This window comes from Elaeis guineensis, chromosome 4, assembly GCF_000442705.2.
Source record: "Elaeis guineensis isolate ETL-2024a chromosome 4, EG11, whole genome shotgun sequence".
Taxonomy (NCBI): domain Eukaryota; kingdom Viridiplantae; phylum Streptophyta; class Magnoliopsida; order Arecales; family Arecaceae; genus Elaeis; species Elaeis guineensis.
In genome coordinates this window covers 140,628,922-140,697,490 of record NC_025996.2, presented here as the reverse complement: position 1 = coordinate 140,697,490, position 68,569 = coordinate 140,628,922, and the positions used below count along the sequence as shown (strand labels likewise).

Below are 68,569 nucleotides of genomic sequence, written 5' to 3'. Positions count from 1 at the left end.
ATTTTTTCTTGCTAGTGTTGGGCTCCCCCTTAGAGACTGAAGATTTTTGACAAAGATTTTCTTCCTCGTTGAGACGAGGTCCCTTGAGTCTTGGATGTAGTTTATTTTTTTCTTATCTCTGATGTAGCTCGTCGCTTTTTCTTTTTCTCTCTCCCTTTCTTTATGTTTGGGCGAGGATTTTTTCTCTGCTCCTAATGGGATTGTAGGGGTGTAGAAAAGCTACTGAGGGGCTTTTCCCTCATTCGGCCTCAAATGATCAGATCTTCGTTTGTGTCAGGATGAGGTTCTTCTCCTGTTCCTGACACAATCAATTTTAGCTCACGTTAGGATGAGGTCTCCCTCCTGTTCCTAACGAGGCTACGGGGGCATATAAAAACCGTTGCAAGGGCCTCTCCCCTCATTCGGTCTCTAAATAACCATATCTTCGACCTTGCTCATGTTAGAATGAGGTTCTCCTCTTGTTCCTAACATGACTGTGGGAGCGCATAAGGGCCATTGCAAGGGCCTCTCCCTCCATCCGATCTTTAAATAATCAGGCCTTCGATCTTGCTCATGTTAGGACAAGGTTCTCCTCCTGTTCCTAACATGGCTGTGGGGGCACATAAAGGCCGTTGCAAGGGTCTCTCCCCCCATCCGATCTCTAAATAACCGGGCATTCGACCTTGCTCATGTTAGGATGAGGTTCCCCTCTTGTTCCTAACATGACTGTGGAGGCGCATAGGGGCCGTTGCAAGGGTCACTCCTCCTATCCGATCTCTAAATAATCGGACCTTCGACCTTGCTTATGTTAGGACGAGGTTCCCCTCTTATTCCTAACATGGCTGTGGGGGCACATAGGGGCCGTTGCAAGGGCCTCTCCCCCCATCCTGTCTCTAAATAATCGAGCCTTCATTTGTGTCAGGATGAGATTCTCTTCTTGTTCCTGACACGCTTAATTTCGATTGTCTGAAGGAGCTACTCTCTATCATTATAAGCTCATACCAAAAGAAAAGATATGCGAATATGAAACTTTTATTTAAGATAAAGTTATCGGTAATATATTCGTAGATTTTTCGAATTCCATGGTCGCGGAAGGTCTGCTCCTCCGAGCTCTTTTAGATAGTATGTTTCGGGCCGGACTACCTTCTTGACTTCATACGGGCCTTCCCAATTTGGAGCAAGTTTTTCTTGGTTCTGAGGTTGTGAAACAGCGGCTCGCCGAAGTACTAAGTCCCCCACTCTGAAGGCTTTGCTCTTGATCCGGGAGTTGTAGTAACGGACTGCTTTCTGCTTGTAGGCTGCCATCTGAACTTGAGCTGTCTCTCGCTTTTCTTCTAACAAGTCAAGATTGGCCTTGAGATCCTGTGAGTTGCGCTGCTCGTCGAATGCCACGACTCGCACCGACAGAAGTTTGAGTTTGATAGGGATTATGACTTCTGTGCCGAAGGATAAGGCAAAGGGAGTCTCTCCTATGGGCAGTTTTTGGGTAGTTTGATATGCCCATAACACATGATAAAGCTCATCTGTCCAAATTTTCTTTGTCTTTTCAAGTCTCGTCTTGATTCCTTGCAACAGAGTCCTGTTAGTAACCTCGACTTCATCATTTGCCTGCGGATGGGCTACTGACGTGAAGTTATGGGAGATGTTTAAGTCCTCACAAAATTCAGCAAATTTTACTCCAGCAAATTATCATCCATTATTAGTAATGAGAGTTCTGGGTAAGCCAAACCTACAGACAATTGACTTCCAAACGAAGTCCTGCACTTTAGCTTCTGTGATTTTCATCAAAGGTTCAGCTTCGACCCACTTGGTGAAGTAGTCAATTGCCACCAGGAGGAACTTCAGCTGCTTGGATGCCATGGGAAAAGGTCCGAGGATATCCATCCCCCATTGTGCAAACGGCCATGGGGCACTCAAGGGTGTAAGTTCGGAGATGGGTTGCCTTTAGATATTCGCATATCTCTGACACCGATCACACCTTCTGACATATTCGATGGAGTCGTGGTACATTGTAGGCTAGTAATAACCTTGTCGGAGCAGTTTGTGGGATAAAGATCTGGCCCCCAGGTGACTTCTGCAGACTCCATCATGTACCTCCCACAAGGCAAAGTCGGCTTCAGAAGGTCGGAGATATTTCAAGAGGGGCAAAGAGTACGATCTCTTATACAGCTTGCCTTCATAAAGGATGTATCGGGAGGCCTAGTTCCTAAGCTTCCGAGCATCTTTTGCATCATGAGGAAGAACCCTGTCCTTGAGGTATGCAACCAATGGGTCAATCCAGCTGGGTTCATGGCTGATCTCCATCATAAGTTGTGGTTCTTCTGTACTTGGACACTTCAGAACTTCGAAAAAGACTTCCTTGGGTAGTTCAGCCGGAGCCAGTGTAGCCAACTTGGAGAGAAAATCGGCCCTGGTATTTTTTGCTCTTAGAATCTACCTAATGTCAAAGTTGCCAAAGACGAGGATGATCTCTTTTACCTTTTCAAGATACTTGGCCATACTGTCCTCCCAAGCTTCATAGTTTTCGCTGACTTATCCTACTACCAATTGGGAGTCGCTGTAGACTTGGAGCCGATCTACTTTTAACTCTATGGCGATCCTCAGTCCTGCAATCAGAGCTTCATATTCTGTCCCATTATTTATCACAGAAAATTTGAAGTGCAGCACGTACTTCGCGATAATTTCTTCTGGATTTACCAAGATCAGGCCTGCACCTGCGCCTGACATGTTGGAGGAACCGTCCACATAGAGGGCCCAAAAACCATCAAAGAGATCTGTTCTTCCTTCAGGGGAGTTCGACTGGAGCCCTGGGTTGTCAGCTTCACCTCGTTCAAGTTCGGCCTCTTCCGAAATAGTGCATTTCACTATGAAGTCTGCTAATATCTGAGCTTTTATCGTCGGTCGAGGTCGATAGTTGATGTCGAATTTCATGAGCTCGACTGCCCATTTCGCTATCCTTTCGGAAGCATCCACTCGATGTAGAACTGCCTTAACCGGCTGGTCGGTGAGCAATGTTATAGTGTGCCCTTGAAAGTAAGGTCGGAGCCTTCGAACTGCAATCAATAAGGTGTAAGTTAGTTTTTCTAACTTAGTATACCTGATTTCGACGTCTCTCAATACTTAACTTATGTAGTAGATCGGCCATTGAATTTTTGTTTCTTCCTTGACCAGAATTGCGGCAAGAGCCACATGGGAGACCGCCAGGTACAGAAATAACTCCTCTCCGGGTTCGGACTTTACCAATAGCGGAGGTGAGCCGAGGTAGCTCTTTAATTTTTCGAATGCTTGCTGACATTCAGTGGTCCAACATAAGTTCTTTGACTGCTTGAGAGTCTGAAAGAAAGGTAGGCACCGTTCGGCCGACCTTGAGATGAAGCGATTCAGAGCTGCTACTCTCCCAGTAAGGCGCTGAACTTCTTTTATTGACTTCGGGGCAGTCCTTTTCTGGATGGCATGAATCTTTTTCGAATTTGCTTCGATCCCGCGCCCTGATATCATAAAGTCCAAGAATTTTTCTGAGGTTACTCCAAAAACGCACTTGGCTGAGTTTAGCTTCATCTTATATTTTCGAAGGGCGCTGAAGGTCTCCTCAAGGTCGGCGATGTGGTTCATTGTGGATTTGCTTTTTACAAGCATGTCGTCCACGTAGACCTCCATGTTGCGACCGATCTATTCTTTGAAGATCTTGTTCACCAGCCGTTGATAGATCGCCCCTGCATTTTTGAGGCCAAAAGGCATGACCCTGTAACAATAAAGACCACGGTTAGTAATAAAAATAGTTTTTTCTTCATCCTCTGATGCCATCCTGATTTGATTGTAGCCGAAAAATGCATCCATTAAAGTGAGAAGCTCGTGGCCCGAGGTTGCATCCACTAATTGGTCAATTCTGGGCAGAGGATAACTGTCCTTCAAGTAGGCTTTGTTCAGCTTTTTGAAGTCTATACACATCCTCCACTTGCCGTTCGCCTTCTTGACGAGAACCACATTGGAGACCCAGTTGGGGTAGTTGACTTCTCTGATGAATCCGACTTTCAAGAGTTTATCAACTTCCTCAGCTATTGCTTTCTGTCTTTTCGGTGTATGACCTCGAATTTTTTCCTTCATCGACCGATGTTTGGGATCAACAGCTAGACAGTGTTCCATGACTTCCGCATCAATCTCCGACATGTCCATCGGAACCCAAGCGAAAACATCCGCATTCTTTTATAGAAAATTGATGAGCTGTGTCCGTACCTCGTCTCCCAGGTTGGAGCCGATCTTCACCACATGCTCCTCATTCCCATTGTTCAAAGGAATTGAGACAAGATCTTCGATTAGCTCACCCCGTTCTTCAGCAAGATCGTCACGGGTGTCTAATCCATCAATCGGACAGGGGTCAGACTAACCATTTCTTTATAGGGCTATGTTATAGCAGTGTCTCGCCAGGACTTGATCTCCTCTGACCTCTCCGACCCCTTGGCTAGTAGAAAATTTTAATTTCAAATAGTAGGTCGATATCATAGCTTGGAGGGCGTTGAGGCCAGATCGGCTGAGTATTGCATTGTAGGCAGACGGCGCCGTTACTACCAGAAAATCCACTTGCGCTCTAGATTATTTTAGGTACCAACCTACAACTATGGTTATAGTTATTACTCCTTCCACTGGCATAGCATCGCCAGTGAACCCTACCAACAGAGAGCTTATCGGCCCTAATCGACCATCTGAAATAGATATTTTTGAGAATGCATCGTAAAATAAAATATCGACAGAGCTTCCACTATCAACAAGAATGCGGCGTACATCATAGTCAGTAATATTCAAAGAAACTACAACCGCACCATTATGGGGGAATTGAATTTCTTTGGCATCTTCTTCAGTAAAGGTTATAGATTCTTCAGTCCTCTGCCGCTTGGGCGGTCCGACCGATCCACTAGCTGCTCCCCGCCAGATCTTCCAGAGATGATGTTGATGATCCTGATTGGAGGCTGATCTTCAGGCTGTTCTTCCCTCCTTGGTGGCTCTAGATGTGGTAGGACCCTCGACCGATCCTCCCTACCTTCAGATCGACGTCGGATGAATCTGTCGAGCCGATCTCATCTGATGAGCTCCTCGATCTCATCTCGAAGTTGAATACACTCCTCCGTGTCGTGGCCGTGGTCACGATGATAGAGGCAGAACTTGTTAGGGTTGCACTTCCCGGGGTGTGTGTGCATCCTTTCCGACCTTGACAGCTGCTCCCTGACCTCCATCAGCACTTGAGCTTTTGGAGCATTGAGAGGGGCATAGCTGTGGAATCTTTCTGGGAGAGAGCTCCGTCGAACTCTGCGGTCCGGACTCCTCTACCTACGAGCTCGGGAAGGAGTTCAGACACGCTTGTGTCCGAAGAAAGTTCGAGAACGTGGTCGAGCTTCACTCGGCCCTTTTTCAACTGTGGACTTGCTGGAGTCACCTGCCTGTCGCTCCTTCACGGCCTTCTTGTCCTTCATCTTGAAGGCTTCCTCTGCTCGGGCATACCCTTCGGCCCGAGCCAGTAAATCAGCAAAGTCCCTAGGATACTTCTTTTTCAAGAAAAATAGAAGATCATTCTTTTGAAGACCGCTCTTCAGGGTGGCCATTGCAACTGATTGGTCCAAGTTTCGGACCTCCAATGCGGTGGTATTAAAACGGTTGATGTAAGTTCAGTGGATTCTCCCTCCTTTTGCTTGATGTTGATGAGGGACTCCAAACCTCTCCAGGGATGTCGGCTGCTGACGAAATGAGCAGCGAACTGGTGGCTCATCTGATCAAAAGAAAAGATAGTACCCGACTTCAGTGCTGAGTATCAGTTTCTTGCCATTCCCTTCAAGGTAGATGGAAAGGCTCGACACAGGATGACGTTTGATGCACCATGGAGCAGCATCATTATCCGAAAGGCCTCCAGGTAGTCAACCGGATTCGAGGTTCTGTCGTAGCTCTCAAATTGGGAGAGCTTGAAGTTCGACAGAATCGATTTCTGCATAATCATTTGAGAGAAAGGAGGGTCAGTACAGATATCCTTATCGTAAGCAGGGGGAGCATGGCAGAGCTCTTCGATCTGCCGGTTCATCTCCTGGAACCTTTGATCCAGGAGATCCTCTCGACTGTGAGTTTCGAGGGTTTTCTGACAGAATGGTGGTAGGGACCCTCCGGGGGTGGAATCGTGATCAGACAGAAGGCTCTCCGCCCCCTGCTTCTCCTTTTCGGGGAAGATAGGGCGACTGGCCCAAGTGGGTCGCCCGATCACCGGATTCTGGAACTCCGATGATGTTCTTTCCAGCCACACAGATGCCTGCGGCTGCTACTACTGCATGGCCTGCACTGCTTCGGTGAGGCCCCTGACCTGCTGAACCAGCAGGTCGAACTGCTCCATGCCAACTGCCGTTGTCGGAGGAGGAGGAGCCTGGAAAACTGGAAACGAGGTCGGAGTTTGCAGATCTCGTTGAGATCTGGCCACGGAGGCCGTAGATCGCCTGGTGAATGCCTTTGGGAGAGGCATTAGGTGGGGATCTAGTAGGAGAAGAGGAAGAAAATGTCGAAAAAGATGACCGAAGATAGTCCCATTGAGTACTCCTTTAAGAATAAGGATCCTGCGAAGGCACAGGAACCCTCCCTCTAGCGTCAATTCTGTTGGTGCAGAATTTCACCGACGTCGGAGAAGCTAGAGTCGAGGGGATCGCGGCCACCACCGGGACCTGCAAGGGAAGTCTAAACCGGAGTTGGGGGTGCTCCGATAAGACCCTCCGACGCTCAAGTCAGTACTCTACTTCAACAGAAATGGTACACTCGAATGAGATTTTAGTAGAGTTTCGAGATAGAGTTTAGAGCTTACAGAAGAACGTATCTAGGGGATCTCTTTTATAGACGGGAGAGCGTAACTAATTGACAGCAACGTCCGTAACTGCCTGGTAGTGGGCTGTTCGGGGCCGCACAGAGTTTGTTACAGAGAGTAGTGGTGTCAGTGGACCGTTCGAGGCCACGTGGAGTTTGTTACGGAGAGTGGAGTGGTGTTCGTTGTTGCGACTTGCCAGAGAGTGGTGGGACCACGTGGAATTTGTTACAGAGAGTGGAGTGATGTCCATTATCGCGACTTGTCAGAGAATTCGAGCCGAACGGCTGAAACTCGGTTGAGATGTCTGGTGGAGTGGAATAGCTCTCTATCTCAGTAATCTGAGAGAAGCTCGGATGTTTCTGAGGTTGCTGACGGACTGCTGTTGGGTGCCTTAGGCATTGATGCTGTAGACCGAAATCATCTGCTGTAGAAGTTCGGACAGAAATTTTCTATTGGAGAAGTCCGACAGGAGTTCGATTGCTAGAGAAGTCCGTCTGAAATTTATCTGATGTAGAAGCTCGTCTGAAGACTGTCCGCTAGAGAGATCCGGTTTCATGAGGAATCCAACAGAAGGTCGATTGATAGTGGAGTTCGAAAGGCGTTGTGGAAGTTCGTCCGCTGGAGGAGTTTTGAGGACACTGTGGAAGGTTGACCACTGGAGGAGTCTGGAATTCAATTCTATTGTAGAAGTTCGGACGGAGTCTAATTCTTGTAGGAGTCTGAAAGGAAGCCGCTTACTGTAGAAGCAGTTCGGAAGGAGGTCGCTTACTGTAGAAGCTCGGACGAAGATCGATTGCCGTGGAAGCTCGGATGGAGACTTCTTATTGTAGAAGCTCGGATGAAGTCCGCTTGCAATAGAAGTTTGAAGTAGAGATCCGGCTGGTGGAGCCCGTCCGTTATAAAAGTTCGTCTGGGATCCATCCGCTGTAGAAATTCGGATGGAGTCCGGCTCTTATAGGAGCTCGGATGAAATTCGGAAGGCAGTCGACCACCGTAGAAACTTGGATGGAGTCTGATTACTGTAGAAGTCCTATCGCTGGAGAAGCTCGATCATTGACGAAGTCCGGAAGAAGTTCGGAGTAAAGTCGATCGTGGCTGGAAGAAGTCTGGAAGAGATTCAGAGAATAGTCGATCACTGTAGAAAATTGACTGATAGTGAAGCCTAGAGAGCATTTGGGGCAATCCGGTAGATAAATGGAGGAGCTCATTATTGGAGAAGTCCGGATGGCACGATAGGAGTTCGTCCGTTGGAGGAATCTGGAGGACACTGTGGAAGATCGACAGCTGGAAGAGTTCGGATGGTATTATGGAAGCTTGAACAGTCGGAGGAGTTCAGAAAGACGCCGCACAAGGTCGGAAGCCGGAAGAGCCCTGGGAGGGTCGGCCTCTTACGAACTTCGGCTAGGATTATTTTATACCCAACAGAACTAATAATTATTATTAATATTTCATTATTTATATGTATTAGAGAATATCAGAAAGGATTTTCAGTCGGTATCAATATTAGAGAATATTTTAAACTATCCGAGAATACCAGAGAGATTATCATATTAAAAAATATTAGAAAAAATATTAGAGAGATTTCTATCCAATATACTATATTAGAGAATAACGGAGAGGTTTTTATAATATGTATATCTATATAATATATATCACTTATTGTTCATTTCTTGTATTAAAATTATGAAAATCTAATTTCTTGAATCTTTATCTAATTCCATAAATGTTTATATATATATATATATATATATATATATATATATATATATATATACACTATCTTGGTGAATGCAAAAATATACTATATATTTTTATTAAACATGCTATATATTTTTAGTCAACTCCAATTACATGAATAAAATAAAATTATAAATTCAAATCTCCATATTATTTAAAAAAATGATAATTCAATAATTTATTATTTTTGAATATTCACTAATTTCTTTGATAATAGTTTTATTATTACTATTATTATTCAATAATTCTAGTTAAAAGTTCGGTTTTTAATGAGATAAATAATCATTGCTATATCAATTGCAACATAAAATAATGAAAATAATATTTCAAAAGAATGTTACATGGGGCATTAACATTATCTCATTATTTGAATGTTTTGCATTTAGGGTAATTGAAGATTTGGCAATCAACCCCAAGAGAAGCCATTTAGGAGATGCTTAGTTAGAGGAGTGGATATCTAGAATCGGAATAGGAATGGATCATTCGAATCATTTGGTTGAAGAGAGACTCATTCCAATTTCAATTTCAGGGGGAAATGGAAATAGTCCAATCCCTCCCCAATCCAATCCAGACTCTCCTCATTGGATTGAGATCTCATTCTACTGAAATGGTAATTAAAAAAAAATATTGAAGGAGATCTCTTCCCATCTTTCCACATCCTCTTCCCAGACCCCCATCACTGCTAACTCCATCGTGTCGTCAACCTCGAGGGATGCATGCTCGTGGGTGCCGATAAAGGAGCAAGACTGGCAACAATTAACTTGACGACGGATTGATAAGAGGGGAAGGAGGAGGCTGGCTTGCGAAGGTAGCTTTGCAGCAGTGGAAGAGGGTGCGGGGGGTGGTCGCGTGGGATGAGGGAGGCACGGAAGGCGTCCGCGGCTGAAGAGGGGAGGAGAGGGGGGTTGGTAGTGTCGGAGTCAGGAGAGGGGAGGGAGTTTGATGGCGCCAGAGCCGGGAGAGAAGAAGAGAGAGGGTTTGGTGGTCGCGCGGAGCCGGGTGCAGTGCCGACAGAGGGTGGGGCACGGACGGCGGTGGGGTGGGGTCACGGTAGGGGCGGCATGGTCGTGGGAGGAGGGGGGTCTGCAGTGGAGAAGAAGAAGCACTGGGGGCATGCCTTCCTTCACCTCTCTTCTTTTTTCTTTCATTTTCTTTTCTATTTTTTTCTTTTATTTTTTTATTTTTCATAAAATTATTTATATTTTGTATTTTATTTCATAAAATATTTCATCTCTTATTTAAAAAAATTTAATTTTATATAAAAATTTATTTTGATTTATATTTTTAAAAAATTTTGAGACTAGATTTATTATTTTTTTGACTTAAAGAGGGAGGTTGTGGGCCACCCTTATTTTATTTATAAGGGGGAACTAGATTTTTTTCTTTTTCTAGTAAACAAGGGGACTGAATTTATTAGTTTTATAAATTTGGATTACTACTCTAGTTAATTAGAAATTTGAGTCAATTTTTTGGCCCAAAATAAGAGATGTGTCCAATATAATATTTCATTCTGATTTCTAGCTTTAAATGAACCAAACAATGATAATAAAAACCATCCATTCCGATTTCGATCATGAATCAAATACTTTAGGAGATTCTGATTACTTTCGATTCTCATTCCAATTATTTTCGATTTCAATTTCGATTCCAATTCCAATCGCAAACCACGCCTCCTTAGCTCTTGGTAGTTGATTTCTTTTTTTTTAGAAAAAGGGTCAAATTCTATCAAGAACTAACTAATGGTTTATCTTCTTCGCAAAGAGAGGTAAAAGAAGTGTTAAGGTTTAGAATGGCGTCAATGTAGTGTAAGGAGGTAAAGGTCGTGGATTCATTTGGACCTCTGAATGTTGGGAAAAGGAAGGACAGAGAATGGAATTGGAAAGCAGAGGTTGATTATATTGAGATTGTTTTGAGAAAAGTTGATGATGCAATGTTGAGATTGAGAGAGGAAGAGAGAGAAGATATTGGAGGAGCTAGTGGTCGACTCTGGTGGAGTGGAGGTGGTGAAGCCCAGAGGACCGTTGCAGCAGCTAGCCAGATTCTAGGTGAGTATAGGGAAGAAGATGAATAAGGAGAGACCAAGTGGTGCAGTACAATACTAGTCTATTGAACTTACTTTTTCGACAAGGGTTTTGTTCATTCTCATACACCTTATTTTTCAACAAGAATCTTGTTCAATCTCTCTACAACTCTATTCTATTGTGGCTTACCTCCTATAGTAAAATACCTAATAATCCATTCATCCTTGCAAACCTTGAGAAAAGCATCATCTCTATATTTTGCCTTGTTATTTGTCCATAGATATTTGATTTAATTTCCAGCCTGTCTCAACTTGTGCTTTCCACTCCTTGAATGTTCTAAACACCACACTCTTGTGCTTCATAAAATAGGCCCAAATTTTTTTGGAGAAATCATGAATGAAAGGCACAAAATACTCAAAACCACTTTTAGATGAAGTTGTAATGAGTCCCCACACATCATAGTGTATATATTCCAATTTATCCTTTGTTGTATGCTAGTCTGTTTTGACTTTGCTTTATTTTCCATACAAACAATATTTGCAAAATTAAGCTTAGAAGATTTTATCCTATCGAGCAAATTCCTTTTACGGAGTTCCTACAAATCTTTTTCACTAATTTGGTAAAGGCACAAATGCTATAGAGTAATATTTTCAATATCTAAAAACATAGGATTAGTAACAGCTGCTCCACCTCTAATAGTATTCTCTAATAAAATATATAAATTATTTTTTTTTTCCCTTTATGACAACCATAACCCCTTTAGCGACTTTTAGGGCCTATGCCCTCGAAGGAAAAATCATTGATTCTAATGTGCCTTAGCAAAAAAAAAAAAAACAAAATTGGACTCAAAAATATGCCGCACATCACAGAGTATTCCAACCACACCATCTAACACTTTAATTTTAATAGTCCCAATTCTAACAATTTTGCAACTAGCAACATTACTGAAAAAAACTGCACCTCCATTATAGAGTTTATAAGCGTCCAACCATTTCCTATAAAGATGTATGAGATAGGATAATGCAGAATCTAAAGATCATGTCTTGACAAGATAATTAGTACTTATAGTAACTGCTAGCAAATCACCATCAATATCAGAACTATCCTCTGCAATATTGGCCTAATCGAAATTAGATTTTTCTTTCTTTTTCTTTCTTCATAATCTCGATTCCTCTAATGACAATTCCTCTTCGGATGCCCTTTCTTGCAGCGATAATAACATCCAAATCTTCCACCACAACTTTCCTTTGTTACCGGAATCTTGGTCTCTGCCTCTTCCACATTGTCTTGAATCACTTATAGCCACCAATCCTTTACCTTGGGAATTAAGAACAGGCATTCTCATACTATCAGTTTCCTTGAGAGCTGCAATCACCTCATTAATAGTAAGGGTTTCCTTCTGAACTAATAGAGTAGTCACAAGTGCGTCATATTAGAGTGGAAGAGAGGACAAAAGAATGAGAGACTTATCTTCCTCGTCTATCTTAACCTCAACATTTTGCAACTAAATAATGATTTTATTAACGATGTTAACATGATCTCCAACATCTGTACTTTCTTTCATCTACAAGTTTCATTCATCATACTAAATTTTATATGAGGTGCGAGGCCCAAGCAGATGGTGCTTACTGCCTTCGTCTCCTGATCTTTCTAATCTTCATTAGACTCTTTTTTTCCAGCTTTTTTTGTTTGTTTTGCAATGCTTTTACCCTTGCTGCACCAAAATATCCTTAAACATTATGCCATAGGCTAAAATTATTTTTTTCATCGAAGGGCCCCACCTCAAACTTTACAATTAAGACTCCTATCATCATGCTGAATTCCAACTATTAAGAAGTATAATAAATTTGTAATAAAATATTGCCCGAAACAACTGCAGATTCTGTTCCAAGCTTCACAACCCTCGACAAAAATTTAAATCTTGGATTTTGAATAATATAGATCTTGATTTCAATAATCCCTAGCTGAATCTGGAGCTTTGATACTACTTGTTGAGTTTTGTAGTGGATATTTTCAGCAAAACAGCATGAAAAATGAATCATAGCAACCACAAAAGAATACAGAATTTAACGTTGTTCAGCAAAGATTTGCCTACATCTATAGAGCAAGAACGTTCTTCACTAGGAGAAAAATTAAGGAAAATACAAGAAAAATTCTTGCTTAGATTTAATCACAAACCCAAGCCCTATAACGTTTGTACACCCCTCTCAGCTCTGTCTCCTAACCCATGAAAAAAAATATGAAGGCTTTCAATCTATTTTGGTGCAAATAGAATGAAACCCTATATTTTGGTGCAAATAGAATGACACAATATCTAAAATAACCTCTGAATGAGCAATATACATTCCATGATGATTATGGTAATTTACCAGATCAAAAAAGACAATTATGATAATTTGGAGGAGAATTATCATTGTGATTGGAAAATTGTGGTAATAAGAGGAACTCGAATGCATGATATGTTCCATCATATAGCGTTCTCATGGATATCAAAGACTAACAAGAATTATCTTAACACTCATTGTACTCTGCATAAAATAACATAATTCAATTAAATCCATGACTCAAAACTTAAAGGAATTTTTTCTAGTATCCCAGATGCTCCAGAACATCAAAATTTAAGACCGGCACACCCTTAATTAAGGAACTTTAGCGCTTTTCACCTGATCTGGGAAATAAAACATAAAATTATGATGCTTGATAAGCTGAAATTTTTGAAAGCAATATTTTCTCAAGAAGTTGACAAAATATCTAGCTTGAATTTTGAAGAAGTTAGGAGCAAGCAAAACACCTGTAAAATCTGCTGATTCCTTTGCCAATATGATACATTGCAATAAAGAACTTGATTGATATTTAGATGTCATGTTCCATATATTTCCTTAATGAAAACATCAGTTGGGGATCTGGCCCCTCCATTCTCCTTAAAGAATAATGTCAAATGCATGAGCCATGAAGCAAGACACAAGCAAAAATTTGGTGCTGATGTGCCTTGCCTTATTCTAGGAAACATAATTGTTTGTTATTTCCTCTAATTTTGAGCTTTTAATTATTGCAAAAAATATAGTATGATGAATGAGAATAATAATGGAGAATACTGTAATTGCTATGCTTCCGAATTATCCCCAAAAATACGGTTGTGACATGTTGAGTCACAAGGGTAAGGACAATCAATCTTTTGGAAGGCAATCCGATCATAAAACCAGTCTCCAACTGCCTTCGCAATTGGCTGCACAAAAGAAGGAAAAAAAAAAGAAAAAGAGAGAGTTACGGTTAAAATATATAGTAAAATAAAAAATTTGACGACAACTAATTTCTGTAACTTTTGGCACTCAGAAAACAAATAATCTGACCAGAACATTTTATACTCCACCAAAAGGGATATTGATTGACTCCCTCAAGAACCCAAATTTCAAATCTAACATGATTTATGGTAAATCAGAGAAAGAGGGTAATGCTAAATTAAAAAAGACATGAGGATGAGTGCCATGTTGACACTAAGTTGTACCATTATCTAAACAATATATAGCATATGGTAATGGATCTTACCATCTTCTCAAGCACAGGAGAATCAGAGCTTAGCCATGTCTCTTGCATTTCTGACTGGCAGTGGGCATAACAAGAATTTATGAACATGCCTGTAGAAGAAGACCTCCCAAATCCAGCCAGTGCATTTAGAAATTCTGTCCTGAAACCTATTATAGCAAATGATTTTATCAATAACATCACTAAACTGAGCAACTGATTGCATAATCTTCAGAACAGTTATCTGACACTTTACAACCCTATCTCACTGCATTTTGATATACTTAAACTAAGATGGCTCACAACTTGTTGCAAATGACTGAATGCAATTAATGAATCAAACCAAAACAGACATCTTTTGTAGATTGTAACACATTCTATCCACAAGTTTAATTGCTAAAAACAGATATATGAGTTTCTCAGATGCTTTTTTGTTTTTTTTTTTTCTCTCTCCAAAAAAGGAGTAGATTTTTCACTAAGTTAGAGTGTTAACTACTAACCCTGCATGATTTGAAGTTGAGGTGAAGAGCACTGCTGTATATCAAGCTTGCAGTAATGCCAGGTACCATGAGGATCAGCAACACCTGGTACCAAAATATTTCTTATCTGCAATGGAGAGGCCTAGATTTCAGTGATATGTGGTTTGCATCATCAAGCAATGGCTCGCTCATGCTGACAGGAAAAATGAATACAGAAGAGCAAGACTGGAGAATTTTTTATTATCATTATAGATCAAAAGATAATCTAAAAAAGCTATCTATGGGAACATTATCTGAATCATACATAACTTGAGCGCAAGAAAGGGAATTTAATATGTCATTAAGAGAACATTTACATTGACTATATTCTGTCTGGCACATGCATATAATTGCTTGTTCTAGAAAATCTTTTCCTGGTTTAGTAAATTGACTTACAAATCAAACTGCACGATAAAACACACTTGGTGCAACAGTAATTCATACCTGCCATGAATCATATGCAGCATTTAATATGAAAAGTGGTGTGTGTATCTGCTGCACCATGTTTTGAGGGAAAAAACACTGCATTTTCATTTAAAGTGTTGGTAAGATAGTACAATAAGGTATTTGAAATATTTGTTGATTTTAGACATACATACCATACTAGGTGTCAATCTTGAAGTGCATGAAGATGGCAAATTCTGTGCTGATCCCTAAAAGACATGCATGAACCAGTCAACTGGGGTAAAAAATAGTTACAATGAACACCAGAGAGAAAAACAATAGCCTCAATTGTGAAGATTTCACTTCCTAGATGTTTATCTCTAACGCGAAACAGTAGAAGCCTTAAAAATATATTAAATAAACATGCATTACATGTTATGAAACTATTAGGGGCATACATGTGTCGTGACCACATCATTGAAGAAGGCCTTAATGTGTTCTGCTCCAGTAACATCCTTCCTGTTATTGACAAGATGCCAGCAAATAGAATGGAAAGTAAGAATTTGACATCATAAGTTAACCATGATTAGCAATCTTTATCCATATTTTTGAAGTTGGTCTTTTTTTAATGTATTTTTGGAGCTGGTTAGAGGTGCGAGTCAAACACTCCGATTAAAAGATCGGGTACACAAAGGATGAATAACTTACATATCGATAAAATAACCAGCATCTGAAAGACATTTAGCTCTGGTACCCAAGGGTAAAATGGCACGGAAGTTATCACAATGCAGTATGGATGTCAACCCTCCAGCAGAACAGCCTGAAAGAAGAGCCTGCAATCACTATTAGGGTCATAAAGGAAATTCATAGGAAACAAAAAACACTAGGCCATGAGAGAAGCATACATTTTTTGCCTTGCTCATTCCCTTTGCAAGTAGATCTTCCATCACAGCAAGCCATACCCTTGCCCCTCTATAGTGAAGGTTGGTGGCCTAATCAGATGCATGAGTGCAAACAAAGTTAATTTACATATGTTCCAAATTTTGTACATGATCTTAAGCTAAGTTCATGAGCAAACCTTTCTATTCTCACATTTAACAATATACATAATATTGCGGCAAGAGAAAGCACACTGAATTGAACTTACAGGATTTACTCTCTCTACATCTCCAGTAAATGATGAACCATCACAGTAGCGAACCTTGACCTTGTTCCAATTGTAAAAGTCTGGACATCACATTCCAATCAACTGAAGTTACCAGGAAATAATTTGAGACTGAAAACTATTCATTGAATGAATATTGGTTTTGATAGCATTAATACAAGAATAGGGAAGTGCTCTGTGTTGATGTATTTGGAGAAGGCAATTATGTATGCTAGAAATATAACAATAATTTCTTCTACTGTCTCAACATTGTTTTGTTATTAGAAAAAACAATCTTATGGCCTTGAAATGTCAGTTTTTACAGACATCACCATTTGTATATAGGCTCTTTTTTTCTTTTTTTTTTAATGTCAGAATCAGGGAACATTTTCTTTATAGTTGAGAAAATTTGATGTACATCCCTCTTTGTTACAACAAGAAGAATTCATTGCACTTCAATTCGGCAACTTTCACAGTAAGGGCCAATTGTAGATATTCATCATTGTCATATCTTTCAGTAACACTGACTGGCCTTTTGTGAAGATCCCTGGGCAAAACAGCTCATGGATTTTTCTTTGGCCTAATGCAGTCAAAAATGTTCATTGTTGTCACCTACTGATCTGTTTTAGGAGTGGAGAACAGGGATCATGGTGCAGATCTTTGAAGCAAATTGAAATTAAATCATGGGCCATTAAGTTGTTCAATCATTATAATTTTCCACATCATCTAAATTTACTGACATGAAGCTTGGCTTATAGATCTATATAGCTTGAAACAAAAATTTATCAATTTATCTTAGGTGCAGTATACATGAAGAAAGAGACAGATTGGACTTTTTTCCCCACTTAATGGTTGAAATGAATACTATTTTGGAATTAACATGAAACATTATCATCTGATGCAGGTAAAGTTTCTAATTTTTGAAGTTTTAGTTGAAATATAGGTTGCAAATGTTTTATCACTACAAATACTAAAGTCTTGCAATATGTCATAATTTGGGACTGGTTTAGAAAATCGAAAGAAGTTAAAGAGATACAATGCTGACTTAACAAACATCAGAGAGTTGTTAAATGCCATACCTGGATTAAATGTTTGCCTGTTGTTTAAAATCCCAGAAAAGGCAATCTGTTTCGCCATGTGCCTGGAAGAGCCCAAGCGGCTGTTTTTGCGGGCTAAACAAGTTGTGACATTGTTGCACCATCCGCCACCCTGATAACTAAATGAAAATGGTATTAATACTGAAGTGACATCCATTGTTGGTATGTTCGGGAAAAAATGTTTAATGATCTCAGAAACAGAGTGAAGACAAATCTCAATTGTAGCGACAACACAGTTGCTCTTTTGACAAAGAACAGATGCTATGAACATGCATGAGCCAGGAATAGATATTGGCTAGTATATTAGATCAACAGTTAAAATATAGTCTGACCTCAATATGCACCAACCAATTGTTCACCCCTGATCCAAAACCTGGAGACAGATGATAAGCTGGGGGACTTCCATCCAAACAAACTGCATGATGCATCAGATAGATAAAATATCAGTCCTTCTGTGTTAAAATCCAACCGCTAAAAGAGGAGACAAATTGGAAAAGGAATATCACTTCAGAACATACTCAAGGATGCTTGTTTGGTGCTTAACTATTTTATTTAAATCAATGAAGCCAACTAAGATGGGAGGAGAATCCTAAGTAATGATGAATTAATCTCACCTGCTCCTTTGGCCAGAGCACTTTCAACATACGTGATATCCACAAAGTACCCTTCTGCTTTCAGAAATATCAGCAAACAAATCAGAGCATAAATCCATGTACGCAATTCAGCATCTACCATTCTGCAGAATGAAAGAAATATATATAATAATTCAAGGTCTGTGGACTCAGGATATTTTAAAATTGGTGGTGCAGTATGAATTGATGTATTGACAATAGAAGTATAGAGGAAATTAGATGCTCTAGCTCCAATAACTCTTGCATACAGAAACAAGTTGGATTCCTCGACTAATTCTCCGACATTTGGTTGATCCAGTTTACTCATAGTTACTACTTTAAAACTTTTTTGAGTAAAAAAAAGTTATACAAAAGCTTTAAAGTACTAATCATGAGCTAAAATATTATTTTGATATCGGAAGCAGTAAATTCAGAATTTGGCAGTTTTAATTTAGAATTTTTTTTTAATCATGACATTGTGGGAGTAGATCCCTAATAATCAGAAGCAAGAATTGATCAACTTTCTTTTCTTGAGAGAAGGGAAGGGATTTCCATTAACAAAGAGAGAGAGAGAGAGGGGGGGGGGTGGGGGGGAAGGGAAAATGCAATTGATCTAACTTTCAGTGCACAGCTAAATTGTGGGAGAAATATGTTCCGGGCTTATTAAGAAAATCTTCTTCCTCACTGAGTGCTTAACAAATTTACTTATTAAAACATGTTATGCAATGAAATTTCACCAGGTGATTGAATATTGCATAAGCTCAAAGCCACCAAATTGTATTACTTTAAGTCACTCGACGTTCATAATACAAAAGCCAATATAGTTCTTTTTTCCCCTCTTATTTTTCCCCTTTGAATCCCATTGCCTCGTTTTCCTTGGCTAAAAATTTAAATAGCAGGCCTCCTTTCAGATGACACTTGAAAAGTGGAGACCATCTTTAGATTGTTTGCTCGAAATGAGCTCAGAAGCACAAATTGGAAAACAAAAGCCTTCTACTGTGAAAAACCAAGAAGAAAAAGAATCTTCTATGCATAAACAGATGGAGAGGAGTCCTTGACAGAACAAAGAAGGCTGGCAGAGAAATTACTGAAGATTCAATGAAACTAAAACAGTTAAATTGCTAAAATGAAAATCTAGCAGTAACTTCTATTAGCAGTAACTTCTATTGACGAGAATAAATCCAACAATAAAAATAAGAAAACTCGATATATTTGCAGGACCTTAACTGATTGATATATGTGTGTGCCTGTTAAGGATGAAATATTTAAAACATTCTAAACATTTTTCTTTTAGAAATCTAGTCCATCCCTCATTCACTCAACGAATTATTAGATAAAGTTATTAAAACGTTCCACCAACTTTCACCATATGATTTCCCTGGCCTGGGAAAATCCATGCTTTTATCCATTTTATTCATGTTTAAATCCCAATGACCAAAGCCATGCTTCCTTTGCTCACAACTTCGAAAACAGAGCTTCCCACCTAAATTCCCAGATCTCATTGCAGGCTCACTGAAAAGAATAGACCCAAAAAACCTCAACAGGGGAAAACCAAGATCATTCTCTGACACAAAAAAATCCAAACAAAAAATTATATGAAAAGAACGCAACAGAAAAAAAAAAGTATAAAAAGGAAAAGAAAAAAATCTTCCAACCAATAATTGAGGAAAATATATAGGAAAAGGTCCATCTTTGAGCTCGTATTACTGAAGTCGTTGATTTCCGACACTTCCAATGACAGAACCAAATCGCGTTGACTGTATATTTCCCCCGGATTTTTCTGTGAGAAATTAAAAAACGACCTCTTCTGATCGCATACATCAAAAAAAAAAAAAAAAGAATAAGAAGAAGAAGGGAAAAGATCCATTTTGAGCTGATAGCATGCAATTTTAATACTAAATTCATCGATTTCTAACACTTCAAATGAATAAGACAAAAATGATCTCTGCCCGTATCTTACCCAAAACGATCTATTTTTTTAGAAAAATCACATTTTTTTCTCCTATAAAAACGCCGATTAAGAAGAAAGGAGAGAGCAATGGATTGAAACTGAGGGAGTCTGCAGAGCCTACCTGAAATTCGAAGGCTCCCCGCCAAGTCCGGCAATGGACTCTTTCCCGCCGGAAATCTGTACAAGATCCCTTGTTATATGACGGCGAAGGGACAAAAGACCCCTGCTCCCATATTAAAATATTAATTTATCCCCTCCGATACTTTGTCCAAATGAAAAGTTCTCCCGTACATAAAAAAAAAAAAGCCCGGTAGCAATATTCTCTTTTCAGCACCAACTAAAAATTACCTTCTTCCGTGACTCTTATTTGGTTGATCATATATATATATATATATATAGCCAGTTATCACTTGCACAGTATATTATATTTGGATAAATAATTGCTAGAATAACTGGCTAAAAGAGTTTTTCCAATAAAAAAGATTTTTTTTTTGTGTCGGTAACTAACATCACCCGCTGAGAAGAGAATAACCATGACAAGAAACTATTAAAAATGATGGTAATTGTTGGAAGTAATTACCAATTTGTACTATTAACAAGAAAAAAATAAATTTTAATCGCTTTCGTACGAAAACTCTATGTATAGACATTTGACCATCTCAATATTGGACAATGTTTTTACGCTTATCCTATGTACTAGGATGAACATCAAAAAGATTCTGCATCCATAACCTAGTCTAAAGTTCATCAATATGATGTCTTCTTCTATCTTGAAGAGATCATCCCAGTATTCAGAGGATTCCGCATCTTAATCTCTTATTGACTTCTCTTGTTCTCTAATGTGACAACTATTTCATTTTGGATAATACTTGTCGGTGTACTCGGTTATAATTCTTCTATTGTGTAGTCTTTTTGTTATTATTTATCCACATATGAGTTATTACTTTATCTTAGTGTTTTCTTTCTTTGTGATATTCTTATCTTGTTAGGAGGTTCAAATTTTTTTACTAAGACATAGAACTTCCTTTCGTTGATCGATCATATTTATTTAATCAACGTAGCTGATCTGAAACACCTGCACCCCTCAATCTATTGATTTAAATTATCCTCGCATTCTTTTTTTAATTGATAGGAGGTCTTGTGTTTTTGCCTGTGCATAATAATAGTATTTCTCTTAAAACAGCCATGTCCGATATTTCTCATTTTCCCATTTGCTAAGGGTGCATTTGGTTAGCCATCAAAAAAATATTTTTTTTATTTTTTTAATTTTAAAAAATAAAAATTAAAAAATAATATTTGATAACATCATAAAAAATTAAAATTAAAATAATTAAAATAATTATTTTATATATAAAATAAAAATTTTTTATTTTTCAAAATTTACTTGTTTGTTTTTTTTGCTTCTACACATTTAAAACGTCAAATCAAAAAGTAAAGAGCCCGAACTCTTCTTCCTCGTCGGGCTCTTCACCTCTCCACCCACTTCTTCCTCTTTTTCTGAACCCTCTCTCTTGTCGAACTCTTCACTTACCATCCTCAAATATTCTTTTTTACTTTATAGCAACGTAATTATCAAATATATTTTTTATTTTTTTAACTTAATATTATAAATTAAAAAAATAAAAATATTTTTTAAAAATTAAAGATCAAAATATGTAACCAAATTCATCCTAAATGATTGTCTGATTTATTCTCCATAAATAATTAATCTATTTTTTTTCAAATATCCATATATTAAAGTTCCGCACTTATTCAACTGCTTATACTAAAGTAGGGCAATACTAGGCAAAACATAATGCTACATCTTACAAATAATTCATCACACAAATATGGTAGAAGAGGATAACAACTATTTCAAGTAGGTCTGATTTATTAGAAAATGATTAACTTGTAAAGATTCAAAAGAATGAAGGTGCCATTGTATCATGCTAGAAAATTTTTTGACAATTATATCAAATAATTTAGGATCAAAGGTTAAGGGGAAAAGGTTATAGTATGATAAAAATATTGGGAAGGGGTGAATGGAGAAAATTATAATATGATTTAAACAAATCTAGCGAATTACTAAACTTGCAATCTAGGCAGATTTAGGCATGATTTTGGAGTAAGATATGCCACATCTTGAACCCGATTAGATGAGAAGATAGTAGTAGATTCTTCTTTTTTTTTTTTTTTTTCCCATTCAAAATATCTTTTCTATCGCAAATCAATAATATTAAATTTTACTTCTTGTTGCATTTCTTTTGTTATTCTACATTATTTTACTATTTCCTTATCCATATAAATAAATATATAAATAATTTTATTTTATAGATATTTATTTGTATATTTATTTGTATAGTTTTTTTTTTATAGAAATATTTATTTGTTTTTATATTTGCAAGGCGAGACGCGGAAAAGTCCCGGACGGACCAGGGAGGTTGATCCTCTTATTCGCTGTATTTAATGGTGGCGGAGATATTATTATTATATCTTTTATTATTTGACCCACACGGCATTCGGTCCTGAGCCCCGTGAGCCGCCCCGTGAGCTCCATTAGCATGCACCTCCAGCGCATTCGGTAGATGGGGTTTTTTTTTTTTTTTTTTAATATTTTTTTATTTCATATTTTCAAAGCTACCCTCATCTTCAACTTATTTTCATAATTACCGTCCATCTCAAAATCACCAACAAACGATTTCACGGCCATCTTGGCCCTGAGGTGGCTTGAGCCGATGATTTTAAAAATCACCGGCTCAACCGATGATTTCACTTTTTTTTTTTTTTTTTTTTATGGGAGGCAGACGGAGGGCAGAGGGGGAGGGGGTGGGGTTTGGTGGCCAGCGGGCGGTGGCACAGGTGGGGAAGATGGGGGACGACGGGGTTGCGAGGGGTGGGGGTGCGCGATCGGGGACGGCCTGGGCGGCATGGGAGGTCGAAAGGTGGAGTGCGATCTGAGGAGGGCGAAGAGGGTTGCGGGGGGTGGGGGTGCATGATCTGAGGTGGGGTGGATGGCACGGGGGCGCGGGGAGCCATGGGTTGGGGGGAAGAGGCAGGTCGACCGGAGGTGTGGGAGGAAAGGAAGAGAGGAAAAGAAAGAAAAAAAAAAAAATAAAAGAAAAAAATAAAAAAATAAATTTAAATATTTTTTATAATAAAATATTTAAATAATAATAAATTTAAATAAAATTAATAAATATTTATTTATTATTTATTTATTTTTAAAAATATTTTTTATTTATTTTTATTTATTTTTTATTTTTTATTTTATTTTATTTTTTATTTTATTTCTTTCTCCTCCCTAGTGGCTTTGTGCTGAGCACGCATTGCCACCCCTTAGGCGCATATCAAAAAGTTAATTTGAAACCATGATTATCGCTATATTCTGATGATGTCAAATTATTATTAATCATATTATAATAATTTATTATTAATAAAATAATAATAATTTATTATTAATCAAATTGTTGGTTTGATACTGCTATATTTTCAAGTGTAGAAGTTAGGACATGTAAAGTTTTTTCATATGAATGTTCGAGAGCTAAATAATTTCAGATTTCTATGAAATTTAAAATCCCACTTACCAGTCAAGTCAAGAATCTACATAAAAAAATTGAGAATTTTTTGAAGTCTCTGGAAAGAGAAACCATAGTTTTTTCGAAGACTGTACAAGATACCTGTTTGCATATTTTGATGGAGAAAGTCAGGACGTATAAAGTTTTTCTAGATGGATTTTCGAGAGCTACATGATTTCAGATTCTTATGAGGTTTAAAATCTCACTTATCAGTCAAATCAAGAATCTACACAAAAAAATTTAAGAATTTTTTGAAGTTTTTGAAAATAAAAATTATAATTTTTCTTAAGACTATGTAAGGTACCTGTTTACAGATTTTGATGCAGGAAAAAAAAAACCGTGGCAGTGACTTGATTACAGGAGCTATATCGTATCTTTAAAATATAAAAAAATTAAAATACAAAATACTTATTATGAATATAATATTTTTAGAATAGATATGATGTGAATACAATATTTTCATTCAAAATATCAAGTTTTCAAATCTTATATTTTTCTTCTTCTTTGAGCTATCAACAGAAAAAACAGTTGCCATTGATTTAGATACTCTAAGAAAAAGTCGGAGATGTCCCGACGGCTCTGCTAAGAGGAGAAACTTACAATCTGATCCAATTGCCTCGCCTTTTATCAGAAGAATGCCTGCTTTGGCTGTTTAAAAAGTGTAAGACTTGAAAATCTATTTAGAAGAACCTTATACATCCTGACTACCTGTATCAAAATCTGCAAACAGGTACCCTATATGGCCCTCAGAGAAACTACGATTTTTATTTGTAAAGACTTTAAAAAAATTTTAAATTTTTTATATAAATTTTTGACTTAACTGGTAAATGAGATTTTAAATTTCATAAAAATTTAAAACTATTTGACTTTCAAATATCCATCTGAAAAAATCTTATACATCCTAACTTCTGCACCGAGTATGCATCACCATCCCCCTTAGCGCAGATTAGAAAGGCTGTTTAAGAACCCATTACAGGGGAGAATATAAGGGTCCTATATGTGGCCTGTCATTCTAACGTCACTAAGACTGTTTAAGCTCAAGATTGTCATGAAGGAACTTGAAAATGAAAGTAGTATCAAACTAGCAATTTGATTAATAATAAATTATTATTATTTGATTAATAATAAATTATTATGATTTGATTAATAATAATTTGATGTCATCAAGGTATAGCGGCAACTATGGTTCTGAGTCACCTTTTTGATCTGTGCTAAGCAGGGTGGTGGTGCATGCTCGACGCAGAGCCGCGAGGGAAGAAGAAGGGAATCGAAAAAAAAAAATAAATAAATAAAAATAAATAAATAAATAAAATATATTTTTTAAAATTATTTTTAGAAAAAATTATTTATTAATAAAAAATATAAATAAATAAATAAAATATAACAATATTTTTTTCAGAAATTCACCTTTTGAAAGGTCAACTCAGTAGAAATATTTTAAAAATATAAATAAATAAATAAATAACTAAATAAATAAAATATTATAATCATTGTTTAATACTTATTATTATTATATTGTTTAATACTTATTATTTTTATTTAAATTAATTATTATTTAAATATTTCGTTACAAAACAATATTTGATCAAATAATAATAATTAATTATTAATCAAATAATAAAATTTAATTAACAAAATAATTAATTTTTATTCATTTATTTTTTAAGAAAATAATAATATTTGTTATTATTTAAAAATTTATTTTAAAAATTTATATTATTTTATTATTATTAAAAATATCAAAATAATTTTTTTAAAATAAATTTTTTAGTATTTTAAAATTTTATTTTAAAATTAAAATTTTTAAATTAAGATTTTTTTTTAATTTTTTCTCCTTTCATTTCTCCTTTCCTCCCACCCCTCCGACTGACACGTCTCTGCCCTCCTACCTCCCTCAGCTACATGCCCCTGGGCTCCCCACGCCGCCCGTGCCGCCCCTGGCCGCATGCCCCCCATGCTGTCCGTGCCGCCCTCGATTGGGCACCCCCACCCCCAGCAATTCTCTCCACTCTCTCATGGCCATGCACCCCCTGCCCCCCGACGATTGCCAGTCGGTCCAACGATTTCTGAAATCGTCGGTGCAGCCAGCGATTTTATCCTGATGACATCAGCATCGAGATGACTGTGAAATCACCGGTTGAACCGACGATTTTAAGATGGACGATAGTTTTGAAAATAAGTTGAAAGAAGAGATATTTTTAAAATTAAAAAATAAAAAATAATTAAAAAAATTCGTAGATGGGGCCATTTTTTTTTTATTTTTAATTTTTTGGGGTAAAGGGCCGTTTTCATTTTTAGTTGCCAATCAAAAGACAGAGACCTGCTCGGTGCGCTAACGCATGATATCAAGGCAATAGCATCTTGCCACGTGTCCTTAAGACTGCTGATCCGATGAAAAATGATATCCTGCTGCGGCGCATGCACAAATACGAAGATCAGTCATGGAGACCAGATCCAAGATGATCAACATGGCTTATTTCTCCTCCACACGCAGGTCCAATAGATTATTGCTGAATGGTCCGATTGGGGTCCCACCTGATTCCCAATCCACGTGGAACAAGGCGGAGAATGGACTGGTTTCTGCAAAATGTCCACCACCACCTAATCTTATTTTATGATCATAATAAATCATATTGATGTCTTATGTTTTGCGTCTGCAACAAAGTAGAGGCAGGCATGATTCAACAAAAATCAATCATTAAAGTTGTGGGTTCTCAAACAACCACAAAAGAATCGATGAGCTGAATCAGAATTACAGTTAAAGATGGCTCCGGTTTCCTTTTTACCATGGGATCTTGGGCTGCATAGAATAGCGTCCTTACCATCAAACACCAAATAATAATGGATCGACAATTTTTTTTTTTTTTGGTTTTTGATGGAGTCTTAGGTACTTGACTGAAAGTGAAAATTGTCAGAGAAAGCAAAATGTAGGTTTGAGTTTGAAAATGTAATCTTATATTGATGAAAGATGAAAGTGTCGAAAATAGCTATATTTCTATTATGCTATAATCATAATTATAAAATAATGACAAAGGAAAGAACCGTCATAAAGAAAGACCTCTTAAATTATTATATGTTAATTTTGTTCCCTGTCAATCGATTGGTGGGCCTTTCCTGTCCAAAACCATCCGTATGTGTCCAAAATATTCATATTTTAAAAGCCATCTCCATCCATTGAATATGGGCCATGTATTAAATCATTGAGAACCAATCTAGGAGCTCACGGCGATCATATATTTCCATTGATTTGTTAACCAGCCATAGTCCATGATTAGGATATGAGGTCTGCCCTTCATCACATGCTTTTCAGCGATCACAAAACTTTTGTCACTTTTTCAGGAAAAGAAAACCTTTTATCATTCTATCAAGTTTCATATTGCTTTTCATCACACAAAGAGCAATGATAGTCTTTAAATATACATATGCAAGTGCAACCTTCTAGTTATGTTTTGGCATATAATCAAATCTAAGCCAAGCAGATGACATGTTTGTTAGGGTTATCATATAGTATGCCTTGATAAATATAAATATATATATATATATATATATATATATATATATATATATATATATATATATATATATATATGAAAGCAGAAATTGAGAGAAAATCAATTTGCAATTGAAGCTGTCCATTGCAAGAAGCAACTTCTCACCTATAAATGCCATCTAAATCACAATCAATCTTCAGTATGCCATGTGTCTCGACTATGTTATCCAACAATCCTTCAAGCATTAAATAACAGCATTATGTTAGTAAAGGACTGTATTGAAATTCACTTATGTTCACTAAGTTTTGTTATAAAAGCATGGTATTATTGTACTCTTGCAATTAAAGTCCACTTATATATGTAGCTGAGAATATAGATTGACATTAGAAATTTGGATGGATGTTATGTTGTTATTCATAAATATTTTTTTGAAAAAAATGATTAATTATGTGATCTAGAATCATGGACAACGCACGGGCTTAAAACTAGTTTGATAAATATATTTCAATTCACATGATGCATTTTTTGTCATTTCTAAACAGTATCAAATAAATAATGATATAAAAACTCATAATTCATGGTACCGGTTGCAACAATGTTTAAAGTGTATCTTTAGCTTTACATTTGTAACCCTGTTGATCCAAGAAATGATGATGAAAATTAAAAAAACATGCATAGGTATTTTGAAAGGTTATCAAGCTTAACCTGTGGGGTACAAAATGCATGAGGATGGATTTGATTCCATCCCCCCACTGAATGCGACATAGAAATATCATCTCAAGTTAGTTAACAATGTATGGTATATTAGAAAGAGAGATGCTGTGCCATGCGACAAGGCACCAACATGTGATTTTGACAAGTAACCTAGCATTGCAAAAAGATGGAGAAGACCACAAAAAAGAAAGGAGAAAGAAAAAGAAAAAAAAAGGCAAAAGAAAAGCTGTTATTGATAAGATTAAAATTCATAGTAAAAAACAATAATTTCGGCTGCCATGTTCTGCACTTAAAAAGTTATTTAAAAAAACTAAAGAGGAGGAGAGAGGAACAAATAAGATGCCTCAGAAGCCGAAAGTAGCACACCGAAAGATAAACCAAAGAATAGCACTCTGAAAAGAACAGCCCAATGGCTTTAAAATGCTTGGTGGTCCCATGACTCGAGTGGACACGTTCAGGTCCATGTTCCCACTCTGGAATAGAGAAGAATTAAGCTGCTCCGTTAGAACAGCATAAGTTATCAAAATTTTGCACTAGGAGCTCATCTCGTTTCTTCATCACCGTTGTTGGATTCCTGTTCGATCCTTCAGGATGGGTGGGAAACGTAGAATACGACCCTCCGCGGTGTAGATTAGTAAGAAAGAAGGAATGGACGTTAACGTTCTTCCCCAGATGAGCACGGGCCTGATATTGTTGCTTTCAATCAACGTATGGACCCCTTTTCGTGTTTCATTTATTTATCTTCATATACTTTACAGCTTGCACCAACCGTTCCTTGATGCTTCACGCCCCGTTTCCAGGGAACATTCCAATTTAGATATAAAACATTGATTTATATCTTTATCCCAATATACAAACATTCCAAGATGGATACTCATATTGTTTAGTCCAAAAAAAAATTAGAATAGTGTTCCTTGAATTGGATTTTTTTTTTTTTTTTAGATAGAAAAAAAAAATGCTCTTTGAGTGCTTAATATGTTAATCATCAAAATAATGTTCCTTGATTATTTTGCTTTCTTTTCTTTGCTTTTCTTATTGGCACTTTTCCTTCAAGCAAACTGCGTTGGCTCGTATTGAATTTGGGCTTGCCACAAGGAAGGTTTTGATCCATACGTCGGGTAGAAACATCCAAAGCCAGTGAACATGATCTCAATATCTTCGTCAATTCGGTGGGGCAATTTATTGAACAAACATGATGCCAACCCATACATGTTGGATATGACGGTGCAATAAATGATTTAACAAATAATAAATGATTTAACTTTGTGTGATGCACAATTCAAGGTACCCTTTAAACGCGTTTGGTTGAGAAATAAGTTTCCATGAAATAGGTACTTTTTTTTTTTGGTGTTTGGTTGAGAAATAAATGCAAACAAGAACCGAAAGTAGTGGACTCCACTTAATGCCATATCACTTTTGCGCACCTACAGAGTGAATAAGTGCAAAATGGTACTTGAAAAATATGGCAAGTCTAATCGTGAAACATGATACTAAAATATAAAAAGGGACAAGTCTAGCCCATAATATAAATCTATTTCATCATTTTAATGAATAAACTTATGTCATATTAAGTGATTAACCTTCCCATGATAATAAACCCCCGTTTTTGGTATTTGGCAAAAACTTGAAAGGGTATTACTATGGAGGAAAATCTACCACCAGACATCGACCTTACTTTCATTGGGTTACGGTCGAACACTTACTTAGATACCTTACCAATGATTTGAAAGAGATAAAAAATTTTCTCATACATTAAAAGGAGAAGATCGTGGAGCCAAACTAAAACAATTATGTGTCATCAGCTACTATCCGACCCCTAGTTTGGAAGCACACCGACCGCAAGATCGGGATCATACCGATGACAAGAGATGAAGCTCTACACCACCAGATCATTATAAAAGGAAACATTGCCCTAAAGAAATCTCCTAAAATCTCGGATGATTTCTTTTAATTGCAGATATATGAGCTAATATCACGTTATTAACATCTATAATCTACGACATGCAATTCTCAAGATTATGGGCACTGATTCTCCACTTCCATTACCATATTTAGAGATAAGGCATGGCTATCCTCTTTATATAAAGGGGGCAAAGGGGACTCTTAGATAAGTTTTTTTTCAAGAGAATAAGTCCACTTTTTCTTATTCTCTCTTTTACTGTTCTCAAGCTCCGGCTGACTTAAGCATCGGAGGATCCCCTACTGGAGAATCTCTGATGAGTGTGGATTTTATTTTTAAGTTTTTCAAAGAGATCCTGTCCTTCGATAGATGCCGAACTCTAGATCGATAGGAGATCAATCCCAGTAGGAGATCAACCCCGTCCACATCTTCGTCTGAAGATTTGCAGCAACAGATTGGAGAAGAGATCCATTTAGGAGGCGATAGGGTTGGAGCTTGAGCCGACTCCAGAGTGGTTAGAGAAGCCAACCTCAGTGGCATGGTAGTGATGACTTCGGACTCATCATCGATCTCCAAAAGATCCGTGCTCCAATTCCCCAATGACGGTGTAGGGATCGGGAAGAAATTGTCAGCTTGGATTTCTTTTGCTTCCTAGATGAGAGCCCTTTCGGGAGAGTCTGACATCTTCTTTAGAGCCAACTTGATTGATTCCAAAGTCGACCTCATCACTGCAGAATCGAGAAAATATGAGTAGTATAAAAGCCGATGATAAAACATAGCAAAATTTTCTAAGTTATGGGAAATAGACTATACTCCAAGGCAACGCCGAACTAATACTGATGTCATACAGCACCTGCGCACTTACCAGTTTCTTCAGCTCCGCACCTTGATATTGACTAGAGTGCGATGATTTTCATTGTCCTCGGGAAGGATCGACTTGTTCTTATTAGGAGAGAGCCATGGATCATCACAAATCCAATCGAAACCCCAAATCAAATTCAAGGAAACAAAAAAAAATAGCTCTTCCAGTCATAGATTGAGGAGGAAAGTCCCATAATAAACTTACATCCTCCTCGGGAGAAAAAAATACTACCACCCTTTCTTATGGGCTTGTCTCTTTAAGGTGAACATCGCCCTGAAGAGTACATACCTCAAAAGGATTTCGAGAAAATCACAAAGAATAATAAAAATGATGATCATCCAAGTAGAGTTCGAGGTGATCTAGATAGGAAGGTCCCTATAAAAATCTCAAATATTGCTGATAAAAGGGTGAAAAAAAAGGTGGAGACCAGTCCAAAGAGGCTCTTCATATTAGGTGACTTGTCCCTTGAGAGCATTAGTGACTCGATCTTCTCGACCTAAAATCTCTAATTGAAAAGATGAAGGGATAGAATACCAAGTTCGGAACCTTCTCAAATTAGATTTAGTAATGTTGGACTCTTCATTTCTTGGACTCTAGAAGTTCTTGAACCATAACACGGGACTGCCAGAGCCTAGGGTTTAGAAGACCGACACCTAGAGAGGAGCCAGCCTTGGTGGTATTCCGAGGAGGCTATCGAGAACCTAAGCCGCCTCGAAGACTTTCATCTCTGACCTCACCATCGTCAGAAGCCATGGAGAGGAAAAGAAGAGGAGTCTACAAAAGAACAAAAGCGCTACAATAGGAAACCAAATAGAGAGGACAACAAAAATAAAGAAAAAAATAAAAGAAAAGAGAGAAAACCAACTGTAAAAGGGAGTTTTGGAGAACTAAAAGTGTTGTCAGAGCCAAAGAAGATGATGGCACTGGGGATAGTGAGCTTTCTTTTGGCGGTCACAATGGCGAAATAGGATAGCAAAAGACTTGACAGAGCAAATAGAGAGAAAGAAAGATAAAAAGGGCTTATTTATATTACTCACCAACAGTCTAGATCAAAGCATCATGCCATTAAGATCTTGCCATATGGCATGCATCAGAAATGCTGAATAGCATGGCTCTTCATCGCACCTCCCATATATTGAGCCATGTATGCCGATCTACGAGGGATAGTGTGGGGCTGATCGATGATCGATATATGACAAGCCATGACAGGCCCAAAAGCAACCATCGGATCTCTTTTTCAAATCATTATACTGTAATGCTTCAAGCCGTCCACACCTTATAATTGCAGCAAGATTTGCGAAGCGGTGCATTAATGAAGCTTTGAAATTTTCTTCGCTGAATAATGCAGATTAAATGCTTCGATTTGAAAATCGAATTAGAAGCTAAGGTCGGGTCTTGAAATCTACTACTTCCTTCGTCTGAAGTGATGTAGCCACTTCGGACTCGAAAGTGGGGGATAAGTATTATAGAGAAAAATCTACTTAATCTCAATCTTTTTTTATCAGATTATGATCGAACACTCTCTTTAGGTATCTTACCAATGACTTGAAAGAAAGACAAACAACTTCCTCGGATATCAGGAAAAGAAAACCGTGGAACCAAACTAGAATGATTCTATGTCAACAGTTACTACTTGACCCTTAGTTTAGAAGCATAACGACCTCAGGGTTGGGATCATACTGACGACAAGAGATGAAGCTCTACACCATCAAATTGTTATAAAAGGAAAGATCGCCCCAAAGAAATCTCCCAGAATCTCGAGCAATTTTCTTTAATTATAGGTGCATGAGTTAATATCAGGTCATTAACATTTGTAACATGATATGCGATCCTCGCGATCGTAGGCATTGATTTTCCGCTTCTGTTACCGTATTTAAAAATATTGCATGGCTACTCCTCTTATACAAAAAAGGCATAGAAGACTCTCGGATAAGTTCTTCTCCAAGAGAATAAGCCTACTCTCTCTTATTCTCTCTCCTCTATTATTTTCAAGCTCTGACTGACTTAAACATTTAAAAATCTTCTATCAGTTAATCTCTAGTAAGTGTGGGCTTCATTTTCAAGTTCCCAAAGGATCCCATCCTTAAATAGATGCCGTACTCTAGATCAATAAGAGATTGACCCAATTTGTTCATCTCGGTTCAGCAACTTATAGTAACAGGTTCCTCTCCAAACAAACACCACAAAGAGCTTAATCATCCAACAGACTTGGATTGAGAAATCTCTTTCATTAAATATTTTTAGAGAGACACCTGACTCAATTTATTCAAAAATAACTGCTTAATTATCTTTGAATAGACAAACTGGGTGAAGTCCATCCAAACTTCTTGGAACATCTAAAAAAGATCAAACCATGTCGAGTAACCAATTATCCCCAAAAATTTAAGCATGTACATCAAACCCAATAAGCTATAAAACTGCATTAAAAAGATGCCTCAAGATAGAGGCTCCTGCCTTTTTGGAGGTTTAACAACAAAAAAGATCAGATATACACAATCTTGCTCCAAATATAGAAAAGCTACTTCCATGTTTCAAACCTATGACACCCAATCAAAGAGGAGCAACCTTTCTATTGTGCCAAGGCTCACCTTATTAGTCTCCATATATAAGTAAAGTAGACTGATCGTCAAATTAATCAAACTGGCTTCAGCTAACAAATGGTCAAAGACATGCTTATAAATAGCACAAAAATGTAACACTTGGTTTTAGGAATGGTTTGCATGGAGGATAAACAACATAGTGACAATATAGGACATCCATGCACAAGCCAAGGTAGCTAACTTTGTATTTAATCAATTTCCCGGTTGTGGCATGTTGGGTTGCATGGATAGGGGCAGTCAATCTTCTTCATGGCAGTCCGGCCAAAATACCAGTCTCCAACTGCTTTTGCAATTGGCTGCAAAAAGGAAAATCAAAAAGATAAGACAGCCTATAAAAGTTGCACACTTGGAATGATCATAAATTGCATTGCATAAGCATAATATTAAGTAATCTTTATTTAGATCCAACATGCAACTATGTAATAGATCATAATGAGTGTGAAAAGTCCAAAAAGAAAAGGATATATATATATATATATATATATATATTGGTAAATAAGCTGCAACGGTGCTAAAACTATATATAATTCTAATCATCATACATCAGTGATCAGACAAAGCACTGAAGTTACGACAGAAGGAACACTGATATATTCTTTTCCCTTAAAAAAATAAGAAATTAGTGATCCACACATGTCAACTACCACCTCTGAATATTTGAAAATAAGTGGAAGGTGGTAGAGTTTACCATCTTATTTATAGCAGGAGAATCACTACTTAACCATGTCTCCTGAGCCCCTGATTGGCAGTGGGAATAGCACGAGTCTATAAACATGCCTATAGATGGTGAGTTCGCAGGCAGTGCACGCAGAAACTCTGATCTGAAACCTGTTATAACATCAAAAAGTATGTTAATCCTGTATTCTTTGAACACAACAAATCAACAGTTCAACTGCCCTAGAGAAACCAAAATCTCCAATTATAATGAACATGTAATAGTTCATGACTCTGCATTGCCGCATAATGATATTTATGTCACTACTCCCAGGTTTGATAACTAGAAGGAAGAACTAGAAATTGGGCATACCATCTATTGATAGTGATTCAATCTCTCGTTTAACAAATAACAAATATGTGTGTAAAAATTTTCTGTTTACAGAATTTCGGTCTTGGAAACTCTGAAAATCCAACCCTGACTGATGAATTTGCAATACAAAAGGGAACCTTTTGTGATAAGAAACAATTTAAACTGCTGACCTTGCATGACCTGAAGTTGACTCGAAGAACACTTCTTTATATCAAGCTTGCATTCACCCCAAAATTTACGGGGATCAGAAGGACTTGGTGCCAAAATGTTCTTGATCTGCAATACGAGACAATTTATCCACGACTCAGATGGGTTTTGAAACAAGAGAAAAGGTTCGAGTCTATGTTCTATCATCAAAAGGAAACGTTCAAGTCTATTTTCTACCATCAAAGTCCTTGGGTCATTACATTGGAAGATTGCTAGAGCACATATGATCTATTAAACGAAAGATCTTTAACCATATCTTGGTTGCACTAAAGGAAAACTACGGTATAAGAATCAACAGGGTTTTGATGTATAGGATATAACCATCATTTGGAGAGGGCGGTAGTTCAAGATCAACCATATTCACTGATCAAATTCTTATATATACTTCATTCTTTTTCATAGAGCATCATAGTTTGGTTAGCTGAAGAAAGATATTACTGTTATGATATGAAGAATAATTCATCAGAGAAACTCTTTTCCACTAAGAACAAGTTGTAAAACAACAGAATAAATTTGAGGAAATTGTTACCTGCCAAGCATCATACGCTGCATTTAATATAAAAAGTGGTGTGCGCATACTCTGCACCACATACTGTGGGAAAAAGCACTGCATATACATTTGAACCATGTTGAAACAGTGGTAGTATAAGGTTCATAGCACGACAATTGAAAAAATGAACGTTACTTACCATGCTTGGTGGAAACCTTGAAGTGCATGAAGATGGCAAATTTTTTGCTGATCCCTAGAATAAATGCAAGCTCCAGCTTAGCATGCATCATTCATTATTACTATTCAGACTAGATGCAATTACATAATTTTGAGAATGTCAGAATTGAAATTATTATCACACAGTAATTGTAATGGCCTAAATTTTTCTGGGGTTAGACTCTTTATATTTCCTTCTAAAACCACCTCATGGCCAGCGGCTTGTCACTGACCCCGGCCTGTTTATTAGTATCATTGGAAAACAGAAGCATAAATACAAGAGATGGATTTATATACAGCAGGTTAAAGTAACTAAATAACATACATGTGTGGCCACCACTTGATTATAGAAGTCTCTGATGGACTCCTTTCCAGAAACATCCTTCCTGTCATAATATTGCCAAAAAATGTCATGCTAGGTTTTTTTTTTTCCTCCTTATTAGAAAGTTCGATAACTGGGAGTACTTGTCTGGTATGATGCACAAGTTGGAACATGGAAGTGGAGTATAAGCTTACGCATTGATAAAATAACCAGCATCTGAGAAGCATTTAACTCTTGCACCAGCTGGTAGAAGATCACGAAAGCTGTCACAGTGTAGTATGGATGCCAAACCACCAGCTGAACAACCAGAAAGAAGCGCCTGCAACCATTCTTCACATTATTAGGGCACCACATTGTATAAATAAAGCATTTTGGCTACTTTACAGGAACATACATTTTGTGCCTTGCTCATCCCCTTTGCCAGTAGATCATCCATGATAGCACGCCAAACCCTAGCTCCTCTAAAGTGAAGATTTGTTGCCTAAGTAGATGATGACATAAAAACCATTGAGTTGTCATAATGGATTATGATTTGTAAATAAAAGAGGAAAAATAGTAATCAAATCGCAAGTACAGCTCATTTTGTGCAAGTGCAATGCAGAACAGACTTACAGGATCTACAGCCTCTACATCACCAGTGAAGGATGAACCATCGCAGTATCGAATCTTGACCTTATTCCAGTTATAAAAGTCTACGTGTAGCCCCAGAAAGACATATTAATTTAAATTCAGAGATGGTAAATAACTTAAAATAAATGCAAAACTTAATCTTAATGTCCAATTACATAGAATATAGGTAAATATGTGATCACTTAGTTGTGATTTATCAGACAATACAAATTACAAATGGCAAGTGACTGCAGAAACTGACTGGCCTTTGGAGAATGAAGATTAATATTTAAAATGAATCACAAGTTACTCACTAGCAACAAGTTGCATTTGGAGACCACAAAGCAAATAACTATATTTAATTAACAAAGTGGCTGAACTTACATATAATACTAGCACTAATCAGAAATAATAGTACTACTTGCAGAACAAGCCACTCCCCTGTTTGTGTGCGAGAAAATAAATACTCATGGTACTAAACCACGGAGACCCACAAAGGGGACTTCATTAAGCAATGACAAGGCCCTTGTTTGTATAAAGATATACAAGACCAACCTGAGAGAAGCATTCCTTAGCTTTGTTGTCTCACGGATTTTTGGCATATGAGGTCAAAAGAGTATATCTTTTCAATGGATGGTTGAAAAGCCGCAAGCCATAAGAGAGATTTTAAGGTATGATCAATGTTTGTCTCATTAACTCACATGATCTGCATGAAACATCATCTATCTTGCCAGTTGCTTCATCCAGAAATTCAGCAAAGCTTTTAAGCTCTATTGTTTGTCATCCAGGATTCTCTAGACCTTAAAACTCAGTTCACCTGACTTTCTTTGGTTGCAGGATAACGAAACCTGGATAATACTTAATCCAGAATAAGCCACCCTCGACCTGAGACAACCTGAAGTAATCCTGCTACTATAGCAGGATAGCTTTATCAGGTATGTTCATGTAAGGTTGCAACAAGTTGATTTTTTTTTTTAACAATCTTTTAGATGTTCCTGTTGCCCCTGGTTTAAATCGGGTTGCAAAAGGTCATTTGGTTGAAACATCTAGAAAATTGGAGGAAAACGACTGATTTAATCCACAATAACTTGGCAAACAAGGTATAGCGAATTTATTAAAAGCTATCCTTTTTTCTCTGTCTCATTTTCATTTGTTAATAGAAAATTTTTGTAGCAAATCCCTCCAACACTCAAATTATACCAGTTACCATATAAAATTCAAATTAACTTCTTATATTATTGGTCATTGATAAATAATCTAGAAAAAGAGATAATTGTTGAATGCTATACCAGGATTTAATTTTTGCTTGTTGCCTAAAATTCCAGAGAAGGAGAGCTGCTTCATATACTTAGAGGAGCCTCTGAAGTTCTTTGTGCGTTCTTTACATTCTTCAACATTCCTGCACCATCCTCCTCCCTGAGAAAGATTAGTGAAAAAAAGATGAATCCAACTGATAAAAAGTGAAAGCCAGGGAACCTGGGACATCCCATGAACTTAGACATCTGCCCTTCTGATAAAGAAGGCATTCTTGCAAGTTCGCAACTTATCACAAGGATGATTTAGTCTTCATTCCTTTGGAACAAGTATCATGGTATATTTTTATGTCATAAAACTATGTATGTCCTAGACATGGAAATATATGAAGAATATCCAGAACTAAGATGTTGTTGCAATCCTTGTGGATCTTCAGCTCATGTGTGATAATAATTTCTGCACTGGCAATTGTGACATGAAAATGTGATATATTCCAATATTGGACCTGTCTATATCTTGAACTTCTCAAACAAATGTACTGGTGCACTAAAAATACAAGAAACCTGCCAGAACACTTTCAATTACTGGATATGAGTATCACTGAAGGTTGAATCCGAGACTCCATACCCACTGATTAACAGAAGAAAGCATACTGTTTCCTTGTCTTATGAAACGAAACCGCATGGATATGCCTACTGTGTGCTCAAAAAACACAAAATGAGAAAGCATGCAGGTTCTCATATTCCAACAACAACAACATCCGACTTACCTCCATGTGAACCAACCAGTTGTTCACCCCTGAGCCAAAACCTGGCGTGAAATGATATGCTGGGGGACTTCCATCTAAACAGACTGCATAATGATTCGGAAGCCATAGAGCCAAAGAAACAGTTAGATTCAAGAAGGGACAATGGGTATGGTTTCTGAAACACCATAAAATCCTAATTTATATCCTAGTAAAAAGGAATCATATCGGCCTGATAAATTGAGAGGAACATTGCATGTGGTAGAGATAAAATTATCTGACCTGCTCCTTTGGCCACAGCACTTTGCACAAGAGTGAGAGGGACATCGAAACCTTCCACTTTCACCAAGATCAGTAGCTTTAGTAAGATGAAAAGATAAATCCATCCTCCTGGTTTGGCACCAATCATTCTGCAGTATCAATTTCAACACATTAAAACAAAGCAAGCCCTATTGCTTCATGACCATAAGAAACACATCTGTTAACAATAATAGCTAAGGCCACTAGGCTCCCTGGAATTTCCAGCATTTATTTTTTTTTAAGAAACAATTGAAGAGTATGTCAACAATCTGTTCAAATTTAATGGTTGCAACATTAAAACATTCATATAGCAAATTACTTCATCGCTAGTTCAATCTAGGTGGATGATTAGGTTCTGAGCATATACTCTGCAACCGGCTAGCAATAAGCACTAAACAGCAGAAATCCTTTTTCTTTTTTCTTTTTCCTTACTAAAAGATGAATATAATTCTATTAAATCAATAACGACGAACCACCATTTTCTTAACACATGGAGAGGGAAAACATATGGTAACAAAATTTTTACCATATAGAGAGGGGAAAAAGAAAAGGAAGGGGAAGAAGTCCTGTTAACTTAATTGTTTCCCTTCTTCCTGATTAGATCAATTGATCTCTTATCATCCCATCAAGGCCGAGAAAACCCAATTTTTTCTTTAGTGTAACATTAATATCAGCAGTTTGACTGGCAGAATTTCAAGCAGAAAAAGATATAAACTTTCCTATATATGCAGGAATTAGCATGGAGCAGAAGTACTGCAACCGCTGATCCACAAAAAATTCCAATGGGATCCAATATGTACAGATAGAAAGGTTTTAAAAGAGATACAGCGACATTTCGTAGACCATCAATCCAGATTACTAAATCGATAACTAAAAATTATTATTTGTTCTTTTCAAAAGCCCATGCCCACCATTTCTAAGATTCCATAAGACAGCGATGGCCGCTCCACTATTTCTCAGATGTCCATCCTTCAGACTATTTAAAAAACAGAACCCGTCATTCTTATTCAACAATCAATCACCTTCACTTGCGTCTATGCAACCACCACAAAAAAATAAAAAAAATAAAAAATAATTAAAAAAATAAAAAAAATTGCATTTTAAGCTGAACAAGCATAACAAAAAGAAAAAACAACTCTCTGTGAAGGAGGAAAAAGGAAACATGGGAGCAAATCACATCGATAAGACCTCACTTGATCGATAAAGAACAGTTCAAAGGAATACAGTTTTCTGCAAAGATATATTAAATAAATGCACAGCCTCTCCGATACCAAGAAGAGAGAACTACCTCAAAAGACACAAGAGATGGCTTCAAACTATATGAAATTCGCAGAGCCCACCTTCAATATTTGGAGATCACCCCAACTCCACCGCTTAAGCTCTCATACTAGATACATATTTATACTAGCATATGTGACTCACAAGCCATCTCTCTCTCTCTCTGCCTCTGGGGCCTTTCACGTGGACAAAGGCCAAAGGTGCATGCGATTCCTTTCTTCGTCGGGGTCTGGGACCATCCCAAGTTTGGCAGCTTGCGCAGGAAAAAGGAAAAAATAGGAAGCCCATCTTCTTTTTTAGGTAGAATCGTGAAGAAAAAAATCCAAAATTAGAAACCGCCCTACTTAGAAAATTGTTAGTCTAATTTTTAAAAAAAATTATAAAAATGATATACAACATTCTTTTATTTTTAGTCCGTACATAGATGATATATATCGAATAAATTAATTTATAGACAAATTAATGTCCATCTTTTGATAAATTGGTATATATTTTCATAATATGGTATCCATCAAGATTTGCAGTTTTCTAGTTTTGTCAACATGATAAATTTTATATTTATATATATATATATATTATTTCTTACGTTTTTAAAAATTTTAGGAAAGAGATACTTGGGGGACGTTAAAAAACGAACATTGAAAGAAGGAAAAAACAATCTCATAATGAAAGAGATAGCTTAACGAGAAAAAAAGTACCTACGATTTTATTTTATTTTTATTTTTTTTAATCATGGAGCTGATGATTTGATCGGTAGGAGCCTGTTATTTTTGAACTTTTTCTCCGTTGTAACTATGGTTCAAACTTTAAAATAATCAACGCACCAAAAGGGGCTCAAGGAATAATGAGGTCCAGCTTGAACACGGTGTTGGACTGTGAGCCATTGAATGTGGGTGCGCGTCCCACACCCACACTTGTGTCAGTCAGCTGCAATCTAATCCCTCCTCAGACTCCCAATCCGTTCTTGTCGGTGATTGGGTCCCCCAGAAGTGTCAAACAAAAGTTGGGTGAAACAAGCGCGCGAATCAGACGCCACTTTACAGCTGGAGACTTTGGCCTGTGACACCGGCAGCTGGCGCGGCGCGGAACAAAACACATTCTCTTCTCGTCCCTTCCCTTCTCTAATTACACGAAGGAAAACACCTCACTGAGTCTGCATGCTCATTCTCCAATCAACCATATAAAAATAATACAAAAATATGCAGGTTAAATCGCGGGTAACTTCATTCTGGAGGAGATCCAATAAGCCATGCAATTCTTGCCTTAATGGTCATATGGCCTCTCTTGAGAATTGTAGGACTTTCTTTTAGAGAGGAAAGATAGAGAGATTTATTTGATCTTATTGGTGGTCTTGTTTGCATTGAATTATATATACCTAGATGTTCAATGTAAATAGTGGAAGTTCTCCGTGAACTTTAACCAGTAAAAACGTAGCCATTCAATCGGTTTGACGGTGAACTAGTTGAAGTTTCTGCTTTGATCACCTTTTACATATATATTAAAGAAAAGGGCAAAAAAAGATGGTGAAGTTTAAATGTGTTTCAATTCATTGGAGAAGTACTGTAACAATTTACCATTCCACAATACATGAATGGCTAGTGATGTTCACAGTACCATGATAAAAACTATGCAAGAACATACTGCTCATTATATATATCTAACTATCGATGATATGTCGAAATTACCTTATCCGTTTGCTAATTTGTCAATGCATAATTGCCGTATACGTCATCTCCAACCCCTAAGATATATTGTCCGAGATAATACTTGAATGTGAACTTGATCGAATGCTAATTTCAACCTTATTAATGATATGTCAGTGTACATGTCTCAGTGTGGTCTGATTGATCATGTGGTTGTAAGAATCACACCAAGGTTCCCGATATGTGAACAATCTGTATCTACTATTGCATGACCAATACTAACAATGTCATGACAACTCCACATTTGTTCATTTGTATTAGCATATCTACATCAACTTGCTATGTCTGCATCAATCCACAAAACGCTTACTATTGTCATCCTACTAGTGCCACCAGACTGTGTGGCCCTAAATCCTTGCTATCTAAGCAAGCAAGCATCCATTAGGAACATGATATGGTGTAACAGCATGTAGATAATTAATGGAAATTGTGCTTTTAAGGTTTCGCTCATCATTGTGTAGAAAATTGTGGTTAGATGTGAATTGGGGCTTATGCCAACGATGCACACTCTTCTGCTTAGCAGCTGATTTGAGTAGGTTCCCTTGTCTTCTTGATCACCATTGGACAAATATGCAATTACCCACAAGAGCCCAGGGTCATCATGGAACTGTATGATCTGCATTTTTTGCATTGAAATGATGTTGAAAACACCAAAATCTTAATGGAATGTAATATGATCTTGGTATTTAGCATCTCTACACCAGCCGAAAAACCTGCTAAGAAAAATAACTTCTTTTCTTAGAAATAGACTAGCTATTTCTTTTCCATCTTTTCGTTTTCCTGATCCAAATGCAGCCTCTCATAAAAGTCCAGTAGATCTCCACAATATGTCCTCTGCAGAGGTTCCTATGTCAAAAATGACGAACGGCAAATAGAGAATAAAATTAACATCACTTCTAAATGCTGTCATTACACGTCTAGTGACATTCTGGGCATCCAACTTCATTTTGCTAGCAGAGATTATTAAGAGAATTGACAAGCTACGATGCAGATTACTCTGGAACAATTCGCAAGGTTCTAAACCCGGCGATTACCTAATGAATTGGTCCATAGTGTGCAGACCTAAAGAATTTGGAGGTCTGGGAGTAACTAACATAAAAATTCTCAATCAGACTCTGTTTTGTAAATGGTGGTGGAAACTGTTTGCACGAATGCCATCGTCATGGAGCACCCTAGCAACAGTGTTGCATTACCAACACCAGCCGATATCGTTCCATATGATGCTGAACAGCGGCCTACACCCTTAATTCTGGAAACAAGTTCTATCGGTGTCGAGCTTTTCCAAAAACTGATAAGACTCCAAATCGGTAATGGAGCAAAAATCTCTGTTTGGCTATTGTTGGTACATCCATTAGAAACAAGGTTCCCACTGCTATTTCACTTATCTGCAAATGAGAAGATCACGGTTGCGGAGGCCCTCGATATCATTAATAGAGGCGAGGAACTGCCCTTTGCAATACCACTTAACAACGGTTCTGATTATCTTTCACTGAAGCAGGCACTTTTACAGGTTACGTTAACAACCAATCATGACAGCCTGCTATGGAAATGGTGGTCGGCTACAGAATTTTCAACCAAACAATGCTATAGATTTCTACTTGATGGAGGCATAAGGCCATTCTTTAGCAGTATTGTCTGGAAAATCAAAGTGCCTGAGAAAGTAAAATACTTTGCATATTTCAGTTTTCAGGATAAAATTCTAACCAAAGCTAACTTAACAAAATGGGGATGGATGAGCAAAGATGGTTGTACACTTTGCAACTCATCCTTAGAGACTGCAGATCACTTATTTCTACAATATACTTTCTCAAGACTGGTCTGGTCATCCCTTCAACATACTCTGGGCCACAAGGAACTCTCCCAAAACCAATTCCTTCTATGGAATGCCTGGCGAGTAGAGGAACCCATGAGGTCCAACCAACAAGAAGTTGATATTCTTCTCCTCTCCGGTCTGTGGATTCTTTGGGAAAAATGAAACAAATGGTGTTTCGACTTCCACGCTTACCTCCCAAATCCACTCACCAAATAAATTATAAATCTCTTTCTATCTTGGACATCACAAACTGATAATATTTCTATACAGTTTTTTAGAAATCGCATAAGTAGCCTGCTGTAATTCTAGAGCAAGTAGACAGTATTCATGCTGCGAAGCTGATATAGACGTTAGCGGACTATTCAGATCAACCATTCCACTCAAGCTGCCTCACAATTCAGATCTTGGTTCGAACTTTACGATTCTGAAATCAGAGAAACAAAATCCATGCAGTGCGACAATCCCGAGTTGCAGCAAGTCAAATTTTGGAAACCACCTAGAAAACTGTAAATTGAAGCACGAAAACAAGAGACAGGTGTCTGGGACTCTCTATGAAATATCACAACATAGAGACTACTCCCTGTTATCCGATATTTTGCAAGCTGTCACTCTATAAACCAATCCTGTCGATGACTCTGACAGGGATTAGCATTTCGCAACTCCATGTAAACACTATCTATGTACCTACATATTAATCAATATACATCCTTCTGAGTTAGGCTTTCCCTAACTCAATGACATCAAAAAAAAAAAAAACATGCTACAGCCACCATATTCAAAACCTAGACCTTTCCCGAGTGGAGAAGGATGCCAGGCAGCTGAGCTACAACTGGTTGACTGAAACATCTCTAAATGGTCATTCTAGCTGATGGAACAGCAAATAGTAATTTGCCTGGTTGTACGATCTTGGACAGTTTCAATGTGATTGTTTAGCGTTTGTTCCTTTTCATCCCACAGAAATCCATCTCATTCTGCAAGTTTTTTTTTTTTTCCTGGTTACACAGGGGGCTCAAGGTCCAAAAAGTAAAGAAAACGGAAGATCTCACAAGCGAGGGAATCGCACTCCGTTCACGTCAGCCATGACAAGAGTACGAACAGGACCAGAAAGGGACGCAGCAGAAGAGAAAACAGACTTGACCAGCAGCCGGGCTAAGCCATCCGCCTATTGGTTGGCTTCACAAAGCACATGAGAGATAAAGAAGGAATCCAGAGGAGAGAGACAGTACTTAGAATATCCACCAGAAGAGGGTGCACTGGCTGAGAAGAGTCAGGAAATCTCATTCTGCAATTCATCCACATAATTAATCCATGATTCCGCACTAGAAAGTACATGGACATAACCTCTGATAGAGTTGAATATCATGAAAACCACGACAGAGATAATTAAACTTAATGATGAGCGTAATCTCTGTTATAGATGGTTAGCAATTATGTTTATAATTGTGTAACGGCAAACTGGAGCTCGATCAAAGTGCTAGTAATATTAATTTGGAGAGTTTCAAGTAGAAGGTAATTAATTAGTGATGTACGGGTGTATAAATATATATATATATCTACATCCAAGAGCTCACGTAAGAGGATTACAGTGTAATCACCTCTGATATCCATTTTCTAAACCACACGGGAGGTAACCGGCACGACAACCGGAATGGAGAAATATGCTTCGATGCCCATTAAGTCATGCCCAACCTCTGAAGCAGCACTAGAGACTTGGTTGCCGAAACAACGCCTGGGAAGCTCCTTTGCCCTGTTCGCAAGGTACAATGCAGGTGAAGAACCTCGGGTCAACAATTGCTTCATTCTCTCCATCATGCATCGAATTAGAGACTGGCCATGAGGTTTCCGGGAGCTCTGGTGGTGAGGCGAGAGGAAGGCGGCGGCATCGACGACGGAAGCCGCCGTGGGCTCGGCCACCTTGCCAGTAGCCGATAGCTGGGATGTGGCGGCAGCGACTGATTGGGCAGCCATTTGCAACGGTGAGGGGGTGGGGTTGGGGTGGTGAGCTCTTTATATTTGCGGAAGGAAGGTGGGGAGAGGACAGAAATGGTGTAGCATTTGGCCAATGACCGTGGAGCCCACATGATGTGTTGGGCCATCACGCAATTAATAGGGTTAGTTTTGTCCTTTTGCAGGTGATAAGTAAGTTTCTCTCGGGAGCGTCACAAATCAAGTTTCTCTCTCTTTGGAGAGTCACAAATCGATATATAGCTTAATTACCAGCCGTCCAACCTTTCATTTTAAAAGAGACTAAAAATTGGTCTGATGTTTTAACTCGAATGATATTCTTCTGAATTCATCTCGCATGCTGCATGACCTCCAAAAAAATGAGCTTTGATGTAGGCCGATAGGATTGAAGTTCAATTTTTAACATCTTTTCTATTCTTTATTTTTATTAATAAAATCATGCAAGATAACAACATGTTTTATACTATTATTTTTATTTTTAAAATTATTTTTATTAGTTCTAAAGATAAAAATAAAAAAAATTTAGTATCATTACAAATTTTGAAAAAAAAAAACTTACCAGCACTGATGCTACTTATCATTGATGGTGTTATCATCTCTATGGCCATTATTATCCCTATCATTATTACCATCTCTTTCATCACTATCATAGTCATCACTCTATCCACTAACATCTCCATCATCATCATCACCACCATAATCAGGATTATTGCCATAATACCCCCATCTCCTCCCCCCATCCAAATTTATTTTTGAGAAAAACCACCACCACCGCTTTAGTCTCCATAATGTAAAAAATAATTAACTATAGAAACATATTTATATAATTAAAAATTTAAAATAAAATAGAAATAAAATTTTTATTTTTAATTTCAAAATAAAAAAATAAAAACAATGCCAAACCTAAGTTCATTGATAAATAAAATAAATAAAGAAAAAAAGAGTGAATCTCCTTGCAGAAAGGGATGCTAAACCCTCTCTAGTTACTGAAGATTCAGTCAGTTTACTTATCATTAATATATTTGTTGAATATAGGTAAATGGATAGGAACACAATGCACGATTACGTGCACATGTCCATCCCTATTTAATAATAATGGGGTGATTTGAGCATACATAGGAGTCTAAGGGTTAAGTTTGTTTGTCCAAAAGACCTCCAACATGTAATCGATGATCCGGGAGTCGTTAATAAACTCAACTCGGCTCAATGGGGAACTTGATTCCTCTCGTACCTCTTTTGCTGCACAATAATATTTGCTGGAGCTTAAAAAGAGTCCATCTCCCAATTTTGGCTTAATTATGAAAAATTTTTTGAATTATTTAAAAATTTTTAATTTTATTTTAAATTTTAATTTGAAACAATCAGAACATCCAATTTTCAAAAAAAAATACGACACGAATCCTAGTCGAATGTTGCGTCCGTTCACCGTCCCTTTTCCCCACCCCTCGCTGTGCGAGCGGTAGCTAGCTCCGCCACCAGCTGGCCGATGTCCTGGTACAACGAGCCTCCCTCCTCCATCGTTGCTTTGGCTGCCGCCGCGTACTCTCTCGCCCTCCTTCTCCTTGCCTCCACCTCCTCTCCATTATCATCGTGGCCAAATGCCACATTCACCTCCTCCCCCCCACCACCCCACTTTCTCCGCCCCCTCCCTTTCTCACCCCCACACCGATCTTCACCACCTCTGCCAAGAACTTTTTATTTACGATAGGCGTAGCGTGATCTCTCAGAGCTGCTTTTTGGAGAACTCACAGAGGCTTCCGAAGCACACAGACGGTAGAACTGTATTCCTCAGAGCTGCTAGTGGTTTGAGTGGGCCCGACCACCTTGATCGGCATCCTTCTTATCAGAGAGGGAGATTGGGCCTACAAACTACGCTCACGAACTGCGTTGCTTCCTATAGAGCTCTGTGTAGGTTGGCTCGAGCTCGTAGAAGGGTTGATGATGATGACGATGCCGAAGCTCTTCCCCTCAGCCTCTATTACAGCTCGAAGGAAGTCGGGGTGGAAGAAGATGGGGTGGATCATGGAGCGGGTCATTTGGATGCAGTCTGGGAGGCCCTCCACGGCGAACGATTCGGAGTCGGAGGAGATGCTGGCACGAGGGCTATGGAGCTCGAGGCTGCGGTGGACACAGAGGGGGAAGGCGCTATAGCCATGAAAGACGAGGCAGGGAATGCCAAGGGCGAGGGTGGCATCGGCGGTCTAGGGGAAGATGGAGTCGGAGATGAGGTGGTGGGCATGGAGGAGTTCGGCTAAGGGTCATGGAGGGCGTTGCATGATGGCAATGAAGAAGTCGACATGATTGGAGGTAGACATGGAACCAAGGTTCTCGCTGCCGAAAGATAGAAGGTGGTGGACGGGTGGGGGAAGGGGAGGAGGAGGTGAACTAAAGGGTGGTGGCAGGTGGAGTTGGCGCGGTCAATGGAGGGATGGAGGAGCGGGTCGTTGCCGAGGATGGTAATGACAGTGGCGGAGACGCCTCAGCGGGAGAAGAGCTTGGTAGCAAATTGATAAGATCAGATCTTTTAAAATCATGTGGTCAAGACATTGATCCAATTTTTTTTTTTTAATATATATCACGTGAGTACATGTGATTTTTTTGTAATGGCAAGCAGACGGAAGAGTTCGAATTGATTTTTTTTTTTTAAATTTGATGGACTAATTTTCAAGATGAATTTTAAAAATTTCAAATAGTTCCGAATTTTTTTCATAATTAAATTTCTAATTTTTTTAAAATAACTTGAGTTTCAAGTACAATAAAATCAACTTATCCCCGAAAGTGAGTTTCTCTAATAACTTCAATCAAACACCATATGGTCTGAGAACATATTTAAAATACTCATATTAAGATGTATTTAGAGCTATGTGAATTTGAGCCCTCTTATAGAAATATTGTCGGATAGCCTATAGGAGCCTAACCAAATAGGACAACAATCTACTGGGGTTAACTCTCTTCCATATTCCATCTTCCGGCTGACACCGGATCGGTTAGAAAAGAGATATAGACTAGTGCTCGATGGCAGTAGCTTGATTTGCAAACCAAATCTCTACTCGGAGTTGGTTCTGATGAGAATATTTAGATGGCCATCAGAGAGCTATAAATAATTCCAAACAAATGATAAAATATACCAAAACCTTCGGAAAAACACCTCCAAATTAAATTTGCCCTCGTTGCAAAAATCATCCACCAATTACCGTTGGTGTAGCTGTCATACATACATCATTGGATGTCTCAATATTTGAACTATTTCATACTATCATACATACATCATTGGATGTACCAACGTTTGAACTATTTCACGATAATGAGAGCGACTTCTCAGTACTGGAGCTCAATTGTTACGTGACATCGAAGGATAAGATCATGATCCATCCACTAGGCCCGATAAATTCACTGTAGGTCAAGCTTGGTGGCCACAAATTAAAACTTTGTGACGAAGCCAAGTGGTTCCCCTTTCGATTGATAAAGACCCATGCCTTGAGATTTAGGGACTCTGCGTGGCTACTTTCCTATCAGATCCTGCAATTGAGTCTGTCGAGATCCAAGGAGGTCAAATTTCACCCTCCAGGATTGTGTGTGTTCGCATGCACGTTGGCCATGCAGCCATGTTATTTGGAGATAACGATTCAAGCCACAACTTGGTAGAACAAATGCATGCCCTGCAATCACGAAAATTCTTTTTTTTTTCCCTACATAAATAAAATTTCCAATTAAAAAATCAAGCCATTGTCTTCAAGCTTTGTTTGAGGGATTGTAATTGGGCATGGATGAGATGGGGCATGCAAGAACTCAAGTGAAACAACCTTACCATGTTTGCTGATGGATGGTTACAAACATATATAGAGGACCCTCCCATAGTGGTCTTGGACAATGTAACTATGCAAGCCTGCTCTACCATTTGACCAGGAAGCATCAAAACTCATCTCTTGACAAAGTCACAAGGTGGGGGTACCCAAGACAGCAGTTTTGATGAGGAATTTAAGGGGCTCACGGAGTCGAGCGGTGTCCAGGACTGTGGTTTACTCGTCAAAGATGGGAACTTTCGATGTTACACTCGTCAGAAAGCGAAGCATAGGTCCTTCCATGCAGTGTAACCAATTAAGGTCTTATGATATGCAGAGACTGTTGGGTTGGCTAACAAATCAAGCAAATTCTGCAAGGAATCAAACTGGAGGGAGGCCAGTTGATTCGCCCTCAAATGCCTCTAGACTCCCAAAATCTTGGTACATGAGCAGAGGTAGTGATCAATATCTTTCGGATCCCTCTAGCAGAGACCACAAATATATGAGGGTTTTCTTCGATTTTTGTTATTGTTGTTGTTGCTGCTGCTGCTATGGCAAACACAAATGTACGTGTTTGAAGGAAACATACCACAAGAGAGGAGGAAGGCTTTACAGGAAAGTCGGCCCCAATAGATCTTCCATCGGAGGAGTTAACCCGAGGGGCGACCTAAATTTTTCATGACCATTTCAAATTTATCTGGGTGTGAGAATATTGAAATAGTTTTTTTTTCCTTTGGAATAGCTCCAACCACTACATTTAGGAAATGAAGTTCAACATACACAAAATAATAATAATAATAATAAAAATGATCAGAGAAAAGATTACATAAAAGACCAAAGCTATTAAATGGTGCATAGGGCAGAAAGTAGATAGAACTACTAGTATCTTTTGCTGCCACATAATGTGCAGTACATATTCTTTGAGGTGAATCTATATGATTCCATGAATAAAAGCCAGCAAATAACAAATCTCATGCTATGTCAATTATGCTAGATTTTAGCAATATTTTCCTAATCAATAGTTCAATGCTAAAAACTACATATTTTTTCTAATCAATAAGTAATTTTGGACACTTTTGATATAAGATATACAACACTCTAGGCCCTAAAAATATTAGATGATGCAAAATGATAAAATCCAATACATTAGTCGATATGATGGGTGAGATATTTTGCTATGTCAGCAAAAATACCAATCTAGGTTAAACAAGAAATAAATTTTATCAACCAATATTTTTCTTCGTACCACTCCATATGAGAAGGTATTGATTTTTTTTAAAATAGTGTCAAAATTCTCTTTCTCAATATATTGCTCGAAATAATTGAGATAATCCCATAACTTTATATCTTGATAAAGATGAAAATAACTCATATAATTATTCATGTTATAGATTAATTTTTTAATATGAGTACATGATAAAATAATTTTTTTTATCAAAAATTGATATTTTTAAGAATAATATATATATATTTTAAAGATTAAGTTATGATATTTTAGTTCTGTGCTCTTTTTGAAAATTGAAAAGATATTGATAAAAAATAATATTAATGATTCAATATGATAATTAATAATATGATTAAAAATTAATAAATGATGTGATCATGGAAAAGAGAGAAAGCGGACAATTCTGTTGATTGAGATTCAAAAGCTATGACATGCGCATGCACATGCATGTAGACCAATACATGCCCCCATACAAGTGCAAAGCATGCAAAAAATGATTAAAAAGAAAGGAAACGTCGTCATTTACTTTAAGAATTTTCAGAAGGGCCTACGTGACTATCAGTTCAGCTCTAGTAAAGAAGAAAAAATCCAATACTGGCTGAAGTACATTTATCAATTTTCTTCCATTTTTCTTCCTCGATGTAACGACCAATTAATCTTATAAAATATATTTTTTAATTTTATTTAATTATATAAAATTTTTATTATTTAAAACATCAAATGACTACAAGAATATTTATTTGATCATGTTGATTTTGTGGGATTTAACATGGTCAAATAAATTGTCAAGTGATTGTACTTAATGTGAGAGAATATTTGTGATTGAGGATTTTGTGAGTGATAAGAGAATGAAATATGTAGAGATATGGAAAAATAATGTTTGGATATTTTAACATTACACTTCTGAAGACATGCGAAATAGGTATCATGAATAGTTTTAAATGTCCATCTAAAGTTCTTTGAAAATTATCAAATTCACCGCAGAAGCTCTTATTGGAAAAAATCTAAAGCCACCCAGACACAAATTGTATGTTCTCTTTTTTCTATTTCAATTTTTATTCTTTTTATTTTATTTTATTTTTCTACCATATCTTTTATTGGTATCAAAGCCATTAATCCATCTTTTATGCTTGATCCCTGCAATCCTAGTCGCTGATTTGGTTGAATTTAAAGGGGATCCATCTCTTGGTGCCTTATCCTCGTGATCCGAGCAAGAAAAAAGAGGAGCCCTTTTGTACATTTGAAGTCCTCCATTCTCCTCAGGTTTTGTGCTTTATTGTAAGCCATCCATATAAAAACAAAGAAAAAGAGGAGCCACATTTGGCCTCTTGCCATGTGCTGTCCAAGAAATCATAATTTCCGTAGCATCTTATGGTGAGCTATCCAAGCAACACAATTTGTTCCTTCATTTTTTTTAAAAGAAACTCTCCTCAATGCCCATGGTGGCCTCATTGCGATCTCCTTCCTCACACATGCCCCAGTGCCCATTGATCTCTTCTATGCAGTTTAGATCAAAACAAAAATCCAGAGAAGCCCCTACAGGAATTAAAAATGACTTCTTTTCTCAGTGGATGTCTGCTTTTGTGCAAAAGGTTAGAGTAGACCAAAGGACTGCAATCTCAGCCAAAAGTGATCGATACACAAAATATTTAGACCCTTTATATTAATCAATTATCTAAACAAAAAGTCTTTTAATCTCTAGTATATTTGATCATGACTAGTAGGACTGCTAGTCAAGCATTAAGCAAAACAAAAAAATTGAATGATACTAAATTTTCATATTTGCAAGCATCGTATCCATCACATACTCTTTCAAGATAAGGTTGAGTACATGATTGACATAGACATTTCTCTTCCCTCTCCTAAAAATAGTTTTAGTATCAGATTATATGAAAATATAAAGAGGACAACAGAACTGCTAAAGATATCATACTGATTTTTAGGAATTATTCTTTTGTGGATAAATATCATAAAAAAATTGATCAATTTTTTTATTTATCAACTTATCCATATTTTTATACTTTTCAAAATGAGTAAGTTACTTTACCATGGGCAACATTTACCCATAAAATGAAAAAAAATTTATCTATCCAGGGGTGGCTAAATCATTTTTCCATCGACCAGTAAAGTATACATTTAATGCTATACCTAAAATGCCCATCCTTATTTTCAATGTCTCCATCATTCAATGCTTAATAATTTAGTCAAATCTAAAAAGTATAAGAGATATCATGAGAAATATGGATAAATTTTACCAACTTATTTAGGAAAGTAGTAATATAAAAGAACATGGGTAACAAATTCCGAAGCTACTTTCCTATGTGTAAAAGAACATAAGTAAATTATTTTTCTATTTAAATATTATTTGAAAAATATTTATCCAAGAAAGTATAAATTCTCCGACAAATCTTTTACCTACAAAAGAACGGACCTTTATAGAACTCATATTGAAATTTTATTTGAAGAACATGCTAAAAATATATTTGTTGTAATTTCTGATGCATATAATCCTTTTTATGAAACTCATATTCAACTTTTAATTGAAAAATATAATGGAACACAGATGAAAGAGAACGGTAATGTTATTGAGCATGTTAATAAATTAGCTATTGTTGCAAAAGAATTAGGTGCTTTAGGAAATCCTATTCCTGATAAGATACAAGTGTCCATCATTTTACATAGTTTGTCTAATTCTTGGGAGTCTATTGTAATTTCTCTTAATTATTTAGCTCAATCAATTATAATGAAAAATTTACCAATATTATTAGGGATTGAAGCTAGGAGAAGGACTAAGAAAATTATATCTAAATTTTTTATAACAATTGATTCTAATAGTCACTACAAAAAAAATTCTTTTTACTGACGGCTATTAGCGATGACAATTTTACCGCTGCTAATAATATTTTTTATCGATGATAAATGGTGATCAATAAATTTATCGCTGCAAAAAAAAATAGCAAATGCATTTTTGGCTTTCAGCGATGGTAGTTGCATCACTAATAAAAAAATTTTAATTTTTTTAATTTGGTTCTAGGATTATTAGCGATGGAGTTATCTTATGAGCGACGGTATTTTACCATCGCTAATAACCCTAAATTTTCTCCCCCCGATTCCCCCCCGCCCCTCGATTCCCATGGTTTTTATCTAATTGCGCACTCTTATTTTTCCCCACTCTCCTCTCATTTCTCCCATCGATGACCGACCCCCTCCCCCTAATGTTCCCCTCTCCGAGCCTTTGGATCCCATTTTTCCCCACCGACGGTCGACCGACCGTCAGACTCGCCTTTCCGAGCCCCCGTCTGCCTCCCCGAGGCCCCGTCCGTCGAATCCCAAGCCCCTCGACTGCCTCCTGCCTCCTCGAGCCCTGACCGCCTCTCCGAGCCCCCGGCCTGCCTCTCCTTGGCCGACTCTGATCCCCCTCTTTCTCTTGCCATGAGATCGGGCTTCCCGAAGCCCCTGGCCTGCCTCCCCCCGATCGCCTCCCCGAGCCCTTATCTGTCGGATTTCGAGTTCCTCGACCACCTCCTGCCTCTCCGAGCCCTGACCAACCTCCTTCCCACCCCACTCTCCTCACCGTCACCTGTTGCCGGTCTCCGCCGTCACATTCCTCCCAGCCTTCCCCTTCGATCTCCCTCGGGTGCCTTTCTTTCCATAGATCGGAGCCGACCTCCTCTTTGCTCTCCTCGCCACCACCTCCTATCAATGTGTGCCATCACCTTCATCTCCATCATCATCGACGTCGGCCTTCCCCTCCGATCTCCCTTATATGCTTTTTTTTTTCTTTTCTGGGTAGTATTTTTTTTCCTCTTTTTTATTTCGAAATATTTTCAAGCCCTCTGGAACCTTTCCAAACTCTCACGGATCCTCATCTCTGCTCCACTCTCCTCTCGGCCACTTTTCACTAGTCTTCACTGTTGGAAATAGTATCCCAAAGCCAATCGTCAGTCTGTTGATGGTTGTGCTCTTTCTTGTATTAGTATATAAATTATAAATAAATAAAAGTTATTTTGATATTTTTTATCACAAATTATTTCATCTTCTGATGAACTCCTGTGTTGTGGTGAAGTCCTTAGGACTATTTAGACTCGACAAAGGAGGATTTGTCGTTTAGTCCTTAAACCTGTTCGCGATCAAATGATACGTTGTTATCAAGGACAACAATGTTTATCAAGCATAGGTCGTTGTGTGCCATATGGGTTGGTTGTCCTCTTAACCAAGGAGTGTGGAGACACTGGTATGGCATACAGGTGAGATGTAAGGGTATATCTGCACTGAACGTGACCGACTCCGGAGCTTTTTCTGCTGTCAAGATTTGTTCCGATGGGATATGGATATAAATGTCCCTCCGACCTAAGACCGCCACGGTGACTTACAAGCAACTCACTGCACTTAGGCACTGGACTACCTGAATTTCTAATTTAGTGACGGAAGGCTGTTGGGTGTAGTCAAGTACTTGACTTGTCGGTGCATGTGTCAAGATGGGATTGACCACTCCAATTCAGAAGCTGTGTACAGTCGTGTTTCAATTTAGCAAAATCTTGGCCAGGATAGTCCTAGTGAGGAGTCACAGGACTGCTTGAGTTGAGCACGATTCGGATGATCTAATCAGGGTTGATAGTTTAACCCTGAGTCATCCTATACACAGGGGTCAAAAGGGATGAATTATATAGTAACCATATTCGCGTAGGTTTTAAATGTTGCGATTGCGACTATTCGATCTATCCGAATGTCGGGTACCATTGCTAGATGGTCACTTTGATTAGTACAGAAATTGGTTCCTGTGCTACCGGCTTAGGTTCGAACCTGTGGGGTCACACACATTAGAGGTTCCTATCTGATCTGATGGCTGGTAAAGAGTCCCACTGGACTGGGACTCTTCGACCAAGAGTCCTTATGCTCGAAGACTCTGTGATTGAGAATCAAAATTCTCTGATCACGAGTTCCACACATTTTGGGTACCAGGGTTAAGAGTCCCACTGGTTTGAGACTCTTCGATCAAGGTTTCATATCGATGGACTTTGATGCCCGATTGCCCATTGAATTTGGACTCAGTATTTAAGAGAGATTTAATTAATAATTTGATCACTAATTAACTCAATTTGATTGAGTAATTATTTTTGGATCAAGTCCAATTGAATTGGATTTAGTTGGATTTGACCCGATTAGGTTAAGAGTTGACCTAATCGCCGAGGTGGTTTGGTCCCTGATCTGATCAGGGGTTGGGCTTAGTCAATTCCTGATTTGATTAAGATTTTATTGAGCCTAATTAAGTCTAATTATGTTGGATTTAACTTAATCTAATTGTGCCTAACCTATTTTGATAAGGTTGGTTCAATTAGGTTTGAAACCACCTTGACTTATCTCCCTGCATCTATTTTAATTCACGAGAAATGAGTTCTCGTGAATTTTCTCCCATGCAGAAGCCTTCCCACGCCCCTCCTGTGTGTGTAATCTGAGTGGATAAAGATGGTTGGTTGGCTATTCAAATTCAAATGAAGTTTGATTTTGAATGGACAACTAATCCCATGCGCCACCTTATCCACTTGTGTGCCACTTCTTTCACACGAGAAAAGGTTTCTCATGTAAACTCTCCATGCACAAAGAAGCCCACGCCCCTCCCTTCTCACGCCTTGAGTGGATAAGGATAAGTTGGTTGGCATTTGAATTCAAATTCGATTTGAATTCAAGTGAGCAACCACCTAGCTTTATCCTCTCACGCGATAAAGACACGGTTGCACTGTTTTAAAAGAAAAATGAAGATGGGGCGTGCGCACAATTTTATCTGAGAGAGAAGGCTGCGTGAGAAAGCCTTGTGCGTGAGATTGGAAGTTCAAAAAGTTTCGAGAGAAAAGAAAAGAAAAGAAAGAAAGTGGGCGTAGGGTTTTCTGTGAGTTTCCTAGGGTTTCTGCCTAGGATTCGAAAAGTGAGAAGGTGAGCTACGAATGTCGTGAGCCCACCAAACTTCACAGAGAGCTTCATCAACCTCTCTACTATCTCTGCTGATGATCCGGAGTATCCAAAGAATCGACGGACACCGATCGAAGGAGTTTGATCAGCATCAGCCATCAAAAGAATTCTGCAACGAACTAGCATTCGTGAGGAGCCGATCAGATCGGAAGCTTCGTGTGAACGATCCGCAGAGGCCAGACATACTGTGTGGCTGTATTGTGATGATTAGACCATTCCGACGGTGATCAGACTGCAGCGATCGACTACCTGCACGAAGATAATGTGTTCTGAACATATAACAGTAAAATATTTATTGTAGAAGTTTAAATTTTAAATTTAAATGTATGCTATATATATATATATCATATTTAGATTCTTGTATAGGATTAATACATGTTACTTAATTAGATTAATTAATAATTTTTACTGTAAAATTATAATTTTGAAAAAAATTTAAAATTACCATTTTACCCCTGCACTGAAATTTCACTTCAAATGATACCAGAGCAGGTTCTAAAATATGATATACATTTGCATGTGTAGATTAAGTAGTAATCTAAAAGTTTAAATTTGAAATTTGAATTTAAAATTTAAAATTCAAAATTTGAAATTTGAATTTTGAAATTTGAAATTCGAAATTCAAAAATTGAAATTTAAAATTTAAAATTTGTTTGAAATTTCAAATTTAAAATTCAAAATTTAAAATTTAAAAATTTAAAATTTAAAATTTGAAATTTGTTTGAAATTTGAAATTCAAAATTTAAAATTTGAAATTTGAAATTTAAAATTTAAATTTTGAAATTGATATATTTAAATATACTTGATCCAAGTAGCAAGTAGTCTAATTGGGTTGGTTGCCATGGTCATCCGATCATAGAAGAAAAATAAGATTTAAAGGTCCTCTCCTCCCATTTGATGGGGTTCTCCTATGGCGGTAGGGGTGCCGATGCGATTATATCTCATGCAGATGAAGCAGCAAAAGGACTTAATTGTAAAGATTCAATTATAAAATTTATCATGAATGTGTTAGATTAGATCTAAAGAAATATTCATGATTTATTTCGATTGAGTTATTTTCTGTTATGTAATTAGCAATAGGATTGCTGTTTATGAAATGTGCTGATCCGTTTGTGAAATGAATCAACACATTTGGTGAACAGAAAATAAAATCTTTCAAATTTAAAAATTATTTTTGAAATACGAAATCTTGACCCATCAGCCTAAATACTTAATTAAAAGAATTAAGTGTTGTCTAGTTGGTTTAGAATTGTGAATTAAGATCTAAGATAATTGTATAAACTTGTGGGTCAATGGGTTAGATGGATTAGATCCATAATTGGGTTAGACCTAAGGTTAGCTTAAAGAAATAGACTAAATTAGAGTAATTGGTCAAATCTAATCAAAAGTTGAATTAGATTAGATCAAGGACACTCTAGACTCAACTCCAATAGTTGTAGTTGAATGGGTCCATGTCTTTAACTAGATCAAAATGGACTTAATTCATGGTTACGCAGTAGAACCCTATTTACTAAGTTGATCAAATTAAAACTAATGAACCGGTTGGTGTCTAAGATAAGTTCGAAATCTGATCAGTGGTTTTTAAGTGGGAGCTACTTGCATTGATTCGATCTCTGACGAGTTAATAGCATATCCTCATCACTGATCTCACTTACCTGGCCAACCTGATGAGTTAAGTTTTGATTAGATCACTTGGTGATTAGGACTCACCCATGTCATTAGGTAAATCAGTGTGACTGATTTAGGTGCTCCTAATGCCGGCTTTAATTAAATCTTTTTTAATCTGACTTGGTGAAGTCAGTGGGAGGATTGAAATTGGTTGGTTAATTTTTTCTCTTCTATCCTTTAATAAAATTCTCAAAAATTATTAGGTCCCTAAAAATGATTATGTTATATGATAACTAAGTCATAGTCTCCCATTAAGTGAGTGATAATGAGTCCATTAGTTTAATAATCACTGGAGGCCCAAAGGCCTGGTGCTTATTGACTAATGAAATTATCATTCATAATATGATAATTTGGTTGAGTCTTTTTGATGGTGGTTAGGTTGGCCGGCCAAAGTCGGGCCTGATCATTTATTGATCTGATTCACCAAATCAAGTTTTGTTAATGGTTGGACCTAACTAGATCTTTTCAGTGGAGACCAAAACCTACTGATTAGGTTCTGGGGCAAATTAATTACTAGAAGTTGTTTAGAGAAATAACTGGTTATGAACCTACCCATAGATGCACATGGGTTGACCAACCAAAGTTGGGCTCGTGTGTAGTCTGTGTGGATTCTAGTACCCACAAAGGAATTAAAGTAATTCTTTGAATTGGAGGTTGAGGCTACCAGTTCGTAAAAATACTGGGAGAAACTTTAGACTAAAGTCGAAGTCTTTAGTATTAATAATTTATATACTAATAAAGGTCTGATTTTCTTTTATGCAGCTATGGCCACTATCCTATCGCTCTGGTAATTATTAGATAATGACAAGCTCATGGGACCTAATTTCGATAGCTGGTATCGAAAATTAAAAATCGTCCTTGAGCATTAACGGATCCTTTATGTAGTAACGGATCCGGCACCTAAGGAGCCAGCCCCGAATGCGAGAGGAACGGTCCGAGATACTTATCAGAAGTGGCTCAATGACCGCACCACCATTCGGTGCATAATACTGGCGGCAATGAATGATGAGTTCAGCCGCAGGTTCGAGAATGCCCAGCCGCAGGAGATGCTTCAAATGTTGAACGACTCCTTTGGCATGCCTGACGACATTGAAAGGCACAAAACTAGTTGTGCCATTTTCAATGCTCGGATGAGGGATGGGGCCTCAGTCACTGATCATGTACTGTACATGATCGAAATGATTGAGCGCCTAAGTAAACTGGGCTTTTCCTTGCACGAGCAACTCGATAAGGATGCGATCCTTAATTCTTTGCCTAAGTCCTTCCTCCCCTTTCTTACTCATTTTCGGATGACAAAACCTACAGTGAACTACCACGGCTTGTTGGGGTTGCTGCAGAACTTTGAGAAGGACCACCAGCTCCATAAGGAGTCGGTGAATGTTATGGGAGGGTCTTCTTCTGGTCGTTGACCCTTTAAGAAAGGAAAGAAGAACAAGAAGAAGAAGAAGAAGAAGAAGAAGGTGCAGCCGCATGCTGGGACGTCTGCACAGGGTCAGACCAATAAGCGCAAGCTTGACTAGAGCCAGACAGAGTGCTTCTTTTGCAAGAAGCAGGGGCATTGGAAGAGGAACTATCCTCTATACATTGCCTCCCTGGACCCGAACAGACTGAAGAAGAAGCAAGGTAATTATATGATAACACCTTGCAACTTTTTCATTTGTAATACTACTGCCTGGGTATTGGATATCGGAAGCTCTTATCATATCTGTAATTCGATGCAGGGTCTGCAGGTCAGTAGGAGATTTGATGAAGGCGAGAGGTTCCTGAACGTTGGAGATGGAAGCAAAGTTTCAGTTCTAGCTTTAGGAATCATGAACTTTGTAATCAACTCTCATAATGTAATTCTGAGTGAATGTCACTATTGTCCAAGTTTTTTATTAAATATTATTTCTGTAGGCCTTTTGGCCATGTACAGTTATGAATTTTTAATAAAAAAAATATTTGCAATATTATTTTGAATGATGTTATAATGTTTGTTGGACAACTAAATAATGAAATTTACTTACTATCACAGCCTGTTAATGTGGTTCAAACCTCCGGTAAACATCCTAGAATGGATAATATGTCAGAAGTCTACCTTTGGCACTGTAGGCTAGGTCATATCAATAAGAACAGGATAAACATGTTGGCTCAAGAAGGAATTCTTAAAGTTGGTGATTGTAAATCACTTCCAACCTGTGAGTCCTGTCTTCTTGAGAAGATGACCAAATCACCTTTTATTGGAAAAGGTGAGCGAGCCAGTGAACTCTTGGGTCTGATACATTCTGATGTATGTGGACCCATGAGCTCAAGTGTAAGAGGTGGATATTTCTACTTCATAACCTTCACAGACGACCTATTGAGGTATAGGTATATCTACCTAATGAAGCATAAGTCGGAGTCGTTTGAAATGTTCAAACAATTCTAAAATGAGGTAGAAAAATAAACTAAGAAGTGTATTAAAACTCTTCGATCTGATCGAGGAGGTGAATACCTTTCCAATGAGTTTCTGACATATCTTGAAAAGAATGAGATTCTCTCTCAGTGGACTCCTCCTGGAACACCACAGCATAATGGTGTGTCTGAAAGGAGGAATCGGACCTTGTTGGACATGGTTCGATCCATGATGGGGTTTGCTGGTCTGCCGATCTCCCTCTTGGGATATGCGCTCGAATCAGCTTGTTACCTTCTAAATAGGGTTCCGAGTAAGTCTGTAACTAAAACACCATATGAGATATGGATAGGACGTAAGCCAGTACTCTCGCACCTTAGGATTTGGGGGTGTCCGACTTATGTTAAATATTTAATTACGGACAAGCTTGGACCTAGGTCTGACAAGTGTTATTTCATAGGGTACCCAAAAGAGACCAAAGGATATTATTTCTACCTAGCTGATGAGCAAAAGGTGTTTGTCAACCTTAAGACAATCTTTTTGGAAAAGGAGTTTCTTGGTGAAGGGACTGTTGCCTCTAAGGTCAAACTTGAGAAAGTTCGACAGGTGAAAAAACCGACACAAGTTGCTGAACCTGAACCAGATTTGGTTAGATCAGATCCGGAGCCCATTGTTCCTGCACCCTTAAGGCAATCTAGTAGAGTACCACATCAACCAGACAGATACTATGATTTCTTGGTCCGGGACGGCGATCCTGTCGAACTTGATGAAAACGATGAGGATCCGATCACCTACATGGATACAATGCAGAGATCTAACTCTGAGAAATGGCTAGAGGCTATGAAATCCGAAATGAAGTCCATAAAGGTCAACGATGTGTGGACATTGGTTGACCCACCCGAAGGAGTAAAATCCATAGGGTGTAAGTGGGTCTTCAAGAGGAAGAGGGGCGCAGACGGAAAGGCGGAGACCTATAAAGTCTGTCTGGTTGCCAAGGGATATCGTCAATGTTATGGTATAGACTATGATGAGATATTTTCTCCTGTGGCAATGCTCAAATCCATTCGGATTATGCTTGCGATAGCTGTCCATCTGGACTATGAAATCTGACAGATGGATGTGAAGATAGCTTTCCTAAATGGAGAGCTGAACGAAGAGGTGTATATGATACAACCTGAAGGATTCACATCCACAGATGAATCTAAGGTGTGCAGGCTATAGAGGTCCATTTATGGACTTAAGCAGGCATCCCGGAGTTGGAACATATGTTTTGATGGGACGATCAAGACGTATGGCTTCGTTAAGAACGGAGAAGAGCCTTGCATTTATAAGTGGGCTAATGGTCCAGTAGTGGTATTTCTTGTATTGTATGTGGATGACATTCTCTTTATCGAGAATGATGTCCCAGCATTACAAGGAATAAAGATTTGACTATCGTCACAGTTCTCCATGAAGGATCTGGGAGAAGCTTCCTACATCCTAAGGATGAGGATCTATAGAGATAGATCTAAAATGTTGCTTAGCTTATCCCAGTCTACGTACATTGATACTGTGCCGAAGAAGTTCAGTATGGAGAATTCCAAGAAAGGCTATCTACCGATAGACCATAAAATTTTTCTCTCGAAGAGGGATTGCCCGACAACACCTCAAGAGAGAGAGCGTATAGGTAGAATTTCATATGCTTCGATAGTGGGATCTATCATGTATGCCATGACATGTATACGACCAGATGTGGCATACTCACTAGGGGTAGTGAGTAGATACCAATCTGATCCAGGAGAGAATCACTGGAAGGTTGTTAAAATCATCCTGAAGTATTTAAGAAATACTAAGGACCAGTGGCTTGTTTATGGTAAATCGGACTTGAGACTTATGGGGTTTACAGACTCCAGTTTTCAGTCTGATCATGATGACAGCAAGAGTGTGTCGGGATTTGTCTTTATCCTTAATGGTGGGGCTGTCTGCTGGAAGAGTTCCAAGCAGTACATTGTGGCTGATTCAGTTTGCGAGGCAGAGTATGTCGCTGCATCAGATGCTGCCAAAGAAGCGGTGTGGCTGAAAAAATTCATCACCGAGCTCGGAGTAGCACCCTCCCTTGTTGGTCTAGTTCTGCTCTACTATGATAGCTCTGGAGCCATTGCTCTGGCGAAGGAACCGAAGGCACACCAGCGGACGAAACATATTCTGCACCGCTACCATCTCATCCGAGAAATCGTGGATCGAGGTAACATCGACCTTCAGAAGATCGACGGGAAGGAGAACCTGACCGACCCATTCACTAAAGCCATTGCGGTGAAGGAGTTCAATGATTTCAAGTCGAAGATAGGTATTAGATACTGCACCGATTGGCTTTAGGCCAAGTGAAAAATTATTGAGAATAGTGTCCCAAAGCCAATCATCAGTCTGTTGACGGTTGTGCTCTTTCTTGTATTAGTATATGAATTATAAATAAATAAAAATTATTTTGATATTTTTCATCACAAATTGTTTCATCTTCTAATGAACTCCTATGTTGTAGTGAAGTCCTTAGGACTATTTAGACTCGACAAAGGAGGATTTATCGTTTAGTCCTTAAACCTGTTCACGATCAAATGATACGTTGTTACCAAGGACAACAATATTTATCAAGCATAGGTCATTGTGTGCCATATAGGTTGGTTATCCTCTTAACCAAGGAGTGTGGAGATACTGGTATGGCATACAGGTGAGATGTAAGGGTACATCTGCACAGAACATGACCGACTCTGGAGCTTTTTCTACTGTCAAGATTTACTCCGATGGGATATGGGTATAAATGTCCCTCCGATCTGAGACCTCCACGGTGACTTGCAAGCAACTCACTGCACTTAGACACTGGACTACCTAAATTTTTAATTTAGTGACGGAAGGCTGCTGGGTGTAGTCAAGTACTTGACTTGTCGGTGCGTGTGTCATGATGGGATTGACCACTCCAGTTCATGAGCTGTGTACAGTCGTGTTTCAATTTAGCAAAATCTTGGTCAGGGTAGTCCTAGTGAGGAGTCACAGGATTGTTTGAGTTGAGCACGATTCGGATGATCTAATCAAGGTTGACAGTTTAACCCTGAGTCGTCCTATACACAGGGGTCAAAAGGGATGAATTATACAGTAACCATATTCGCATAGGTTTTGAATGTTGTGATTGTGACTATTCGACCTATCCGAATGTCGGGTACCATTGCTAGATGGTCACTTCGATTAGTACAGGAACTGGTTCCTGTGCTACCAGCTTAGGTTCGAACCTGCGGGGTCACATACATTAGAGGTTCCTATCTGATCTGATGGCTGGTAAAGAGTTCCACTGGACTGGGACTCTTCGATTAAGAGTCCTTATGCTCGGAGACTCTGTGATTAAGAATCAGGATTCTCTGATCATGAGTTCCACACATTTTGGGTACTGGGGTCAAGAGTCCCACTGGTTTCGGACTCTTCGATCAAGGTTTCATATCGATGGACTTTGATGCCTGATTCCCATTGGATTTGGACTCGATATTTATCAGAGGTTTAATTAGTGATTTGATCACTAATTAACTCAATTTGATTGAGTAATTATTTTTGGATTCAGTTGGGTTTGATCCGATTAGGTTAAGAGTTGACCTAATCGCCGAGGTGGTTTGGTCCCTGATCTGATCAAAGGTTGGGCTTAGTCAATTTCTGATTTGATTAAAATTTTATTGAGCTTAATTAAGTCTAATTGTGTTAGGTTTAACTTAGTCTAATTGTGCCTAACCTATTTTGATAAGGTTGGTTCAATTAGGTTTGAAACCACTTTGACTTATCTCCCTGCGCCACCTCACCTCACCGTGCCTATTTGAATTCACGAGAAATGAGTTCTCATGAATTTTTTCCTATGCAGAAGCCTTCCTACGCCCCTCCTGTGTGCGTAATCTGAGTGGATAAAGATGGTTGGTTGGCCATTCAAATTCAAATAAAATTTGAATTTGAATGGACAACTAATCCCATATGCCACCTTATCTACTTGTACGCCACTTCCTCCACACGAGAAAAGGTTTCTCGTGTAAACTCTCCATGCACAAAGAAGCCCACGCCCCTCCCTTCTCACGTCTTGAGTGGATAAGGATTAGTTGGTTGGCATTTGAATTCAAATTCGATTTGAATTCAAGTGAGCAACCACCTAGCTTTATCCTCTCACGCGATAAAGACCCGGTTGCACTATTTTAAAAGAAAAATGAAGTTGGGGTGTGCGCAAAATTTTATCTGAGAGAGAAGGCTGCATGAGAAGGCCTTGTGCGTGATATTGAAAGTTCAAAAAATTTCGAGAGAAAAGAAAAGAAAAGAAAGAAAGTGGGCGCAGAGTTTTCTATGAGTTCCCTAGGGTTTCTGCCTAGGGTTCGGGAAGTGAGAAGGTGAGCTACGAGTGTTGTGAGCCCACCAAACTTTAGAGAGAGCTTTATCAACCTCTCTACTATCTTTGCTGATGATCTGAAGTATCTGAGAAATTGAAAGACACCGATCGAAGGAGTTCGATCAGCATCAGCCGTCAAAAAGATTCTACAACGAACTAGCATTCGTGAGGAGCCGATCAGATCAAAAGCTTCGTGTGGATGATCCACAGAGGTCAGACATATTGTGTGACTATATTACGATGATCAGACCATCCCGATGGTGATTAGACTGCAGCGATCAACTACCTGCACGAAGGTAATGTATTTTGAACACATAACAGTAAAATATTTACTGTAGAAGTTTAAATTTCAAATTTAAATGCATGCTATATATATCATATTTACATCCTTTTATAGGATTAATATATGTTAATTAATTAGATTAATTAATAATTTTCACTATAAAATTATAATTTTGATAAAATTTTAAAATTATCGTTTTACCCCTGCACTGAAATTTCATTTCATTCACCATCTCTCGCTGTCACCTTCCTCCCCACTAACATTGAGCTTCCCCCTACAATCTCCCTCAGGTGCTTTTCTTTGTTTTCATTGATTTTTCCTATATTTTCTCCATATTTTCTTCATTTTTTCCATCCTCGGGAGTCCCAAGTAGGTGGGAAGCTTGGAGCAGCCACATAGGGAGGCTTAGACAATGGCTGGAGTTTTGTGCTGGGTAAATTTTTTTTCTTTTTTTTTTTTTTCATTTCTCTCTTTTTTTGAAGATCTATGGGAAGGAAAGTATTTGAGGGAGATCAGAGGGGAAGCTCGACGCCAGTGAAGATAGGGAGGAAGACGATGGTGGAGACCAACGTTGAAAGAAATATACCCTACAAGTCAATCGAAATTTGTATTTTAATGAGTTTTTCTTATAATCATTCAGACTCATATAATTGACACTTTATGAATCAATATAAGGTATTTATTTTTCATCATATGCTGCATCTTATATTCATAATAATTATGATGAACCCCATAAATCAAGGCAATAGTTTTAGGATTATGATGAGATCATACCTATGAGACCTAAAATCCTAAAACTTCTGATTTAGAAGATTTCTAATCATAGAAGTATTGAGTAGGAGATCAATGTTTCAGATAAACTGGCACATTCTATATATGCTCGATGATGAGAGTGGTTGATCTCATAGGACACTTGTATGAGATACTAATAAAAGAATATAGATACTCATTAGAGAATGAGTTCACTGAACTGATCCATTTTAAAAAATATTTTATGGATCTACTTACCTATCAAAAGATGCTTTCTTATAATGGGAGTTGTGCATATAATCCTTTGATCTAAGACTATCATAGATCCTTATATATATGAATCTATATTTTGCTTCATACTCATTCTTGACTTAGTCATATATGAGATATTCTGGATATGGTGGATTGTGTATAAAGGTTGTGAGTAGGTCAATATGGAATTGATCACTCTTGATAAGAGGAGATCACATCCTACTTACTGCAATCAACTGATGATTTAGGGAGTCTTTGATCAAAGTAGGATGAAAATTAGAAAGAGTTTCTAATATTTTATTAATCAAATCATTATTATAAGATTAGAAAAAATATAAATATGACATTAGATTTGACATGTTTCTATATCCATAGTCATATTCAGGATGCAGAGTGATCGCAGGATCGAATTGCACGATAACTTATCACTGAAGGATATTATTCATATTTTTATCAAAATTTTATATCTTTCGGATAGGCATGATATGTTGCTAGATGTCAATTTTATCTTATGGGTTTGATCATCAATTAGAAAGGGTTCTAATTGCTGAAATCAGGTTAGCTCGATTGATCTTAAATCGATTAGATTGAATTCTAATCAAATCAAGTCAACTTGCACCTAGACCTACTGCTGGCTAGATGTGGAATCCAATGGGTCACATACAAAGAGAATTAATCAAAAGTCTAATTGAATTAGATCATATTTGCAAGATGAACATGCTAGCACATGTTGCGAACTCTAGCTCCTTGTTTCGAATCAAATTCGAAATTGATTCTGAATTGGGCTAATTAAATCCAATTAAACTCAAACCAAAATTGAGTTTAACATGGGTTAACCCTTGACTGGTTGAGCCAAGGAATTGGCACCACAAATCAAGCATTCCACATGCCAGAGACTCTCTCTCTAGTGCATGGGGTTTATTTTGTGCGCAAGATTCAAGTTGGTGTCCTATGGGATGGGATGCCCCTTTTCTAGTCCTTATCCAATTATTCCATGATGAAAAATTGTGCGAAGGTTTCAGATCTCATTCTAAGCACAGAGGAGTCCTTCTGTGACTGAATCACTTCATGTGTTAATCGTAAGAATTGGATAAAGATGAAACCCTAGCTACACCCTAATCCATGCGCCACATAGAGTTCAATTGGTTTTGGTCTCTTAAAAATGTCTCACGCCATCTTTCTTTGGATTTTTTCTCATTCACAACTCAGATTGGCACCTCCCTTTTGGACCCTTGGATGGCTAAGTTGCACTAATCAAGGGTGAAGAAATGTGGTGCCAATTGTGAAGTTGCGCAACCTCTCAAAAAACATCGATGGATTAATTCCAAAGAGTCCTTCTGCATGAAGCGACTCTTAGAAATTAATTTTGATGCTTCCACGTATTGGATAAGGCTTGAACCAGCATATGAAGGGTGGAACAGTGTGAGATTGAGCATGAGAAATGGCTTGGAAGGGTGCGAGATAGCGTCGAGGGATTGGATCATTCGGAATAAGTTCCTATCTCTTCTTTCTTACACCACTCTCCCCATTATCCAATTATTCCCTTCCTTCCCTTTTTAGGATAAATCCTAAAATGACAAGAACAAGTCTGATTTTAGGACAAGAGTCTAGGAAGAGATATAGGAAAGATAAGGAGACTAGAAAGATAGAGATAGGATGGCTAGGAGGAGAGGAAGGAACCCCAAGGGTTCTATTGTCCGAGAAAATTCTTGGAGAAAGAATTTTAAGGGAGGAATTAGATTAAGAAGCTTGTGTCTTGATCAAAGTCCCGTGTAGTTCAATGTTGGAAGGCGAACACGTGGGAACCTGGAGAAAGTTCTATCAAAAATTGGATATAGCGCTGCAGATATTTTTCTGTACATACTGATATGATATGAAAATATTTCATATCATACTGATATGTTATGATAATATTTCATATCATTGTTAATCATCAAGGAGGTCCTAGTTTAAGGTTTAATATTTATGATTTCTTAAGTTTAAATTTTTAAAATCGGTGCTTCAGCTGTACCATAATAATCCTACAGTGGTATCAGAGCAGGTCATGTTTGGTTCATTCAAATGTTAACTTGTTGATTGTATGTATGCTATATATTATGCTATAATCATAATTGTGTTTTTATATGATGATATGAATAGATGTTTATTTGATGTATATGTGACAGAATAGAGGATTGAATTCTTAGTAGCCCAGTACTCTTTGAGAATCATAGTAAAGGTCATCCTGCCATAGAGGACTATAGTGGAAGGAGTGCCTGTATGAATTAAAAAGATGAACTGTAAAAGGATGTTTTACTTTTGAATATTATAAGATCATATTAGAATGTGCATGAAATCAAGTGAAGCCCTCATAAAATTATATTAAGTAGTAGTGACAGCAACTATGGGTTAATCAATTCTTGATTAATTGATCAGTTAATATCTAGAAAAGTGCTAAAGATAGTTCTTTAATTGGTTCTATTGATTGACCTGACCAATTTATTGATATCTAAAAAAAGTAATGGAGGGACCCTCCACCTACTTACCTGACCAATTTAATTAAGCGATCTTGAAATTAAAAAAATTCTAATACTGAAAAATACTACAAGGGGCCTTCCTTCATACTAGCTTAATGTTACATCATGAACCATAGTAAGTTTGTGGTGTTACCATAAGATTTGCTATGGAGCTGATGTAATATATTGCTGGTGCATATTAGATGCTCACAGTAATTTTGGATTTGCTGCTTTGTTGTATTACCACAAGGACAGTTATATTCAAATTTGACTATATGCTGGTGAAGGATCTTATTTAACTTAAACATCATAGTTTGTTGTGTTACCACAAGGCTATTAATATTTTAGAGATCAAGACAAGGTTGAAAATTGTATGAGATACAATTGAAAAGAGTTTTCTACCTATGAACTCATGAGGATTTATTGTGTTACCACAAGATCTTTATGAGAAATTAGGATCTCAATCCCACTAAGATAAATATTTTATATATCTCATTCATCATAATAGAGGGTCATGATATTTGATAAAATAGTGGAAGGCATAATTAAATA

The 68,569-nt window shown here is 37.8% G+C and overlaps 2 protein-coding genes and 1 long non-coding RNA gene across 7 annotated transcripts; all 3 read right to left on the bottom strand.

Annotated features, from left to right (window-relative positions):
- Positions 1 to 13,387: 13,387 nt before the first annotated feature.
- LOC105060830 (pectin acetylesterase 8) lies at positions 13,388 to 20,105 on the bottom strand. 5 transcript variants are annotated; one of them, XM_073256904.1, is made up of 14 exons: positions 19,912 to 20,105; positions 19,495 to 19,646; positions 17,843 to 17,964; positions 17,561 to 17,643; positions 17,211 to 17,340; positions 16,135 to 16,214; positions 15,893 to 15,979; positions 15,696 to 15,820; positions 15,446 to 15,506; positions 15,203 to 15,256; positions 15,048 to 15,125; positions 14,586 to 14,691; positions 14,110 to 14,255; positions 13,388 to 13,789 (listed from the first exon to the last, which is right to left on the bottom strand). In XM_073256904.1, the coding sequence occupies exons 3-14, from the start codon at positions 17,961 to 17,963 to the stop codon at positions 13,667 to 13,669; spliced, it is 1,194 nt and encodes a 397-aa protein (XP_073113005.1). In that variant the 5' UTR covers position 17,964; positions 19,495 to 19,646; positions 19,912 to 20,105; the 3' UTR covers positions 13,388 to 13,666. The 5 variants fall into 5 exon arrangements, with proteins under 5 accessions (XP_073113005.1, XP_010942975.1, XP_010942978.1 ...); XM_010944673.4 differs by lacking the exon at positions 19,495 to 19,646 and having other exon boundaries at positions 19,912 to 20,103; XM_010944676.4 differs by lacking the exons at positions 15,048 to 15,125; positions 19,495 to 19,646.
- A 12,597-nt stretch (positions 20,106 to 32,702) lies between these two features.
- LOC105060829 (pectin acetylesterase 8) lies at positions 32,703 to 38,531 on the bottom strand. Its single transcript, XM_029260636.2, has 13 exons — positions 38,401 to 38,531; positions 38,064 to 38,191; positions 37,806 to 37,888; positions 37,072 to 37,198; positions 35,786 to 35,865; positions 35,568 to 35,654; positions 35,368 to 35,492; positions 35,177 to 35,237; positions 34,835 to 34,888; positions 34,675 to 34,752; positions 34,109 to 34,214; positions 33,600 to 33,739; positions 32,703 to 33,207 (listed from the first exon to the last, which is right to left on the bottom strand). Exons 1-13 carry the CDS (start codon positions 38,403 to 38,405, stop codon positions 33,100 to 33,102), a joined length of 1,182 nt encoding a protein of 393 aa, XP_029116469.1. The 5' UTR covers positions 38,406 to 38,531; the 3' UTR covers positions 32,703 to 33,099.
- Positions 38,532 to 43,432: 4,901 nt separating this feature from the next.
- Positions 43,433 to 44,870, bottom strand: LOC140857038 (uncharacterized). The gene is made up of 2 exons (XR_012140510.1): positions 44,471 to 44,870; positions 43,433 to 44,157 (listed from the first exon to the last, which is right to left on the bottom strand). It is a non-coding gene; the product is annotated as an uncharacterized lncRNA (long non-coding RNA).
- Positions 44,871 to 68,569: the final 23,699 nt, after the last annotated feature.

Bases quoted from the DNA above. Each gene is read 5' to 3' on its own strand.
- LOC105060830 (XM_073256904.1), bottom strand. From the start codon at position 17,963: ATGGTAGATGCTGAATTGCGTACATGGATTTATGCTCTGATTTGTTTG. The intron at 16,215-17,210 runs GTATGGCATTTA...TGTGATGTCCAG, and splicing joins CAGGCAAACATTTAATCCAG to ACTTTTACAATTGGAACAAG. The intron at 13,790-14,109 runs GTAAGATCCATT...TCTTTTGTGCAG, and splicing joins CTCCTGTGCTTGAGAAGATG to CCAATTGCGAAGGCAGTTGG.
- LOC105060829 (XM_029260636.2), bottom strand. The intron at 35,493-35,567 runs GTATGTTCCTGT...GAATGGTTGCAG, and splicing joins GGATGAGCAAGGCACAAAAT to GCGCTTCTTTCTGGTTGTTC. The intron at 35,238-35,367 runs GTAAGCTTATAC...ATATTATGACAG, and splicing joins GCTGGTTATTTTATCAATGC to GAAGGATGTTTCTGGAAAGG.